Below are 72089 nucleotides of genomic sequence, written 5' to 3' on the forward strand. Positions count from 1 at the left end.
TGATCCATATCTTCATTGTTGTTATGATTACTGTCAGTATCTGATTCAGTATCAGGATTTGAGTCATCATCAGAATTTGATGATTCAGTATCTGACTTAGCTATCGTGGCTTTTCCTTTGGAGTAGCTATTCCTCCTAGCTTTCTCCTTTGGCTTTTCTTCAACTTTGAGTGCAACTGGTCTAGCTTTTGATCCTTTTCTCTTGCTCCTTTGCTCCATCTCTAGTTCATGAGTTTTCAGAACTCCATAGATCTCATCTAGAGGTGACAAGTCAAGTTGATGGTTATCCATGATTGATGTGACTTTAAAGTCCCACTTTTCAGGAAGAGCGAGTAGGAACTTCAAGTTTGAGTCCTCCAAATCATATTCTTTGTTGGCAAGGGATAAGTCATTCAGCAACTTCTGAAATATGTCATAGATCTCAGTTAGGGATTCATTGTCCCTTGAGTCAAAGTGCTCATATTCTTGAGTAAGTATTGTCCTTTGGTTCTTCTTGATAGCAGTTGTACCTCGACACCTTACTTCTAAAGCATCCAATATCTCTTTTGTTGTTTTACATCCAATGACTCTATTGGATGTAAGACTATCAAGACTGCTGTGCAAGATATGTCTAACCTTAGCATCCTTCATGATAGACGAGATATCTTCAGGAGTATAGTCCTTCCTGTCTTTGTCTATCATCTTCTCTGGTTCTCTTGCAACCGAAACAGCTACCTTCATTGGTTTGTGAGGACCATCATAGATCCTGTTCAGATATTCAGGATCTATGGCTTCCAAACACATGGTCATCCTGACTTTCCAGATTGGATATTAATGCACTTTCAGGATGGGCACCTTGATTGCTTCATATCTACTCATGTTGCTGCTTATCTGTGATGTGGCTGGGGGTTGTGGCTTCGGATCCAGATTCTATGTTTCTTCTTCTCCTTTGTCTGACATAGTTGATCAATCTTCAGATCTTAAACTGTTTGTGCGTTAACAGCAAGCTCTGATACCAATTATTAAGCCCTTTATCAACTGTAGAGGGGAATGGTGAATACAGTTAATATAATCTTTTAGACAAAACTTCAACAGAATCAACAGTGTAACATCCGGGATATCGCGTGTAATTATTTTATCAATAAATGATTTTTATGTAATTATTATGTGAGTTTTGGTGAATTATCTGCTGATTGATAATAATATTTAGATGTATATATGTGATAAAAATATTTAGATGTATATATGTGATAAAATGTGAGTGTGTTAATTTTAATATGTCCAGAATAAAATATAGATAATTAAGGAATTTTTCTGGAAATTTTTGGAGTATTATGTGATTTTATATTGATTTATAAATTTATTAATAATTTTCTGAATAATTACAAAATTATTTTATAAAGCCGGGAATCGTCCAACCTTTTACTTTTTTAAAACCCGAAACTCTTCCGAAAACTCCTTCCTAACCTAATATGATCGTTCCAGACATTTTCCATGTTTTGACTTTTTCAATCCGGATTACGGTTTGACCCGCGCGCGTCCCGGCGCAAAATTTTCGATACACTAACCAATTTTGATAATCAACAAAGCCCGTGTTCTTGAAAGACGGGATAATATTACATTATTATCGTATAAAGTATTTTATAAGAAGTCCGGTTTTGATAATTATCCAAAACTGATATCAAATCGGATCGTTATTGCAGTTACTTAGCGGCTAAACAACTATTTTATTGATCCAAAACGAACTAATATTCCGTAAATATAAATAGCCTATTTATTATTTCATTTTATTCATTTGCAACCAGTACGAATAGAGTAAATACAGAGAAAAACCCTAGAAACCGATACGTTCCTGAGAATCAAACGCACGAACGAGGACGAACTCCGATTCCAGCGTACAATATATCAAAACGAAGCTCTCGAAAAAACTCTACCTTAATCCACCATCTGTTTTTTCCCAGAAATCAAGGTATTTTTCTGATTTAATTATTTTATTTCGAATTAATTAATAATTAAAATATGAATTATTGTTCTTGGTCTTTTTGATATAATTTGATGGCATAATCGTGTAGATAATTTTCTCCTGATCATTTTGGTATATTATATGTTGAATTCTGAGCTCTGCATCATGGAGAAACTGAGGTTTTAATTTTCGAATTACGAATTAGGCTTCATAACTATGAATATGTTCAATTGAAAATTAGGTGTTTTTGAGTTAGGGGTTATTAGACAAAATTGATTGCACAGGCTTGTAGATCGTCTAAAAACCCATCGAATGGTATATCTGAAATCACAAAACGATTAAAGGAAGACCGGAATCGGAAAATCGAGGTTCGCCGGCGGCGAAACTTCGATTTATTATTCCGGTCACATAATTGACTGTCTGTGAAAACTGATTCTGCAGAAGGGTTCCTGGGGTTGTAAGCAGAATTTCCTGTTAATCATGTACGATTCTGGGCACGTTTGAACGTCGCCGGAAAAGTTTGGATCGCCGTTAATGGCGTCCGGCCGGTAACCGGCGACAGGATGAACAAATTACCAAACAGTCCCTGTGGTTTTCCCAAACTTACAATTTAGTCCCTCCTGTTTTAAAATTGTATACAAAATGGTTTTATGTTTACTTTTATTATAAAAATGATATTTTTATTATTTTAAAAATTAGAAAAATATTTATTTAATTATTTTAAATTCAGAAAATTGTTTTAATTATTTATTTATTTAAATATAAATCAAAATTATTTTATTAATTAATTTTAATTAGTTTTTAGTTATTTTAATTAATCGGCTAATTTATAATTAATTGATTAATTAATTAATTTAATTATTAATTGATTTTAATTGATTTAATAATTAGATTTAATTATTTAAAATTAATTAAAAATTCCGAAAAATAGTTCGAGCTTTAAAATATTATTTTAAATTATTTTCAAGGCTCGATAATTATTATAAAATTATTTTAAAGTCAGACTTGGGTGTTTGAACCCTATTATTTAATTATAAAATGATTCGGAGTCTCGTTTTAATTCCGAAAAATGTTCAAAAATTCATATTAAATACCTGGAAAATCATTTTAACTCTGAATCTTCCTTGAATAATTATTTTAATTGAATATCTTACGTGCTACGTGTTATATGTGATCTGGTTGATGTGTAATATGACTGTACATGCATTGTTTGACTATTTTCCTCATAACTTTCAATCCGTACGTCGGATTTGGGTGAAAGGAAGGGTAGTTAGAAGCTTGTAACGAATAGAACGAAATGAGAGTTAGTATTGATAAGTACATGTGATGTTTAACAGAGGAAGCGAGGTGTAGAAAAGGAAAGCAGATAGTTAATGAGTGGGAATTACTTGATAAGTGCTAGTAAAGTGAAAGCGAATTGATAAGGCAAATGATTCTTTTCCTCTTGATTATATTGCAAGTATTTTGGAACACTCTTCACTATGTTGTAGTTACTTTAAACGGTTATTATTCTATATTGCAAGTACTTTGAAGTACATACCCCAAACCCTGAATCTTATTGATCTCGAGCCATAAGCCTGTTTATTCATAAACCGTCGATTGTTGAATTCACATATACAACCCCACCTACACGATACTACTCCACAAATACATACCTACCACATACTGATTCCTGATACGAAATTGCCTATCATACCAACCCTTATATCTTGTGTAACAAAAGACCAATTCTTTTAACTCTTGAGCCCTTGGGTCTTCTGCTTCCTGTTTCTTTCCCTGATTGAAACCCAACCTTTGTGATTTCCTAGTTATTTCATGGAATTACAGATCATCCTATATTTCAAAGTAAATGTTATTTACAATTCAACTATTGAGTTACGTTGCTTATCACATTGTGATTCTAGAATTGGATTGTTTTTAACTATGGACCAGATTCGTGGTCATAATAGGCCAATGCGTGCCTTGGATCCAGTATATAGAGTAAAGCTGGGAGCCTTGCTTGGGATTAGTGCGTGACTAATCAGCAGCCTAACCTTGTTTTTTTAAAAAAAAATGAAAATGAATATCCATTTCTAATCATTGCTTATCATTAAACTTGATTCCTTATATCATTTCAATTGATCATTGTTAATCTCAGTTATTGTCTTTGTGACTTGCTGAGCTAGTTAGCTCACTCTTGCAAAACTGTTTATATTCTTTTCCAGTAAAAAAGAAAACTGGTGGTAGCGAGGATCCCCGGACAAGTGTGCGAGCTAGGTATCCAGGTTGAATTGGAATAGACTAGCAGAGGATGTTTGGCTTGGTTGTGTTTATAGTTGTAATAAAGTTGAAACTTCGAATGTAAGATAAAATAAGTTGGAATTTGGAACGTTTGTAATATAAATAAGGTTGTGGCTTGTGGACATACTTTAGACTGTGTCGATCCGTGGAATATGGTAAGTAGGGTCGCTACATATATAGATTCTTATATTCATAAATAGGTTTAAATATGGTTTGTGTGTGTGTGTGATGTGAACTCCCAAACTTCTGACCCGGGTTTGGAGGGCGTTACAGTTTGGCATCAGAGTCACGGTTTAAAGTCACTGCCACAAGCCTAGATTATCGGGAATGGGTAGAGGGTTAAGATTAGTATTAGGTAATAAAGAAATAGAACATCAAGAAGTTGAATATGACTAAATAGTAGGCTTTAGTATGATTCGTGTCGAGATTCAAGATTCTTATTTAGCAACGTGATTTGCGGATAGCAGCGATGGCAGATTCCTTTATTTTGATATAATCTGATTACTCGGAGCTTTTCATCGGAAGACCGTCATCTGATCGACGTCTTGCTCTTCCGCCGGTGTCATCCATAATACCTATTGCGATAGATGCACCAATACGAACTATTCTACCTCCAAGTGTGAGATTACCTACTCGAGGACCTCCACCTGTTGACTCCGACTCTATTGGACATTCGGTTACGGGTGCGTCTTAGGATTTTGTTGATTCCATTATAAATCAGATTATTTCCTTCCCTATTTATGAATTTTTTCTATCTAAATATTATTTCTTTTCTCGGTGATTCTATCGGATGATTGGGAAAATAATGCATATGCGCTGACTGTTTGTCTGTGTGACAAAAGAGTCTGGTGGGACGCCACCGAATTATGTGTTATGAACTATGCAGTACTAAGATTGGCCATCTTATGTACTTTTATGGTTGCTCTCGGTCGTACCTACATCTTCTTCATTATTCCTTCTCATTCGATTTCTTTGATTTTGAAATTTTATTTCGTATTCTATGACAATGAATTTTTTCAGTAATCTCTAGTATGAGGTTCTTCTTTTGGAACGAGAAGACCTGTTGGCATGGATCCGGGGATTTCAACACATTATCAGGACTATAGATGTCAACAAGAACGTGAGGGAATTTCGGAATGAGATTCAGGTGACCCGGAGAATACTTGAAACTAGACGACGGAGATGATGTGACAGCTTATATGTGTATAATAGCGTGGGATAGGTAAGATCAGACTTCTTGTGGGAATATAAATAAACAAGACTTGCTGATTAATGGATAGACATGTTGTACCTTTTCCTTCAATAAAATGTTTCGTGCTTGTACCACCAGACTTTGATATAGACCAATGTCTTTCCTTTTTCAACATTGTCAATACTTTACTATACATGTTTTATCTTACTGTACCAGATATGAACTTTTGTGATAACATGTACCCTTTTCCTTAACTGTTTACATTCTGTAAAGAAGCATGCAATTTACTTAGTTCAATGATTGAAAATGTTTTCAAAAAGAGATATTTCTGTTTTACAAAAATCTTTTTAGAAAAAAAAAGATTTGATTTAAAGGCTAAATAAGTTGTTTGATTCTTTACAGAAAATGCCTCCTAGAAGAAACAACCGTGCTACCAACCAAAATGAAGAAACCAACAACAACAATACCCAACACAGCAATAACCAGAATGTGAAACCAGGTCCCATAGACCCAGCTGTAGCCCAGATTCTTCAGGTCTTAGCCCAACAGACTGTTCACCTGACTCAACAACAGCAGAGGCAGACCAACCCTCAGGTAACCTTTAAAACCTTTCAGGAGGTGAATCCACCAGAGTTTAAGGGTTCGGCAGATCCGATTGAGGCAAGGGTCTGGTTGAAGGATATTGAGAAGGCATTTGCCTTAGTCAAGGTGAAAGAGGAGCAAAAGACTGAATTTGCAGGTTACTATCTAAAGAATGAAGCCACCTACTGGTGGGAAACTGTTAAAGTGTTGGAAGGTACTGATGATGTTGCGTGGGAGAGATTCAAGGAGTTGTTTCTGGAGAAGTATTTTCCTCAGTTTGTCCAGGACCAAATGGAATTGAAATTTCTGGAGGTAAAGCAGGGTAGTATGTCAGTAACAGATTACGAAAGCAAGTTTGAGGAGTTGTACAGGTTTATGCCATCCTATGTGGACACTGATAGGAAGAAGGCTAAGAGATTTCAGCAAGGACTCAAGCCATGGATCCGTGGGAAGGTGGCCATATTTGAATTGGACACGTATACGGGAGTTGTGCAGAAAGTTATGATTGCGGAGACAGAAAGTGAAATGTCTCAGAAGGAGAAGGAAGGTAAGAAGAGGAAGTTTGAAGGAGGCGAAGGACAATCTCAAGCAGGGAAGTTTTTAAATTTCAATCAAAAGAAAGGCAAGTTCTAGCCCAGAAGAAATTTTAACAGGAAAAATCCAGGCAATGGAGGACAAGGTAATCGTGCAGCCACTGGGAACTAGCTAACCCAGCAGAGGCCAGCAATACCAGATTGTCAAGTCTGCGGAAAGAAACATGGTGGAGTTTGCAACAAATTGAATGTGGTCTGCTACAGATGCAACCAGAGGGGGCACTATTCAAGGGAGTGTCGTAATCAACCATCCAGAGAGTCAGCCAACAAGGATCATCCTACCAGGAATTAGGCAGGGAAAGTTCCAACAATTGGGTATACCTGTTTCAAGTGCGGAAAGCCAGGACACATAACAAGAGATTGTAAAGCACCGGTTCTAGTCAACAACATATTGTGTATCATGGGAGCTACTCCAACAGTGAATGAACCCCCCAGAGCTAGAATTTATGACATGTCTGTGAAAGATGCTACCATGGACACAGATGCTGTGGCAGGTACGCTTACTGTGAACTCCTTATGTGCTAAAGTGCTAGTAGATTCGGGAGCAACTCGATCATTTATTTCTCAAGATTTTGTTGATAAGTTGAATTGCCCAATTGAATTGTTAAGTGAGCTTATGACGGTAGAATTAGCCAATCAGGAATGTGTATCTGTGAACCAAGTGTGCAAGAACTGTGAGATTGAAATTACTAGCCATAAGTTTGATGCTGACTTGATACCATTTAAGTTAGGAGAGTTTGACGTTATTCTAGGAATGGATTGGGTATCTAAGCATGATGCTCACATAAACTATCGTAATAAGAAAGTAATACTGAAGACACCAGACAAGAAAGCAGTGACGTTTAGAGGCCAGAGACAAGCGAAGAAGTTCTTGACGATGATTCAAGCTAAGAAACTATTACGACAAGGATGCGAGCATTTCATCGCCTACATGATAAACAAAAGTCAGGAGCCAGCAAAACTGGAAGATATCCCTATGGTAAATGAATTTCCAGACGTATTTCCAGACGAACTACCGGGACTTCCTCCGGATAGGGAAATTGAGTTTGCAATCGACTTAGCACCTGGAACGGAACCAGTATCTAAGGCCCCGTACAGAATGGCGCCTGTTGAAATGAAGGAATTGGCAAAGCAATTGCAAGAACTATTGGAGAAATGAGTAATTCGACCCAGTGTATCCCCATGGGGTGTACCGGTATTATTTATTAAGAAGAAAGACGGAAGCATGAGGTTGTGCATCAACTATCGGGAACTCAATAAGCTTACGATTAAGAATAAGTATCCATTACCTCGAATTGACGATTTGTTTGACCAACTGAAAGGAGCCAAGTATTTTTCTATGATTGACTTGAGATATGGATATCATCAATTAGAGATCAAACCTGAAGATATACCAAAAACAGCTTTCAGAACAAGGTACGATCATTATGAATTCTTAGTGATGTCTTTTCGGTTGACCAATGCCCCAGCAGCATTTATGGACTTGATGAACAAAATTTTCAAGGAATATTTGGACAAGTTTGTAATTGTGTTTATCGATGATATTTTGATCTACTCCAAGTCAACGGAAGATCACACGGAACATCTATGGACAGCTTTGGAGATTTTGAGGAAGAAGAAGTTGTATGCAAAGTTTTAAAAATGTGAATTCTGGTTACAAGAAGTTCAATTATTAGGGCACGTAGTGAGTTATGAAGGAATCCAAGTGGACCCAGCGAAGATTGAAGCTATTACGAAGTGGGAAAGGCCTAAAACACCAACGGAAGTGAGAAGTTTCTTGGGTTTAGCGGGATATTATCGACGATTTGTTCAAGACTTTTTGAAGATTGCAACGCCTTTGACAAAGCTTACCAGGAAAAGTGAGAAGTTTATATGGAACGAGAAATGCGAAGAAAGCTTTCAAGAATTGAAGAAGAGATTGATCACGACACATGTTTTGTCACTTCCAGATGATCAAGGGAATTTTGTTGTCTATAGTGATGCTTCTCATAAGGGATTAGGTTATGTTTTGATGCAGCATGATAAAGTTATTGCATATGCATCAAGACAACTGAAACCTCATGAGCAGAAGTATCCTACTCATGACTTGGAACTAGCGGCAATAGTATTCGCCTTGAAGATTTGGAGACATTACTTATATGGAGAAAAGTGTGAGATCTATACTGATCACAAAAGTTTGAAGTACATATTCACGCAAAAGGAGCTTAACATGAGACAGAGGAGATGGTTGGAATTGATAAAAAACTATGATTGCACGATTAACTCTCATCCAGGAAAAGCGAATGTGGTGGCAGATGCATTAAGCAGAAAAGAAAGACTGAACATGGTGACGATACCTGAAGAATTATATAAGGAATTTCATAAATTAGATTTAGAAGTCAGAATTTGCAAACCTGATGAAGCAAAGATGTATAGTATGACTTTTCAACCAGAATTGTTAGAGGAGATAAGAAAGTGCTAAGAGGAAATAATGGGTCAGGATATCAATCGGTTGGTTGGAGATGAGTTATGCACCTAAAAGGACGCTCAGGGTATTTTTAGATTTTCATGCAGAATTTGGATACCACTAGTGGCAGAACTGAAGAATGAAATCCTACACGAAGCTCACAATTCAAGGTATTCCGTTCATCCGGGAAGTACCAAGATGTACAGAGATTTAAAAGGAAATTATTGGTGGCCGGACATGAAGAGGGAAATTGCGGAATGGGTCAGCAAATGTTATACGTGTCAGAAAGTTAAGGCAGAGCACCAGAGATCAAGTGGATTATTACAATTATTAGAGATTCCAGAATGGAAGTGGGAGCACATTGCTATGGATTTTATAGTTGGATTACCAAGAACGAAAGCGAATCATGATGCTATTTGGGTCATAGTGGACAGACTAACCAAATCAGCTCATTTCTTGCCTATCAATGAAAGATTTTCACTGGATAAGTTGGTCCACATGTATTTGAAGGAAATAGTAGTTCGTCACGGAGTCCCTGTGTCTATTATATCTGATCGAGATCCACGATTCAATTCGAGATTTTGGAGAAGTTTTCAAGAATGCTTGGGAACCAGGTTGAACATGAGTATGACTTATCATCCGCAGACAGAAGGCCAAAGCGAGAGAACGATCAAAACAATTGAAGATATGTTACGTGTTTGTGATTTCAAAGGCAATTGGGACGAGCATTTACCCTTAGTGGAGTTTGCTTATAATAACAGTTATCATGCCAGTATCAGAATATCTCCCTATGAAGCTCTTTATGGACGCAAATATTGATCACCAGTATATTGGGACGAAGTCGGAGAGCGTAAAATACATGGACCTGAATTGGTGCAGCAGACAAAAGAGGTTGTGGAAGTCATCCAAAAAAGGCTAATTGTAGCACATGATCGTCAAAGGAAGTATGCAGATCAATCCCGAAAGGATATGGAATTTGAAGACGGAGATCTAGTGTTATTAAAAGTGTCGCCATGGAAAGGATTGACTAGATTCGGAAAGAAAGGGAAGTTGAGTCCTAGATGCGTTGGACCTTTTGAAGTTTTGAAACGTGTCAGCAAGGTAGCATACGAATTGGCGTTACCCCCGCACATGGAGCATATTCATAATACTTTTCACGTATCGATGCTTAAGAAATATAATCCATATTCTAAACATGTAATTGAGTATGAGCCGGTAGAACTTCAGGAAGATTTATTATATTACAGAATCCGATATAGATTCTAGAAAAGAGAGAAAAGATATTGATGAATAAAGTTGTAAAGTTAGTAAAAGTATTGTGGAGAAACCCAAAGGTTGAAGAGTCAACCTGGGAACTAGAAAGTGATATGCGAGAAAAATACACTCACTTGTTTACTTAGGAGATTCTGAGGACAGAATCCTTTTAAGGGGGGAGGATGTAACATCCAGGATATCGCGTGTAATTATTTTATCAATAAATAATTTTTATGTAATTATTATGTGAGTTTTGGTGAATTATCTGCTGATTGATAATAATATTTAGATGTATATATGTGATAAAATGTGAGTGTGTTAATTTTAATATGTCCAAAATAAAATATAGAAAATTAAGGAATTTTTCTGGAAATTATTGGAGTATTATGTGATTTTATATTGATTTACGAATTTATTAATTATTTTCTGAATAATTACAAAATTATTTTATAAAGTCGGGAATCGTCCAACCTCAACCGTTTTTACGTTTTTACAACCCGAAACTCTTCCGAAAACTCCTTCCTAACCTAATATGATCGTTCCGGAGATTTTCCATGTTTTGACTTTTTCAATCCAGATTACGGTTTGACCCGCGCGCGTCCCGGCGCAAAATTTTCGATACGCTAACCAATTTTGTTAATCAACAAAGCCCGTATTCTCGAAAGACGGGATACTATTATATTATTATCGTATAAAGTATTTTATAAGAAGTCCGGTTTTGATAATTATCCAAAACTGATATCAAATCGGATCGTTATTGCAGTTACTTAGCGGCTAAGCAACTATTTTATTGATACAATACGATCCAAAACGAACTAATATTCCGTAAATATAAATAGCCTATTTATTATTTCATTTTATTCGTTTATTCATTTGCAACTAATAGGAATAGAGTAAATACAGAGAAAAACCCTAGAAACTGATACGTTCCTGAGAATCAAACGCACGAACGAGGACGAACTCTGATTCAAGCATACAATATATCAAAACGAAGCTCTCGAAAAAACTCTACCTTAATCCACCATCTATTTTTGCCCAGAAATCAAGGTATTTTTATGATTTAATTATTTTATTTCGAATTAATTAATAATTAAAATATAAATTATTGTACTTGGTCTTTTTGATACGATTTGATGGCATAATCGTGTAGATAATTTTCTCCTGGTCATTTTGGTATATTATATGTTGAATTCTGAGCTTTGCATCATGGAAAAACTGAGGTTTTAATTTTCGAATTACGAATTAGGCTTCATAACTATGAATATGTTCAATTGAAAATTTGGTGTTTTTGAGTTAGGGGTTATTAGACAAAATTGATTGCACAAGATTGTAGATCGTCTAAAAACCCATCGAATGGTATATTTGAAATCACCAAACGATTAAGGGAAGACCGGAATCGGAAAATCGAGGTTCGCCGGCGGAGAAACTTCGCTGGATTATTCCGGTCACATAATTGACTGTCTGTGAAAACTGATTCTGCAGAAGGGTTCCTGGGGTTGTAAACAGCATTTCCTGTTAATCCTGTACGATTCTGGGCACGTTTGAACGTCGCCGGAAAAGCTTGGATCGCCGTTAATGGCGTCCGGCCGGTAACCGGCGACAGGATGAACAAATTACCAAACAGCCCCTGTGGTTTTCCCAAACTTACAATTTAGTCCCTCCTGTATTAAAATTGTATACAAAATGGATTTCTGTTTACTTTTATTATAAAAATAATATTTTTATTATTTTAAAAATCAGAAAAATATTTATTTAATTATTTTAAATTCAGAAAATTGTTTTAATTATTTATTTATTTAAATATAAATCAAAATTGTTTTATTAATTAATTTTAATTAGTTTTTAGTTATTTTAATTAATCGGTTAATTTATAATTAATTGATTAATTAATTAATTTAATTATTAATTAATTTTAATTGGTTTAATAATAGATTTAATTATTTAAAATTCTGAAAAATAGTTTCGAGCTTTAAAATATTATTTTAAATTATTTTCAAGGCTCGATAATTATTATAAAATTATTTTAAAGTCAGACTTGGGTGTTCGAACCCTATTATTTAATTATAAAATAATTTGGAGTCCCGTTTTAATTCCGAAAAATGTTCAAAAATTATTATTAAATACAAGGAAAATCATTTTAACCCCGAATTTTCCTTGAATAATTATTTTAATTGAATATCTTACGTGCTACGTGTTATATGTAATCTGGTTCATGCATAATATTACTTTGCATGCATTGTTTGACTGTTTTGCTCATAATTTTCAATCCGTACGTCGGATTTGGGTGAAACGAAGCGTAGTTAGAAGCTTGTAACGAATAGAACGAAATGAGAGTTAGTATTGATAAGTACATGTGATGTTTAACAGAGGAAGCGAGGCGTAGAAAAGGAAAGCAAATAGTTAATGAGTGGAAATTACTTGATAAGTGCTAGTAAAGTGAAAGCGAATTGATAAGGCAAGTGATTCTTTTCCTCTTGATTATATTGCAAGTATTTTGGGACACTCTTCACTATGTTGCAGTTACTTTAAACGGTTATTATTCTATATTGCAAGTACTTTGAAGTACATACCCCAAACCCTGATTCTTATTGATCTCGAGCCATAAGCCTGTTTATTCATAAACCGTCGATTGTTGAATTCACATATACAACCCCACCTACACGATACTACTCCACAAATACATACCTACCATATACTGATTCCTGATACGAAATTGCCTATCATACCAACCCTTATATCTTGTGTAACAGAAGACCAATTCTTGTAACTCTTGAGCCCTTGGGTCTTCTGCTTCCTGATTCTTTCCTTGATTGAAACCCAACCTTTGTGATTTCCTAGTTATTTCATGGAATTACACATCATCCTATATTTCAAAGTAAATATTATTTACGATTCAACTATTGAGTTACGTTGCTTATCACATTGTGATTCTAGAATTGGATTGTTTTTAACTATGGACCAGATTCGTGGTTGGACCAGATTCATGGTCATAATAGGCCGATGCGTGCCTTGGATCCAGTATATAGAGCAAAGCTGGGAGCCTTGCTCGGGGTTAGTGCGTGACTGATCAGCAGCCTAACCTTGTTTTTTTAAAAAAATTGAAAATGAATATCCAATTCTAATCATTGCTTATCAGTAAACTTGATTCCTTATATGATTTCAATTGATCATTGTTAATCTCAGTTACTGTCTTTGTGACTTGCTGAGCTAGTTAGCTCACTCTTGCAAAACTGTTTATATTTTTTTCCAGTGAAAAAGGAAACTGGTGGTAGCGAGGATCCCCGGACAAGTGTGCGAGCTAGTTATCTAGGTTGAATTGGAATAGACTAGCAGAGGATGTCTGGCTTGGTTGTGTTTATAGTTGTAATAAAGTTGAAACTTCGAATGTAAGATAAAATAAGTTGGGATTTGGAAAGTTTGTAATATAAATAAGGTTGTGGCTTGTGGACATACTTTAGACTGTATCGATCCGTGAAATATGGTAAGTAGGGTCGCTACATATATATAGATTCTTATATTCATAAACATGTTTAAATATGGTGTGTGTGTGTGATGTAAACTCCCAAATTTCTGACCCGGGTTTGGAGGGCGTTACAAACAGTTTTTATATTAAGCTTATAAAAACTTATTACAAAAGTACTCTCTCGAAAGGATGAACAAATATCCTTGAGAGCTGCTAGTTTATGCGAAAGATATAACAATGTCGCAATGCTTATAGCATGAACCTAATCTGTGCTTTATATAGAGCACAAATACCAATGTATAAGGAATCATATTCTATTAACAACAAGGAAACCTATACTATTGCTTCTGAGATAAAGTTCTTCACCGACTTGAGTTCCTGTTTCCTTTTCCTCTTCAAATATCAACTGATGTGACAAATACTGATTTCATCATCCGTTGATATTGTTATCCGTCGAATATCAACATCCGTCGATGTCATCATCATCCGTCGATGCTTGTAATCATCCGTCGATGCTTCTGATAGTTTCTGTTTGATATCATCAATTGCTCCTAACAAATTACCAAAGGGCAATTTGGTAATTAGCAAATTAAATTCTGAATTTTCTTTTTCCTTTTTTAATTCTCTAATGCATTAAGCAATTATGTTATCTTACAAGATCCAAAAATGATACCACACTTTTTTATAAAATAAAGGATATGAAATTAGCTCTTCACTTTTACTTTTAAATAAATTTTTGAGCAAATAGATTATTTATTATGGATTTTACAAATAAATCCCTAATAATAGAAATACACTTCATAAAATCATTTTAAAATATCAGAACATTCAAATAAATCCAACTATCATTTTTAAAAAGTAACTGGGATTATTCCAGATCTAATGAAATAAATTTTGCACCTTGATCACATTTTGATTATTTAATAAAAATATATAAGGACCATTAAATCCTTATTTAAATCAAATAAACCCTTTTAAAATCATTTAAAAACTCGTGAATCACAGATTCATATTCGTAATCATCAAATAACATATATTCACATAATATTAACCACCTCAATTTGTATTTATACACCTTAGCACATAGTTCCTTTTTTTTAATTACTGATTACGCAGTACCAATTGCTCGATAGATCCATTAATAAGATCATTTTTCAAATATAAACTCAAATCACAGAAATACACAAAGGTATTCACATTTATCACTACTTAATATAATCCTCAGTTTTATTATTCTTAATCCTTCTCATTTAACCCATCCTTTGAATAACGGGTCTCGTTCTACTTGACGATCCGACAATCACAGCTTAAGCCCTTAGCTGACTCGTCAAACTGAAACGAAACTTTGCCCGTTCCTTATTACTAATTCACATAAATCACAAAATCATTTATCTTTTTATTATATCCATATAAATCCATGTAACAACACAAGAAATATAATTTATTCATATAAATACATTACGAAAATCCCAATCGCTACAATCTACCCCACTTAAAAGGATTCTGTCCTCAGAATCTAGTCTAAACAAATATATGGGGATACTTTTCTCGCATTTCGTTTTCTAATTCCCAAGTTGATTCTTCGACTCTAGGAATTCTCAACAAAACTCTAACTTATGGTACCACTTTATTTCTAAGTGCTTTCTCTTTGCGATCTAGAATTTACACGGGTTGTTCCACATACGATAGATCTTGTTGAATTTCCACTGGTTCCAACTCGATCACATGACTAGTATCTGCATTATACTTCTTTAGAAGAGAGACGTGAAACACATTATGAAGATGTTGCATTTGCGGGGGTAACTCTAACTCGTAAGCCACTTTTCTAACTTGCTTCAATACTTCGAATGGCCCAATATATCCGGGGCTCAGTTTTCCCTTCTTTCCGAATCTAGATAAGCCTTTTCATGGAGATATCTTTATTAACGTTTTATCTCCGGGTCCAAATAACATATCCTTTCGGTTTTGATCAGCATATTTCTTCTGTCTATCATGAGCACCTACCAGCCTTTTGCGAATCACTTCCACTTTCTCTTCCGTTTATTTGACTAGTTCTGGGCCCAACAGCTTGCGCTCACCAACTTCATCCCAATACTTAGGAGATCTATATTTCCTTCCATACAATGCTTCATAAGGTAGCATGCCTATACTTGTGTGATAACTGTTATTGTAGGAAAATTCGATCAATGGCAAATGAACGCCCCAAGTTCCTTTGAAATTCAACGCACATGTTCTCAACATATCCTCGATCATTTGAATAGTCCTTTTGCTTTGTCCATCTATCTGTGGATGATACACGGTACATATTTTCAACTTCGTTCCAAAATGATCATGAAATTGTCGCCAAAATCTTGAGTTAAATCTCGGATCTCTATTAGATACGATAGACACTGGTACTCCATGACGCAACACTATTTCGTTCAGATACAACTTAACCAACTTTTCTAATGAGAATCTTTCGTTGATTGACAAGAAATGAGCTGACTTCGTCAGTCGATCGATAATCACCCAAATTGCATCATGATTAGCCTTCGTCTTTGGTAATCCTACCACGAAATCTATCACGATATGTTCCCACTTCCATTCAGGTATATCCGGTGGTTGAAAAAATCCACTCGGTCGTTGATATTCCACTTTTACTCTTTGACACGTGTAGCACTTACTTATCCATTCTGTGATTTCCTTTTTTATATTCGGCCACCAATAATTCTCTTTCAAATATTTGTACATTTTTGTACTTCTAGAATGAATTGAAAATCTTGAATTATGTGCTTCATGTAAGATTTCATTCTTTAATTCCGTAACATTTGGAATCCAGATACGTGAACAAACTTTGTATATTCCTTTATCATCCTTTTGAGCTCTAACTTCTTCTCCTGTCAAGTTATCCTTCTCGTGTTCTATCACTTGTTCCTGACAACGTCGATTCTTTTCTAAAATCTCTGGCTGAAACGCCATCGCGTACATCACTTCACTTTCCATTTCCGAAATTTGTACCTCTGATTTAAATACAAGCCAATATAAAGAAACTGTTGAAAAGATGAGTGTAGAGATGTTTCATATCCACACAAGCATGGTGGTAGTTACTGAGGAAGTGAGTAGACTATCAGAGTTAAATGAGAAGCTTGAGATTGAGAAGCAAGATTTGGAACTGCAACTTGTTGAGCTTGAAACTTTCAAGCTAAAAAATGAATATTTGAAGAAAAAGCTGAAGTGCAAGTGAAATAGAAGTTGTGTTGAGGGAAAAGCTAGAAACGAATGAGGTGAAACTGAAGTCATTCAGGAATGCATCTCAGTTGGTTAGTCAATACCATGAGAAGAATAAACCATGTGCTAACATAGCTATTGGTTTGGACTATGATGTCTTGAACAACAATAAGAAGAATGATGGTGACAAAGGAAAAGCAATTGTAAATCATGATGTCACAGTTATGCTGAGAAAAGTTGATGCACCTTTGTTCAAGACATGTGAAGTCAATTTCAGTAAAGTTAAGTTGGTCATCAAGCAAGAGCTTGCAGATGAAGACAATGAGAAGAAATGCACGGAAACAATTCCACCTCCTAAAACTAAAAAGAAGTCCATGGTAGATCAAGTTTCTAGGAAGCCGGTCAAGGAAATCAAGACTGAGAATGCAGGAAGGAAAAAGAAGAACAAGAATGGGAATACTAGAGTGAACAAGAGGAACAACTTTGTATTTGTTGCAGATGCTCCCAGAAAGCAATGTTAAAAGTGTGGCTCAACCAATCACCTAACTCACCTTTGTAAAAAGGCTGTTAGTGAGCCAAAAGTGGGAGCATGCAAGTACAATGAAGTAAAGGATGGAGATCCTTATTCCTTCTGTGATAAATTTGATTGTATTCCTTGCAATATGAAAGTGATGACAAGCTGTCATAGACTAAGAGTAAATCTCAAAAATGCTAAAATTGAGTCTACAGCTAAAAAGGAAACTGCAAATCAAAATTTGATATTGTTCTTTCTGAATCATTAAACTCTACTTCTGCAACTTCTGTTAAACTGAAGAAAGTACCCAACACTGTTTGGGAAGCTAAACACACTTAATCCTCATTGTCTGCAGGGCAAGAAGAAGAAAGTCATATGGATCGTAGACAGTGGATGCTCCAGGAATATGACAGGTGATAAATCCCTGCTATCACATTTTGAAGAGATGTCAGGCCCATTTGTGACTTTTAGAGACAACAGAAAAGGATTCACAATGGGATATGGCAAGTTAGTTTTTGGAAATGTTATCATTAAAGATGTAGCACTGGTAGCTGGTCTTGAGGTGAATCTCCTTAGTGTTAGTCAATTCACATATATAGGATTCAAGGTTTCATTTGATAAAGGATAATGCTCAATTATCAGTAAAAAGATTGATGAAGTTGCTTTGAAAAAAACAAGAAAGGGAAGCTTGTTTGTTGCAGATTTATACTCAGCAAATAAGGATGGAATATGTTGCTTCTACACCAAGGCATCTGTTGAGCAAAGCAAGCTATGGCACAAGAAGCTCTCTCACCTGAATTACAAAGCAATCAATACACTGGTGAAAAAGGAGTTAGTGAGTGACATGCCTCATCTGGAATTTGCTCAAAATGAATTTTGTGAGGCTTGTCAAAAAAGCAAAATGAAGAGGTCTAGTCACAAGAGCAAAGCTGAGAATTCTATAAGTGCACCTTTGCAAATCATTCATATGGACCTGTTTGGACCAGTTAATGTCTTATCTATTTGTAGAAAGAAATATACACCTGTGATGGTGAATGACTACTCAAGGTACACATTGGAGTTTATGCATTCTAAGGATGAAACTCAACACATCATTATTGAACACATCAAGAAAATTAAGAAACAGGTTGGGACCAGAATTGTGTGAAAATATTGAGTGACAATGGCACATAATTCAGGAATGCAATTCTGCAAGGATAATGGCATTGTTCAAGAGTTCTCAGTTGCAAGGACACCTCAGCAAAATGGGGTAGTTGAGAGAAAGAATAGAACTCTAGTAGAGGCTGCTAGAACAATGCTGCAAGATGCCAAGTTGCCAACAAGTTTTTGGGAAGAAACTGTCAACATTACATGCTACACTTAAAACAGATATCTCATCAACAAAAACCTTGGAAAGTCACCCTACTCAATTTTATCAAAATGGAAGCCTATTGTGAAGCATCTGCATGTGTTTGGAAGCAAGTGTTTTGTTTTGAAAGACAACTCTGAATATGTGGGAAAATTTGACTCTAAAGTTTTTGAAGCAATTTTTCTGGGATATTCATTGGAAAGAACTGCATACAGAGTTTATGTGCTTGAACAAAAGAAGATTATGAAAATCATATATGTGACTTTTGATGATGACAAGTGTCCAGACTTGGAATGCCTTGATGAAAATGAAGTTGAATCCCTTAAGTTTGAAAATCTCAACATTGATAGTGATTCTGAAGATGAAGCTGAGATCAACACAAGCAACAGAATAAATGAAGAGTCAACTGAGCAAGTGAATCATGAGAATGGAAACTCATCTCAAACACCTGAATTTGATAGCACAAACTCAGGGGGAGAAAGAGAAAAAAGTTCTACAAGTCATGCCAATGGTGAAGAAAATGCAAAAAACTCAAGTCACTAAAATCATATCAGAAAATGGGATAAGAGTCACACAAGGGATGCAATTATTGGTGATCCAAATGCTTGTGAGGACTATAAGTGCAACTGCTAATGAGTGTTACATGCATGCTTTCTTTCACAAATTGAGCCTAAGAAAACTGAGGAAGCTCTACTTGGTCCTGAATGAATATCTTTTATGCAAGAAGAGCTAAATCAATTTGAAAGAAACAAAGTTTGGAAGTTGGTTCCTGCACCAAAGAATAGAAGTATAATTGGAACAAAGTGGGTGTATACAAGAATATCTGTTATGCAAGAAGAGCTAAATCAATTTGAAAGAAATAAAGTTTGGAAGTTGGTTCCTGCACCAAAGAACGGAAGTGTAATTGGAACAAAGTGGGTGTACATGAACAAAATGGATGAAAATGGAATTGTGAAAAGAAACAAAGCAAGGCTTGTTTCAAAAGGTTACTCACAGGAAGAAGGGATTGATTATGATGAAACTTTTGCTCCAGTTGCAAGACTTGAAGCAATAAGGATCTTTCTTGCATTTGCTGCACATTCAAATTTTAAAGTGTATCAAATAGATGTAAAGAGTGCATTCCTTAATAGTGAGTTGGAAGAAGAAGTTTATGTGCAATAGCCGCATGGCTTTGGAGATCCAGAATTTTCAGATTTTGTCTACAAACTACTAAGGCTCTTTATGGATTAAAGCAAGCACCTAGAGCTTGGTATTACACATTGTCACAATTTTTGCTTAAACATAGATTCACTAGAGGAACAATTGACAAGACTCTATTCTACGAGCAGCATGGTGGTAATATGATTCTAGTTCAATTCTACATGTAGAGATCTCAGACATATCATCAATTCATTCTACATGCAAAGATCAAGAGACCTCGACAAGTCAAATATACCTATAGAGAACTTAGAGATCTCAATAAGTCATTATACTTATCGAGATGTCACTTCTCTATAGAACAAACTGGAAATCTCGATATGCTTCTCAAATGTAGAATGCAAACAATTTCAAGATTCAAGATTATCATTCAACAAATGATCTATCAACTAGATTAAAAAGTGTACAAAGTAGCTGGGGTGAATACAAGATCAAGGTCCAAGATTAACTAGATAAGGGATGGTCACAGACATGCAAGATTCTGCACAAGATATACTAATCTAGAAATGGAAAGAGAAAAAGGTTGTTTTAGAAAGTAGTTTAGTACATTTTAGTGCAAGTCATGTAAACTCATGCTACTATTGTATAAAACATGCACTGGTCCTTAGTTTAGAAGTAACAAACAGATTCACATTTTCTTGTAATCTCTCAAGGAAAAGGCTGAGTTATTATATTTTTAAGAACACATAATTTGTAGCAAGGCAAATTTAACCAATACAAATTAAATGAGTTTTGAAATATTGTGCTTGTGATTTTATTTATGTTGAACACAATATTGAAATATTGTGCTTGTGATTTTATTTCTGTTGAACAAAATATCTTTACAAATTAGAAACTGCTTTGTTCACCTAATATCCAAACTTCAAAAAGACTAAAAATCAAGAAAACACATTCACCCCCTGTGTTGTACTCAATATCTAACATAAACCATAAATGCATTTTGATATATTCACTGAATGAGATTATTTTGTAACGAAATAATCATCAACATTTAGTCTTTCTCACGACATAGTTGTTCGTAAATAAAAGTACAACTTGAGTTTGGAAAAACTTTTTTCTATAAGTGCAACGGTAACCGAAATTGTTTATTAAATTTTTTTATATAATTTTTATATTATGAAAGCACAAAATTTTTTGAAGAACTTTAATAAATCTAATTATCCTATTTTATCCAAATTTCTTATATTTTTTTTGGAAAAACTTGACCAATTTTTTTCTTAAGAATAAAATTTTCATTTCTAGTTAATTTTTAAAATAAAAATTCGGGGCCTTATAAAAGTATTTGCTTTTGTCGATTGTAATCCATTTGGCATTGATATCTTTAAGTTTTTTAAGTATGGATCGATAAAATTGGCTTTTATGAGTAGAAATCTTTTAGTTAAAGAACCAGACTTTTCTCTACACATGCGAAGACGTCGGTTTGAAAAAAAAGAAATCGGTTTATAACCGATGTCTAAGGGCATATTTCTAGTAGTGACAATAACTTATTCTAGCACTCGATTGAAACAAACACGCAAACCCATAAGAAGAACAATTACCTAATAAATCAAGTAATGCGCACAAAAAAAGACACAAATACTTTGACCATCTGGTCAGAAATTAACATAGAGATTTAAAGTATTTGCACATAATCCACTACAAGTCTAAAATTAAGCAAATATTAATTAGAAAAAAGGATTACTTCCCTGGAAGTTATCTAAACTCAATCTTTTCTCCATAATTTCTTGGTAATGAAAAAATCCCTAAAAATACGTGACAATCAGCAGAATCTGGATCAGCATCTCCGAGACAGAGGGTGGAATGTCATGGAATCACCAAACACATCGAGCCAATCCAGTGCTACTAACCATTTTTTTCTTACCACAAAAATGGGATTCACCCTGAGCATGTGAATGACCTTGTGAAAGCCAGAACGATAACAACTAGCACCATCAGAAGAAAGGCGAGACTTTGAGTCACAAGACCTCAGATCAAGACATCAAGCCACTTGATATTCATATGATCAATATTATTCTCATCACTAGACTCACTGCTGAGATCCCACCCGTAGCAAAATGGTAAGTTTTCGAGAGGGATGTCAAGGAAGGTCAGCAAGTCGAGGTGATGAGGGTCTAAGTCAGTGACAACAACAGTGAGAATGTCTGGGTATGATGCCCTAAGTGTTCTGAGAAATAAAGGAGTTATCATTAAATGAGATGAGATCCTTTCAAATATTGTTACTGGTGGCCAAAAGAATGACAAAGACATCATTCCTAATACTTGAATCAGGTATATAATTATTGTTGGAGTCAAACAATTGATATTGGTCATGAATTCTTAGTCCTGACAATTGAGCAAACTGAATGGATTTTGGCCTTTTTAGGATCGAAACGGGGTTATTGCCAATATTTTCCATACGTGCTTCATCTCTCAATCTTACACGCACACAAATTGCCAACCAGTCGAAGACCAATTTAAGTACTTGTGGAGATTTTTTATTCTTGACCGGGATGTAAGACATGAAGGTAAACCATTCTCCATATCCCAAGTCTAACAAAGATTGTAGAGTCTCATCGTAATCCATAACAAGTCCATCCGGAGACAACACTTTTCCATAATCACGATAACCAAGGTTGACATTTGTTGCTTCCTAGAAGAGCCTATCCACGATAACTTTAATATTGAATGATTTGAACTCATCCAGAATTACAGTTGCAACGCTTGGCCATACACTTATATGTACACGTACCTACATGAAATCAAAATACGTACAAGAGAAACTTAAACTCTAAAATTCAGAAATAGTGTATAGAGAGACAGATGGGGAGAGAGGGAGGAAGGGAGGGATGGAGAGACTCAGCTAAAACGATATTTTATTCATGGCTTTTTCCTTCATAATATAAAAGATTCTGAGCTCATTTTTTACTTCCAAGAGCAAAAAATTTGAGTAAAAAGACAATGCTGTCTTTCATGCATACACAATCAACAATACTAAAAAAATCAATATGATGGTAATTTGGTATTTTCACATTCTTATGCTCTGGAAATAAAAACGAAGCTTAGATAATAATTTTTTGTTTACATAAATATACATTATAATCCAGTTTTTTTCAAAAAAACAATTAATTTTATAGATTAAAATATACTTGCATAATTTGATTGATTATAGGATGATTAATTGTAATTTTTAGACCCCATCACCAGTTTTCTCTTTATACTGCAAATATGCAAATAGACTTGATAATGGGTCGTGTACGTGTATATTCGTTCCGTATACTTTCGTATTTTTATGTCAAAAATTTTAAACCGAACCTAGACAAATTGTGTACCATTTGGTTAACAATAACCTGGAACTAAAAAGTATAAATTAGAAATACAAACATATCTCAACCCTTTTTCAAGTCATACATATACTTCATATTCACAATGATAGAAAGAGAATGCATACGAAATATAACATACAATATAAAGATTTTTTAATATTTTATCAACAAACTCTGATAATCTGGTCAAAAATTTGCATAGAGAATCAAAGCATTTGCTCATAATTCACTAAAAGTCTAAAATTAAGTGAATAGAGCTTGACAAAAGCATTACACACAATCAACAAGTCCAAATGTAGCTTCCATTACGGCATAGATGGCCAGATGCAATACTTTACTAATGTAACATCTATTTTCTGTTATTATAGATACATAGTTTTTGCGTAACTGCAAAAATATGAAATTAATGTTACATTGTCTTAAAAAACTTGTGTTGCAATTTAATTATAATGTTTCATCTTGCAACACTAAAGCAATGTTGTATTTTCTAAATTATTGAGACAAAGTGCTGACGTTGCATGGGTTTTGTCGATTTGGCAGTGCCACACCAACATGTGGGGGTTCACATGCTGACGTGGCACTGCGAACATGACATAAGGGATCATAATTGCTGATGTTGCAGTCACGATGGACCCACAAACTGCTGATGTGGCAGTGCCACATCAGGATGATCGAACTGGCTAATCTCACTGTAAAGATAAGACGAGAACTTCAGGCTGAATTTGATGCAAAGATGACTAAGAACAATGCAATGTTGCTGAAAAAAATAGGGGAAGCTAATCCAGGATTAAATATAGATATCAGTGATCATTGTCCTACCCTTGATTCTTTAATAAACCAAAACCTGCCGAGTGGATTTATTTTTTGTCCCATACCCCCATTAGTATTCAAGTGAGGATGATGAAAATGTCACTCTATTGACCGGCGGGGCTACTTCTTAGCTCTTTTTTCATATAACTCGTAATATCTAGAATAGTTGCTATTGTGTAGTTTCTTTTGGTAATTCGACACTTAAAATTGTGTAGTACGTAAACTTGTGTTGTATGTAAACCTGATTGGTAATGTAGTTTGATATTTGTATTGAATTTTTATGATTTGATGATGTAGTGAACCGGTGTAGTGGTGGTGTATTGTTGGGGTCACCTATTATTGGTGAAGTAGTGACTATTATTGGTGAAGTGGTGGTTGGTTGTGTTGATGTTTTAAATTGATGGTTGGATTTTAAATTAATTTTGTAATAGTTGAAATTAATAGGAATTACATATTTACAAACACTATATTGCAAAAAAAATTCACAACTATTGCATTTGCTTATAGTATTAGTTTTTCAACATTGAATGTTTTTGTTACTTTTAAATAATATATATTGTTACAATATAAGGCAAAACAGTTACACTTGATTATTATAAAGTATTGCAATAAAGCATCAGATTGTTACATTTGATGCTAAAAATTATTGCAGTAAAGAAAAATGCAGTCTTGCACTAGAGAAAAAACTGTTACATTCGACTGCAGATTTGTGTTGCATTAGATAGGTGTTCTTACAGTGCCACGTCAGCAGTGGGCCCATTTGCATGGGACCCACAGTGCCACGTCTGCAACGACATGTTAGCATTGGGCCCATATAGTGGGGCCCATTATTGATGTGTCATTGCTGGTGTGGCACTACTGACGTGGCATTGCTGACATGGCAGTTTTGGTCCCCACAATTTAACCCATTTCATTCAGGTTATCCGGAAGCTGACGTAACGCAGTTTAGTGTTGCATTTTATCCAGTTAGTGCTGCTTTTGGGCCTTAATGCAATACTTCACTTACTGTTACATTTGAAACCAAAAGTGCTGCCTTAGCTAGCAAATACACTCTCACGATGCCCGCGGACCAATTTACGATGTCTCCGTCGCGCAGGTGCAATGGTCAAAAAGCGTTGCAATAGGGCTAGTGCAACATTTTAAGAGTCTAATATAACAATAGGAGAGTATTGCATCTGGCCATCTATAGCGTACTATACACAAAAGTCCCGACACATGTTTAAACCCAGTTTTTTCCAGATAACTTCTGAGAAATGAAATCACCTCCTAAATTATACGACAAAGACTTACCATATAGGTCAGGCCAATTCAGTGTTGTTAACCAATCTTCCTTCCTATGGAAATACGGATTCACCCTGAGCATGCGAATGACCTCGTCAAAACCAGGATAAGGAGCATGACAAGCATTATTATCAAATTGGAGGTCCTCGCTGTCATTAGGACACAACCCAAGTCATTCGATGTTCAGAAATTTAGATTCATCGTCCTCATCAAAATCCTCGTTGAGATCCTATCTATAGTAGATAAGTACGTGGTTGAGAGGAGTGTCAAGGAAGGTCAACAGGTAGAGGTGATGAGGGTCGAGGTCAGTAACAGCTACAATTGAAATTTCAGAAAATGATTTTCTCAGTGTTCTGAGAAAATGGTAGGACTACATGTCCCAACAAATACGAACAATGTGATATTCAGACTTGCTACTATTTAATAAGAACGGATGATTAAAGATCATGAGCTAAAAGAATGACATGGGCAGTGGTCTTGATATACACGACAAACTTGAAACTAGAAGGAGGTATAATTTTATTTTTCAAGTTAAAAAATTCACATAAGCCACTAATATCTAGGCCTCCCAAATCAATCAATGGTAGCAGCTGATGAATGGTTTTTGGCCTCTTTACAATTGAGATTGTTGGCTTTGGCTTCTCATCTTCGTCTTTGTCTTTGAGACACAACCTTTGCATGTAATTACCCTTGTGTGGTTCCACGTCTTGGTCTTTGTCTTCGGAAACAACCTTGGCATGTACTTGTCCTCGTGTGGTTTCTCAATAAATCGTGCACTCTTTGTAAGCCTCAATAAGTACATGTGCTCCCGTATCTCTGGCGTGCCTTTTATACTCGGATCTCTAAGGTAATCCATGGTGATATTATTCAAGCCGCAAGACTCAGATAAAGATACTATAGTTTGATCATCCCCAAAAAAGCCTTCCATTTGACGAAACCATGGCTCTAGTGGCAGGATAAAACAGAAGAAAATCATGTTCAATTGGTCTGTCGAGGACCAAATCATTGGCCCTATTTTTGACTATGGCAACAGGATCGGAAGATTTAAACGTATCCAGAAAGAATGGTTCAGGTTGACCCAGGCAACATAAACATACATATAAGAAACTAAAAGCAATTAATACAAGGATTACGAGAGACAGAAATTATAAATTCGGGCTACAATAAGCAAATGCACTAGGAAACCGGAAAATCAACCCAAGCTAAACAGATAAAAAGTGTGTAGGTCGTTTATACATTTCTAACAAAGATTGTAGAGTCTCGTTGTAATCCATAGAGTGTCCACAAATACTTTCCACAACCAATATCGGCGTTTGTTACTTCCTGAAAGTTCACTATGACATTAATAATATCGGAAAATGTGAAACCTTCCAAAACTACAGGTGCAACACTTGGCGCGAACTAATTATAACTACACTTACTCGTAGAAAACCAAAAAAGTAGAAGTTTTTAACTAGTTTAAAGGTGTATTTATATAGAATTGATCAAAAAAGTGTATCAACAACAATTAAACAATCCAAGTTCAGAATTATAGTAAAAAACTACTAAATAAGTAGTCAATATATATGTATAGGTTATCAGGTGACACTACAAGAAACATGGTTAATGATCGTCACTAACCTTTGTGTATATGTTATACTAATAATTATGTGTTTTGATAAGATTTTAGTTTAACACGTGTTCTCATAAAAAATAAAATAAAATAATTTTATTGATGTAATACAAAATTGTTGTGCAAGATATGCCTGTACATAACAATACCAAGTCATCTTGACCACCCTAAGAATAAGTTGTATGATAATTCAATTGTATTATATAATTGTATTTCTTGAGTCTGTAAAAATGCTAAGTAAATTAGACTGAAGGATTTTTCTATGAACAACCATCAAGCTAAGGAAATAAACTCTGGAAGAAGATCAATCCTGATCATGCCTCAAAGAGAAGTATAGAAGTTTGGCGTTGAATAATGTTGTTCTAGGAAAAATGTTCTAAGTCGGATATCGACAAGTCACATATCAAGAAATATAGAGAAGTATGTCGAGAAGTCTAAAATGACTTGTAGAGAAGTCCCAAGAGATATCGACAAGTCAATCTGGATGTATAGAACTGAAGATATCGACAAGTCAAAAAACCCATGTAAAGAACTGAAGACATCGACAAGTCAATTCCTCATGTAGAGAACTAGAGATATCGACAAGACAAATCCTCATGTGGAGAACTGGAGATATCGAAAAATCAAAAACTTATATAAAGACGTGGATATATCGATAAGTTATTCTACTTGTAGATAACTGGAGACCTCTACAAGTCAAAAGCCTAAGAGAACTTGAGATATCGATAAGTTATTTTACTTATCGATATGTGACATCTCTACATAACAAACGAGATCTCAACTAACAACTTCATAATTCATAATACATGCAACTTGAAGATCTAAGATTATCGGTCAACAGACAATTCTATCATTGGATTGGAAAGCCTAGAAATGCAGTTTGAAGATCAAGGTTCAAGATGAACCGGACAAAGGAGGGTCACAGACCTAGTAGATTCTGCACATATATGCTACATTAGAAATAGAAATAGACAAATAAGTTTTAGAAAATGTGTTAGTCTATTTTAATGCAAGTTATGTAAACCGTGCATGTTGATGTATAAAACATATTACATGTCCTTTGTTTAGATTTAACAAACATATATAGAAAAATCTTGTAATTTTCTCAAAAGAAGTAGCCGAGCAAGAACACAAATTTGTAAAGACAAATTTGATTTAATATCAATCAAGTGCGTTTTTGATAAAAATTACTTGAGTGTTTATATTAGTATTTTATCTTTACAATTTGATCTAGCCGTTTAGTTCCATAAAACTCAAAAACTCTCGGAGTCAATCAAAAATCAAGAAAACACATTTACTCATCCGTGTTGCATTTTACACCTAACAAAAATATTGTAATAATTATTATTATTAAAATAGAAAACTTATTTACGAGTACTTGAAATTACTTTGTATGTACTCCAGTAACCTTTGTCATCCTCGTAAGAGTTTGCAAGTGTACATTGCTCAACAACCAAAAAAGTAAGAGTTTAGATTATCACGGGAAAGTTTGCAATTGCGTGAATAACCCCTGCAAAAGTTCGTGACGGTGTTTTTTTTTTTTGAATGAGTTCATGGGTGAGGAGAATTGAAGAAAATAATAGAAAACACAATAATGATGATCGATTTTTAGAAAAAAAATACATTTTCCAAAATTTTAAACTTTTAAAAATATAATTATGCATCTAGTCTAGATGTAATAAAATGCAATCTCGAAATAATAAAAAAACAACTTACATTATTTTTTTAAAAATTGGTTATTTTTTTCATTTTTCAAAAAAAATTAAATCTGATTTTATTTTCCCGCCAAATCTGATGCTGTGTTGATTTAATGTGTGTGTATATTATACATTAAAAAAGGACAGAAAATAGAGGTTTAATTTGTGAGAAGAGCAAAGTGTAAATCAATCAAATGGGTAGTGATAATCCAGCAGAAAAAGCCCTAATTCTCCACAGAACCAGACTTAGTAACCCTAATTTCATATTCACTCACTTCTCAAACTCTCCAGACACTAATTACAGGTCATTTTTCATCTTTAATTTCATTAAAGTTTGTATCTTTATGCCAATTAGTTCATTATATTTGATGGGTTTTTTGTGTTTTTAGCAAACTGAAGTTAATTAAAGGTCATTTTTCATCTTCAATTTGATTAAAGTTTGCATCTTTATGCCATTTAGTTCATTATATTTGATGGGTTTCGTGTCTTTTAGCAAATTGAAGGTCATTTTTCATCTTAATTTCATTAAAATTTGCTGCTTTATGCCATTTAGTTCATTATAGTTTATGGGTTTTGTGTGTTTTTAGCAAATTGAAGTTTATTACAGAATACAGATCATTTTTTATATTTAATTTTATTAAAGTTTGCATCTTTATGCTATTTAATTGATTATATTTGATGGGTTTTGTGTTTTTAGCAAGTTGAAGTCTATTGCAGGTCATTTTTCCTCTTATATTTCATTAAAGTTTGTATCTTTATGCCATTTAATTGATTATTTTTGATGGGTTTTGTGTCTTTTAGCAAGTTGAAGTTTATTATATCAAGTTCTGTAACTGAGGCTTGTAACAATTCTGTCTTGCTTCTTGGTCCCCGTGGTTGCGGCAAAGCTGCTGTAAGTCTTCAATTTCATACCATTTTCATTCTTTATTTTTTTTAAAATTATGTTCTTGACTTTTTGATTTTTTGTTTTTGTTTGGGCAATGGGTTTAGGTGTTGGAGCTTGTTCTTGATGATTTGCTCAAGGAATATCCTGATATGATCACAACGGTATGTGTAATGTGTACAACTTGTCATTACCACCCTTGCCAAATTCAACGATGTCCCTCATTTTATAAATTTGGAACCCTGTAATGTAGATTGGGAAATCAGTAATATATAGCATTAGAATTATAGTTGGTATATGCGCAAGAAATTTCGTTGGTGGCTGTATCTGTTTTTGTGGATTATTTGTTGATTTCAAATGGGCTAGCCAAGTATGCAAGCAATGTTGAATTGTGCATTAGACTAGCTTAACAAGGGGTTTTTTCCATGGAAATTTGATTGCATTAGTACAAGCATGTATGACTCTTACAGAGGAATCACTTGTGAATACTTCGAAGCACATGTGTGATATATCACTTTGCTTTTAGTTGTCTGTATTTGATAATTATGCAACTACTGTATGTCTGTTTGTTTTTGTGACTAGATTCTTTTGTTTTCAGATTAAACTGAATGGTCTTTTGCATAGTGATGACAAATGTGCGCTTAAGGTTTGACTTCCTAGTTCCTTATAATGAATTCCTGATACCTGTCATTCGCCTTTTTGGTTACTGCTTTCACTTTCAGAATTTGATTTATGTAAAAAAAAAAGTAGTACCACTGAGTTTTTTTCCTGTACCTTTTATCTTAGAAATAACCTTATATATTTAGGACCACTTAGTTTTTTTCCCCTGCCTTTATCTTAGAAATAACATTGTTAAGTATGCAGGAAATTGCTAGACAATTATGTGCGGAGCATCAGTTATCGTTCTCCAAAGTGGTAAGATGCATACTCTCAAATTGATGACGAGGAACTTTACTTGAGTTATTTTGAATTGAGTTGTTTGTATGGTTCGGAATTACTTTTCAGGCATCATTTGATGATAATAACCAATTCATGATAGACATATTGCGGTAAGTATAGTGTTCGACAATTCGACTTTTTTGATATCACAACTGCAGTGATTTACCAAACTTATCAAATTGTAATTGTTTATATGTACTTAGATATATTGTCTGCAGGGAGTGTGGATTATTTATGTATTTTGTTATATTGTCTGCAGAGAGTGTGGATTAGCACATAAAACAGTCATTTTTGTACTGGACGAGTTCGACCTCTTTGCACAGGTAACATGGTGCCTCACCATTTTACACCACAACACCTAATGTATGCATTTTTATACACATATTTGTTTCTTTGAATTGACATAAATCATTATTTATGTCAAAGGGAGGTACTAGTAGAAATTATAGCAATGTTTTACGATGTATTAATTTTTTTCTTGCGACAAAAATTTTGCTTTTTGTCAACATTAAACTTTTCAGGGAAAACAACGATTACTTTATAGCTTGCTAGATGCAATGCAGTCTGTGTCATCACAAGCTGTGGTCGTCGGCATTAGTTGTCGCTTGGTATGTTAATTGAACTTTGATGGAAGTTTGTGGTACACAATAATTCTGATACTTAGAGTTTTCTTACAACGTCAACCCATGTATTGGGTGATGGAAACACTTGATAAGTTTGTTTAGTAATAGTGTTTAATCTTTTGGCTGAATGGTTTGTTGTGTGTATGTTCTTGAATGTTAACCTAATTGTAGGATGAAATTCTACAGAATCCTGATATACATAAATGAAATACAGGATGCTGATCAACTCCTGGAGAAAAGAGTACGGTCTCGATTTTCACACAGAAAATTGTTGTTCCTTCCTCCCTCAGCAGAAGATCTACAAGGGTAAGTTCCCACTTCCTAACCAAGCAGAGAAACTTTATCATTCAGGATTGAATATGCAAATCTTTCTGATGTTCTTATTTTGTGTTCTCCTTGCAGGTTGATAAAGCACATGTTGCTATTGCCTACAGATTCAAGCATTTCTGACGATTACACAACTGAATTTAATGCAAGGCTTCTGGTATCCTGCCCGTTACCATACAGCTTAGATAAGATCATCTAAGTGAAAGAACTAATTTTTTGAAAAAACAATAATAATTATGATTCAAATGAAGATGATTTAACTTAATAAATCAGTGTCTTTCAGTGTTTGAGCATAATTCTGTTTCTATCTATATTCTATCCCGTCCCCTCCATCCCAAAAACAAAAACACGGATATAGAACCGATTTTGAATTATTCGTTGTAATGTATCTTGTAAGAAGTTTGGGAGATCCTAATATATTAAAATGAAGCGAATCTGTCTCATTATGCTCAATTAGTTATAAATGTAACTGTTCTTCATGTTAGAGTAAATGAGAAAAAAAAGAACTATTTGAACTAATTTTCAAAAAATTCCACCGTGAAAGAGTGGTAAAATTAAACTACTAACCGGGATTCGCAATTTCAAGTTTTTGTTCTTATGGCATGAAGCCCTTGACATGCTACAGAAATTATTAGAAGATGGAAGATGCAAAGATATTATCGATACATTGTCAACTTCAGATTCCACCTTCAATCATTTGATTAGGTTTCTGTAAGTTTTTCAATTTACTGTTTGAGGGTAAATAGTGCTGTGGATATATGGCACTGCTCTTATTTTTTTTATATATACCAAAGCTTACTTGGGTTTATGCATACACCAGGTTTATTGCTGTTTGTCATATGGATATGAACTTGGGTTTCTTGACTTTGGAGAACTTTAAAGCTGCACTTACAGGTGTGCAAAGGCAGCCAAAGCTAGAGTGCCTGAAAGGTACAAGTTTTGAAAATTTTGCTTTGGACGTAGAGCAATTCTAATCACAGACCAAAATACTTTTGCGATGCCATTTGTGAATGTTCCCAAGACTAAGATACCTGTTGGCGGCCTTAGTAAAAAACTCTATTCTCTTAGTGCCCGTACCTCATGTTTCATTACTTCATGTTTCAGCCATAGGAAACTCTTGCAAGACGAATCAACTAATCGGAATAAACACAACTACTTTTTATCCTTCTTTTCTTTTTTCTTATTTTATCTCTGTGTAATTTAAAAAATATAAGCAAACTGACACTAATCTCATAAAAGCAGATTGCTCTATTCTTGAACTCTATATTCTGGTTTGCATGATGAGGTTGGAATTCAGAGAGCAAGAATCCTACAACTTCAATACCATGATGAAAGGTCTGCCTCAGGCATCTCTGTGTTAATATAATTTCCTTAATTGTCTAATGTTAACTTTGACTGACTTGAATTGCATTTCACATATGTCAGAATACAGTAGCATACGAGATTCGTTTAAGACATGCGACTATTATGCTCGCAATGTTTGCTTACGGGTGCGTGACGTGCAGTCTTGTATCTGTCCATAAAATGCATCATTCCTGGTATTTTCTCAATGATTTTATAATGTGCAATTCTTATCTTTGCAGGCCTTTGAGCACCTTTTACAGCGTGAATTAATTTCTCTCGTGGACAGTAGGGGACACACTCAGTCCCTTGAATTTCATCCAGTCAAGCTACTAGTTTCAGCCCCTGAGTTACATCTTGGTTTGAAGTCGAACCGTTGCTGTCCGGTAAGTAGCCAAAAAGACTATAGGGATATATCTATTCTAAGATTCTTTTAAAATTTCTAGGTTGCATTCTACTGTTGTTACAGTGGATATATCTAAAATCACTTGCAAATAAATGGATAATTGTTTGAATTGCTGAGTTTCAGTCAATATAAAATAAATAAGGATGCATGCTTTAAATGTGCTGATTGTTATATTACAGTTCATAAGTAAACTTCTAAGCATCGAGTAAAAGTTGGTACAATCAAAAATAAAAGTTTGTTTCGACAAATACTTGTGGTGTTTGCAGAGGCCTAACTTTCTGCTCTCTTCTGCAGGCAATCCTCCAGAAAATTATTGACCGAGGGTGAAAATTAAGGAGGGTGACTTATTTCGATGTTAGAAGATTATCTTATTAGCCAGAGGATTCAACAGCTCACATTTTCCTCGTGTACTTTCAAGAAAAAAAATCTCTGAAAGGACTCAGTTGTATTTCAATCATGTGCAAATCAAATTTGAAGGATCTGATGAATTCAACGGGCTTTTCATTAGTAATGAGCATCTTATTCACCATAAAAGTACTATATTACATATTAGTGCAGCGCCTGGTTTACAAGTTGTAATGTAGACTATAGTATTGATGCAGAAAAGGAGGATGGTAAGTTTGCTCTGTGCTGCCTGTAGCTAGTGATCATCAGTACATCTTGTATACAATTTTAATTTACCTTAAATTGATTTATTTTTACTAATTAATTATGCTTATATGTGTTACAATTGTGTATATGAATATATGTTGTTTTAACGGGGATGATTGAGAATTGAATCTGAGATAACAAGAAATAAACCATTAACTACTCTATCATATTTGATTATTTAAAAATGAATGATATAATAAATTAATCATTTCATACAAAAATAAAAACAAAGAATTTAGAATCAGGGTTAAAGAACAATTTTTTTTTATTTCCTTCTCTTTTATTAAAAAATGTTTGCGGAACACAATATCATATATTTACTTTTAGTATTGTCAAAGAAAAATACTTTTAAAATGTTATTCTAAAGAGAAAAATATGTTAGTCAAATCTACCCTATGTTATAGTAATTGAATGATTTTGAGTCACAAATATATAATTAATCTGATAAATTATAGTTTCAGTTTCTGAAATAATTATCAACCAATTGATAATTATTGGAAATATGTACGTGCCATTATTAAAAATAACCATAATTTAAATATAGATATCAAGAAATGTGTTAGGTTCGTGATGTTTGTGAATTTCAATAAGATCGTTATACCAGTAAGTTTGCCAACAAATATTTTCATATAATAAATCTTGTTATTTTGACGAGATACTATAATGTGTAATTTATTCGGAGATATCGTTGAAATTTATTAATAACTAGCCTACGGTCCGTGCTGGTCTTGGTTAATATCTAGGGTGAAATACTTAAATACCCATTTTTGGGATTACCAAGTCTGAAATACTCATTTACCGGTATTACCGCCCTATATGCCCACAATTTGCGACATATGCGAAGGCGCGCAGTCAAATACGCCCTCCAAGAAGGCGTATTGATTAAATACGACACAGTGCAAAGCGTATTGTTTGAATACGCCACAGACACACCACTATTACTAGCCTAATACGCTGCATATAAAGGCGTATCTTTGGTCCAGAAAGCGACACCAAAATTGTGAGAACATACGAGTCGTGACTCACTTGGACTCACTAGATGAGTCTGCAACTGTATCTTGTTCACTATAACCCATATTAACAACAGAGGTAGATTGAATATTTTAGGGGACAAATTGTGAATTCATTTTTCCATCCCATGCATCGCTATCGAGTGATGAGAGATCAATAACAACACTTTCAATTCATGATGGTCACTTGCCCTTGAGTTTTTAGTCGGCAAAGCTGTGTATATGTACTATATCATAGCATGACAGTGATACGCCGTTGGATATAGCGTAGAACTTAGGTATTTTGGTCATATAGCGTAGAACTTAGGTATTTTGGTCGCCCGTCCCGGAAACAGGTATTTTGGGCATATATACCTTAAAAAGTGAGTAGTTTGGGCAATTTTTCTAATATCTATATATTTTTAATTTTATTTTGTATAATTTTATTAAAATTCTATATAAATAATTAAATACTAAATACTGATTATATAAATATAATTTCAAGTTAGGTTCAAATAATATAAATAGTATATGATTGATGAGATTTTATTCATAAATAATAATATAAATGTTCGTTGTTGGTGAGTGAAATTTGAATCTGAAAACTTATATGTATCTTTATAAATAATATAAATGTTTGTTGTTAACGAGATTTGAACATGAGAATTTATATGTATCTTTGTAAATAATAATATTAATGTTTGTTGTTAACGGGATTCGAACCTAAGAAATTGTGAAATGTATTTTTTTGGTATTTGGATATAATGGTTCTGGTTATTTGATGAAGAAGATCTGACGGTCGTGATGGAAAATGATAACCAAAATAAGAGGTTAACCAAATTACAAATTATACTTCATTCCGGCATTATAGTATAGTATAGATTAATAATTAAAATTTAAGCTTTTTTATTTTAAAAAATTTCACATTTTCTTTTTTCTTTTCTATTGTAAGCAAATCTTGAAAAGGATTTATTTCTCATAAACTAGCGTTTCCTAAGAAAAAAAAGACGGTGGCCTTAAATGTCACTTTCATATAAATTATGGTCCAAAATGTCAGTTTTGGTAATAATGACCCAAAATATCACTTTATAATGGTACTTCGTCTTACGTTTTGTATTTTTTTTTTAAAAATGCAAAACGGTACATAGTGTACCGTTTTGGCACTTTGTTTTTTTTTAATTTTTTTTTATAATGTGCAAAACATTAGTTGAAGTAGTGTTTTGACTCAAAACGGTACATCATATAGCGTTTTGTACCAAAACATTACTTTATCTATCGTTTTACACATATAATTTAAAAAAATAAAAAATTTAACCTCAAATAAAAAATTGGTAATCCTAAAATACAAAAAAAAATTTAAATTATTTTTAAAACCCAAAAGGGGATTGGTGAACTCTAAAATGTTAAAATTTATTAAAATAAGTTACACTTTTAAATTTAAAGTTATTTAATTTAATATTTTACATATTTGGTTCATAGGGTTTATGCCCTAAACCCCAACTTAAATTAGGGTTTAGGATAAACGCCAGACTAAAAATATTAAATAAAAAAATATTGAAAAATGTAACATTAAATGATGTTTGCAGGCCCTAAATAATACACCAAAACAAGCTTAAAATAAGGAAAAAAAATTGAAAACACAAAACGTGACTTGAAATCACGTTGCTACATTAGAAAATAAAAAAAATAAGAGGCAAAACACTACATTAGCCCGTTTTGAATTGAAATTTTGGGTCATAATTTTTAAAATTGATATTTTGAACATTTTTAATTTAAATTGTGACATTTTGATCCATTTCTCCTAACAAATGAAATAAAATAAATGTAAGGACTTGTTTGGAAGCGTATCATTCTCAGCGGAGCACGCCACCTTTAAATGGCCACTTTAATGTGCCAAACCAAACGCAGCCTTGCGATGATCATCATCATCCACTTGTTCTTGAATTTTCTCTCAATTTACACACAAATTGACAAAACCCAAATCTCAAAATCAGATCTTTAGAGTTATTACCATGTAAAATCTCACTTAAACCCATCAATTTTATTTATTTTTTATTATTATTATAATTTTCTTGATTTTTAATTCATAAATATGTGATTAAAGTTTCAGGTTTTAATGGAGTATGCTACAGATGAGTTGCCAGAGGAAGATAATTTTGTAAGATCACTCTTTCTATGTGTGTGTGTGTGTTGTGCGTGTAAAATTAATATTAAAGTTGTGATTTTTATTGTGTTCTTGATATGTAATATATGAAAGTTGTGATTTTTATTGGTGTTTTTTGATAAGTAATTAGTTAGTTGTAGTGAAAAGTGCTGATGGTTTTTAGTGAAGTAAGCCAGAGATGACGTGGAAGTGTTTTTGTTGATTTTTACGGAAATTTTGTTATGGAAAGGGAATTATTTTAAGAGAATGTAGTAGAAAAATTTGTGTTGTTGAATCTGAGTTAATGAAGTTGTTTATGATTTTGAAGGTTAGAGCTCGAAGATTAAGTTGTTTGCTAGAGGAACGTATAATAAGTTGATTTTTGTGGATTTTAATTAGATAAAATGTTGAATGCTGTGCGATATTTACGATGGTTTAAGATGGTTTTGGTTTATGTTTCATAACTGTAAATGTCATGTGGGATGAAATGGTGCAGGATTACTCTGGTTTGGAAGGCGAAAAATGTGGGATATGCATGGATATTGTCATTGACAGGGGAGTTTTGGATTGCTGTCAACACTGGTATATATATCTTCTTTAATTTTTTTTTTTTAATTTCCATGATAAGATAGTGGATGTAGTTTATCACCCGTGGATATCAGTGTCTTTCTCTTAGTTACTACTCTAGCTTTTTATGTCAAACACGAAATTTAAACTCCTTTAATTAATTTGTGTGCCAAGGTTTTGTTATGAAACATAGTTCAGTAAGTCTGGCTAGAACTTGTAGACTGCGCACTTGAACATGAAATCAGTTGTCTGTCTATTTGCAATATTTTAATTTGCTTCAGCATTATGGCCCTTGTTACAAATCTTTTATGTGTTGTACAACATTAGCAACGAGTTTTAATAACCTGTCTTTCATACGTAAATGTCTTGTGAGCAATAAGATGTAGTTGCCCGTATAACGTGTCTGCCTTGTATTTCTACAATTTTTCATGGACCTCTTGATTGATGTTTAAGTTTTCAACTGAGCTATGTCTTAAATTTTCTTGTTTGTTGCTGCTTGACAGCATAACAAATATCTGGTTGTCAGATACTAATAATATATTAGCATGCTTCCATTATCCCAGTCACTCAGTCATGCCAAGTAATTAACTTGCATATTGTTCTCTATTGCACAAGTGATTTATGCATTATGCTCCATTGTCAGAATGAATTCTACTTATGTATTATATGGTTAGCTTAAGAGAATTACTTGTAGAAAAAGGTGAATGCTACTTATGTATTATATGGTTAGCTTAAGAGAATTACTTGTAGAAAAAGGTGATATTGTACCCTCACACATAATTTAAATTTGTGTGCAACTGTCATTTCCTCTATCAATTACTGTTGGATGTAAATGTTGTTGGTCATACTTTCAGTAATTTTTTTGATTGAATTTAAAATAATGCAAAGTGCTGCTTAGCATCAACAGTATTTGAGAAAATTTTCATGCGTTCTTTCTGAATTTGCATCAGTGTACTTAAACCATTTGATCATCCTATGCACTATTTATGATGAAAAAACTTTGAACATTTCTTTTTTGCTTGGTCAGCAACTAAGAACTTCGGGAAGCTATATTAAGAGGTTGTAGTACAATGCCCTTGGAGAACCATTCGAATTAAACAACAAATTTTTAATCTAGTGTACTTGCATTAATGTATTTTCTGTAATAAATAATCTTCAAAATTGCAGGTTCTGTTTTTCATGCATTGATAACTGGGCTACCATTACGAATCTATGTCCACTTTGCCAAAATGAGTTTCAACTGATTACATGTGTGCCTGTAAGTAATAAAATTTATGTTACCTTGCCGGATTGTAATGTTATTCTTTTGTCTTGAGTTTCCGTCATTAGGTATTCCTTCACATCTTCAATACTTGGTCCTACAAGTGTTTGATCTCTCTCACCTTTTGCTTTTACTTTGTCTGACTTCGAAGGTATATGATACCATTGGAAATAACAGCGTTGATGAGGACTTGCAATCCAGGCAAGTGATTTATGTTATTAATATTTTTCAAGCATGAGGACTTGCTGCTTTATTAAATGCTATTTATCTAGATGTGAACAGAATAAATCAGCGGATTTATTGTGTTTTTACTTATTGCTGAGATAGATATTTATCCTCTTCATCTTAAGCCTCAAAATGTACCTTTATAATCAGATTATTTAATCATAACTCATAACATACTGAAAATATGTAAATGGATTTTTTTGCTGAATTGCATTTTGTAATTTATCAAGCCATTATATTTTGCGAAAACGCAACAACAGACATGGAAAGTATAAACATGTTTCATTGTACTATTTTAATATTGAATATTGTTATATTACATCGAAGTTGATGGAAAATTTTTAAGTTTCCATGTGTTTTAGTCTTTTGGCTAATATGATTTGTAATGCGGCTGATATTTGCTTCTTGTGTCTGGAAGCCTTCATATGTGTTTATATTTTCTCATCAGGTTTTACTTGTGACTGTTGAATTTATATGTATTTTAACCTGCCTTATATATTTGTGCATCTTGTAAGAGTAAATATTGGATTGCAGAGACCTCCGAAGTGACAAATTTATCTTTATGTGATCCCTTTTACATAAAATGGTTTGAACATTAGTGCAACAGATTTCATTCACAAATATATTCTTGATAATTTCTGTTTGTGTTTTAAACCTGTTTATGATGTTATATCTGCAGAGATGATGATTGGTGCATTGAAGGAAAAAACAACACCTTATCGTTTCCATCATACTATATCGATGAAAATGTGAGTAACTTACAGTTTCTACTAAAGTTAGTAAGGTAATGAATATTTCTCATGTAAAGTTGTGACTATTAGCAGAGGGCTCCTCTTAGTGTCTTTTATTTACTTGGTTTATAGATAAGTTAAATGTCAGTTGATTTAGTTAATTCAGGAATAAAAAGCATTAAAGCCTTCTTGGCATGGATGGCAGCTAAATGACAACATGTTTTAGATTGCAAAACGACATAACTGAAACCTTAACTTCAAGATCACAGCAAAGGCTTCAGAGTAAGACCTTTGCAGATCTTAAGGCTCAAGATTGGGCAAAAATCCGTGTAGTTATAGTGATCCTGAATATTTTCAATACCGAATTGCCTAGTTACCTAACATGCTGGATTTCGTGGTGTGAATCTGTTTTGAAGAGAAGAAATTGGGTTAAGTTTCTCTCCAGGGGGTGTTTTCATGTTTTTTTTTAATTGGAAGTGAATACAGGAAGGGTGAGAGAGTATCTTTTCTCTTTAGGTGGGAAGATTGGGAATTAAAAAAAATGGGCTCTTAAGTTATAATCATGCGCCAAACTCGATCCTGCTACTGAAAGTCACAATACCAATATAATCCTCAAGTATTCAATATACATATGGTTACAAAGACATAACTGTATTTTGAATGTTTCAGAAAAATTTCTTTGCTTTTTTTCCTTGCTGAGGAACACAAAAAAGAATATAATGCGATACTTCCTTTTCTTATAAATAAACTGAGAAAGACATAAAAGAAATTATTTTGATTTTTTTCCTTTGATTACCTTATCTTTTAAGTTCTATACTCTGTCATCTTGTAGGCAGTTGTCTGTTTGGATGGAGATGATTGCAAGGTCAGAAGTATGTCGGCATCAATCGAAGAATACTCGAATCTTGATACATCAATTGCTTGTGATTCATGTGATATATGGTAACCCCTATCTTATGAGTGAGAGTGAGCGAATTTGTGATATCATTGTTTAATTGGAATATAAACTGGCCAAAATCTTCTGTTTTGTTATTCTTCATAAGATTTCATTTTAAAGTTACATTGAGAGTGCATATTTACTAATTAGTCTGATTTCCTTGACTTCTTGACTAATAGTTAACTGTCCCCTAAGTTTTGTAGACCCTATGCACTGATCTTAACAAACGTAATTGAGCAACTTGATGAACTCAATTTCAACATCTGTTCATATGGTATGAACTTGTCGTAACCCGATACACCTTCGTCGGAACATGTTTTAGAGATGATTTTTAATAGGATTTTCATGAAATGTTTCATGGTAGAGTTTCTGACCTAGATAAACAACCACAAGTACTATACAAGACCTATCAACCACTACCTCTTCCCTCCTTTCCTAGTCAGAGTCTAGCTGTCATAAAGAATAATTTAAGTGATAGCTCACTATAGAAGTTTTCCCAGAATGTGATTTCATCACAAAATATATGTATATATAATTGGTATTGCATATTATGTCGAGCACATTTACATCCTATTAATGCTTTAATTGTGTTAACTTATTTAGTTACTTAATTTATTCATATTTTGATCTCAAGTATAATTCTGATTATACGATTGAATGTTTTCTCATCTAGTTATCTCTTGACCTTCATGGACTCAGGTATCATGCGTTCTGTGTGGGATTTGATACTGAGGGCACATGTGAGAACTCATGGTTATGCCCAAGGTAATGGCCAAGGTTATTGAAGATTTAGCACAAGAAGTTTACATGTCACATGCTCCCAGTTGGACATCAGATAAACATGTACATAGTCTGGCATCTCCCTCATAAAGTGCATTGTTTGGATTATGTAGGAATCAGAATTAATTTTACAGTTATTTTTTAGCACAGGGTTTTTTATTGGAAGAATTTATCACTAGTTTAAGTTTTGTGTTGGGTCGCTAGTGTCCCAGCAAAGACCTGAATTTATTTTTATTTTTGCTAAACAACAGCAAGGACCTAAAGATCGAAAGAGAAATCATCTTGCTGTATGTTGCAGTCATCAATTGAAATTTATTTTACAACCATTCCATTGTCTGCAGCTTTCTTTAGTTTTTAGTTTAATAAATGTCAGCTATAGAAATATAATACCCGAACAAACATTCCCCCACTGAGGCTTGAACCTTGACCTTTTATTACCAAGAGGAGAGGGGAATCCGCTAGGCTAAGCCTTGTAGATTATGAGGCTCCAGCTTGATAAAGACGAGTATGATAAATTTTTACTGTCAGCACTGTAGCTCTAAACTGTTACTTTTGTGACACACTATGGCGATGCAGGTGTATAATGCAACATAGATCAGACAAAATTCTATTGACTGGGTCCAGCAACCTGTGTGCTTCAGAAAATTCGAGCTATCAATGTCTTGTCGACCCTGGTTTGTCAGGGAAAGTGGTGGTATCTGTTGCTGATGCTGGAGAAACAGCTGTCGTTGTGTCGATGCTTGAAGGGAAGCAAGAAACCGAGAAACAAATTCAAACAACCATGCCATGTTTAGAAATGTGCGAGATGAAAGCACCATTTCAAGTGTCAGATTCTCTTAATGATGCTGGAAGGAAGTCTGCTACAGCAGCAGTTGAAAAAATTGAAGAACAAGAAAGGGAAAAAGTCTTCTCAAGTTCTAATATATCCGAGGATGTTAAAATACATGAATCTCTTCCTAGTTCTAACAAGCAGAAGCTGGAAACACCATCAAACAGCCTTGATGTAGGAGCAAATTCAGTGCCAGATGAACTTAAATTGGCTTTATCACAAGAGTCATCAGACATATTACCTTCAGTTTTTGAGTCTGCTTTTGGTGATGAAGGAATAAGTGCGCCATCAAATGGATCTGAAATTTCTACTAGCAAGTTATTAGATCAACATTGCAGTCAAGCGACTTTTGAATCTGGTATAAATCTTTACCTTTATTTATTTGTGAGCTCTTTTGTTGCGTAAAGAAAGTTTTGTAGTATTTTTATTTTGTTTTCAATTGACTTTCATGTTAATTAAGAAATTAAAATTTCCACATTTAATATCCTCTCTTACGAATCGTAGGGGATATAGCGAACGACAAACCAGCTGAAGACCAAGTGGATGTAGGTGATGATTTAAAAGAATGCCCATTGCAAGGTACATCTAGGCCATGCATGACTAGATAAAACCAGAATTAGTTAGTGTTTGTAAAGCATTTCTGCAATATAATTAGATTTGATTCTTATTTTACAGAGTATTTATCGCCTCTATTTAAATTCTTACAGAAGAGACTACGGTTGATAGGAAGAAGGATGTTAATGGAAGTCACGGTACAAAGAGAAAGAATAGAGATTGGAGGTAATTACTTTTTAACTAGTAACTACCATACATTCCTGTATATATCAACCAAAGTAATTTGCAGCTAATTTGAAATTATTAATTGAATAACTTTGGACTCTAGATTCACTTTAATGATGCGTTTTGTGCTGCAAGTTTATTCTCACATAGTGAAATTATTCTGCACTTAAATTTTGTGTAATAGTCCAGGGTTGTTGGATGTCTAGTATTATCTGGTCAGCTGGTCTGATATAAATGTGTGGGGTGATGGCTTAGAATACCCTAGTTTTAGAAAAGCTAACAAGAATCACTGGTCTGAAAGTTTTGGCCAGAAATACCCACGAGGTACCCATTTGACAAATGGATATCACCGAAGAATTTTAAAAAACAGAAAATAATAAAATTCAACCAAATCTAAATGGGTATCACCACAAAGAATATAAAATATATATTTAAAAAACAAAATTCAAGTGTATACACATCTTTAAAATGAATATTACCCTAAGGCATGCTAGAATTGTGTATTACGGTGATACACATTCTATTCGCTCTAACGCATTCTAGAATTGTGAATTACGGTGATACTCAGTCCATGCGCCAAAAAAATTAAACTAAACTTTTCCCCAAAATAAAAAAATTGGGGTACCCATTTAGGAAATTCGTATCCAGTGGGTAAAAATGGTCAGAACATTAAAACTGTGTGTGTTCTCATTACCTGGTCTATATTTTTGTCATATTTTCGTAAACGTGTCGCATGCACTTTCTTGTATGAGGAGATTTGTTTAGTTACCAATTCTCCTAAAACCTCAAGGTGTTTAGAGGGGGGCTTATTTGGATCATATTATATATTTAATACTTTCTCTCATTCGAAAGCCCATTTTTGGGTTGAAGAGTGGTTTACCATGTTAAGTTACTGGTTCTTTTAGAGCCACAAGGTGTTGGAAGTTCTTATATGGATATGTCGGTAACAAGAGTATATGGCATTGAATGTGTTAAGAAACACTAGCTGCAGTTGACATGATCTTTAATATCGTGTTCTTTTTCTATATTCTGAATTTCTTGATTATACTGCAAATACAATTTGGTTGTCTTTACAGAAGTACTGAGGGAAAAAGTAGAGCTAAAACTGGAGGTAAAACTACAACAAAGAAAGTCAAGGCTGAGGGGAGCATGCAACAGACTCATGCAAGGGACCAGGCTGATGAGTGTGTTAAAGAAAACACTCTGAAGTTATCTGGTTTAACTGTCAAGGCTGAGGGGAGCATGCAACAGTTTCATGCAAGAGACCAAGCTGATGAGTATGTTAAAGAAAACATTCCGAAGGTATCTGGTTTAACTGCTGTTTCTAAAGACAGAAAAGTAAGGGCAAATTCTGACGAGAAGACGGTCACTACTAGTATAATGGATGTAGTTCGCGATACGGAACAACTTGCAGACACTTCCTCTAGGACCAGAGATAATGCAACTGGCTTAAGGGTAAAAAAAATATTGAGGCGACCTACTGAGGACAAGGAGTCATCAATGCTAGTTCAAAAGATAAGAAAAGAAATCAGAGATGCTGTCCGAAACAGAGTATCCAAAGAAAATGGAGACAACCATTTTGATCCGAAACTTTTGACTGCTTTTAGGGCTGCTGTGGTAGGACAGGTACCTGAATCTAAAAATTATTTGCCTGTGGATATGAAGGCAAGAAAGTCATTACTGCAAAAGGGCAAAATACGTGAAAATCTAACTAAAAAAATATATGGTATGGGTGGAAAAAGGCGTAGGGCATGGACCAGAGATTGTGAAATTGAATTTTGGAAGTATCGGTGCTCAAAAATTTCAAAGCCTGAAAAAATTGAGACCTTGAAGTCTGTTCTCAACCTGCTAAGGAAAAGTCCAGAGAGAAAAGAAACTAAGCTAAAAAATGAAAGCGCTGGTCAAAGTTCTATTCTTTCACGATTATATTTGGCCGATTCATCTCTTTTTCCTCGAAAGGAGGACATCAAACCTGTGTCAACTATGAAAGCTGCCGGTATTTCTGGACAAAATAAGGATGTTAGATCTACAGAAAAATCTCTTACTTCAGGTTCTGGAAACAACTGTTCGGAAACTCTGTTTACGAACAATGCAAGCATTATGTGTACGGTTCCAACTTTAAAAGGTGAAGTTCCATCCCATAAATCAAAGTCAAACAGATTTGCATTAGGGTCATCAAAATCTTCTATAGGGGCTTCCAACTCCCAGAAGGAAACAAATAGTAAATCTGATGATATCCAGGCTGACAAAAGAAAATGGGCCCAGCAGTTTCTTGCACGGAAAGCTGCTGTAGCAGGAACTAATGCATCGCAAGAACAAGATGACACTGCTGTGCTCAAAGGACAGCACACTTTATTAGTATGTCATTTTTGTACTCTTTTCCTAGTGTCCACCTATATATGCAACCTCTAATACTGTTTCTATAATGTTTTGATCAGGCTCAGTTACCAAGAGATTTGCGGCCAGTTTTGGCAGTCAGTCGTCATAATAAAATCCCCATATCGGTTAGGCAGGTAAATAGTTGGTGTCTGAGAATTGTAGGACAGGCCTTGTCCTGCAGAATGATATATCAAACTATCAGATTTCTATGCCTTCCTATGATGACGAGTGACCTGAGGAAATAAAAATGACCTATTAAATTCATTATATCACAATAGAGATGTATTAAAAGTATATGCATGCAGTCATGCGGAAGAATCTGTTGTCTTTTATCGATTTATTATGTTAAAGAAGTGTTTAGATTCCTTTAGAATAAATGATTTGTAACATCTCAAGTCCGTCAATCTTGAGTCACAGGATGACAGGAATGTGGCTCAAAATATTTGTCCTTTTACACTTGTTCACTAATTTTTCTTGCTTTCTTCTTTGCTTCCCCTATCCACCCAGCTACCACGCAGACCCTCAGTGGAAGCATTACTATGTACTGAATCACTGAGGCTAGTCCTGTCATTTTTCTGCAGTCACTCGTCACTGCTCTTCTTGCTTATGTATTCCTCCACTAAACACCACCTTGAGCCTGTATTTATTGTTGGTTATTACGATAAAGGCTGTTTTCTTATCTGGACAAATCAAGCCATGTTCCAAAAAGAAATATCAATACTGTTGGTCGTCACATAAGCAAACTTGAAGTATCTCTCTTTGACCTTGTAAAGTCATGGACTTCTATCAATAATATTAGCAAGTTTAGTTAGTAATTTGACCAAGTTTATATAGTCTGCCTATGACTTGCTGAACCTCTGTCATGCAGGCTCAACTTCACCGCCTCACAGAACACTTCCTAAGAAAAACAAATATGCCAGTCAATCGCAGAACTGCAGAAATCGAGTTGGCAGTAGCAGATGCAGTTAATATTGAAAAAGAGGTTGCTAACAGGTCAAACAGCAAGCTTGTATATGTAAATCTATGTTCCCAGGAGTTGTTACATAGATCAGATAGCACTTTGTCTGGTAAATCAGTAGAGTCAAACCCTAATCCAGTTTCAGAAATTCCTGCTGATAGAATGGTAAAAGCTACCAATGATCTTTCGTCCAGCTTGGCTGTTGAAGAGGCATTAAGGAATGCCGGGCTTTTGTCTGATTCCCCGCCAAATAGTCCACATCACCAATTGGAGGAAATCGAGAAAGCTGATGATTCGAAAAGGCCTTTACACGAGGGACCTGATAATGTATTTGAAATTGATTCTGAACCAGAACTTGATATATATGGCGATTTTGAGTATGATTTGCAAGATGATGACTTCATTGGTGCTAGTACATTAAAAGGATCTGAGTTGCAAGCAGAAGAACCAAAATTGAAAGTGGTTTTCTCTACCATCGACTCCAATCGACCAAATGATACTCAGGAAATGGAAGATATGAAGAAGCCAGCAATGGCCGAGGAACCCAACAATTCTTCCAAATGTATTGATAGTGCTAATTCAAGCACGGGGACTTTATATATCAACAGTAAGGCGGACAAGTCTGATCCTCATAATTCTTCACTTGATGATGAAGGAGAAGAGCTTTCTCTTGCAGAATGTGAAGAATTATATGGACCTGACAGAGAACCTCTAATTACAAAGTTTCCAGAAATTGCCTATATGAAGCCATATGAATCAGTACTCACAAACTTGGTCCCAGTCCCTGATAATAATAAAGATGAGGGATCGAGTCAAACACTTGAGGCGTCTGACAAAGATAAAGGGACTTCAGGAATAAACCCGTCAGTGACCACTGTTGGCGATGTAGAAAATGTGTCCAAGCAGTCCCGGAGTAGCACTACAATTAAGGAGAAAGCAGATAGAGCAAAGCAGCAAGATCGTGGCAACTCGGTTCATAAGAAGGTATCAAACAAAGTAGAATACAGAGGATCATAAACTTCCTTCTTACAAATTGATTGGTTCTTAGAAAGTGTCAGAGCTTTTGTTTTGCTTCTCACTATTTATCTATATGTTTACAGGTAGAAGCTTATATAAAAGAGCACATTAGACCTCTCTGCAAAAGTGGCGTAATCAGTGTTGAACAGTACCGATGGGCTGTAGGGAAGACAACTGATAAAATCATGAAACATCACCAGAAAGACAAAAATGCAAATTTTCTTATCAAGGAAGGTGAGAAAGTGAAGAAACTTGCTGAGCAGTACGTCGAGGCTGCCCAGACCCAGAGGGCATAAAAAATAATCAAGCAATCCCATTTTCAATTTTTTTCCCAAATTTGTCTAGCTTTAGTTGTCTATTTTTGAACAAGGTTTAAAGATGTACAATATAAATCCTACTAGTTCTGTAATTGTCGATACAGTAGCAGATGTTGCTCAAAAATGTAATACCGAAATTTTTCAAGTTTGAAATCAACTGGGGAATTCGTTTAAGCATATGCTGTTACATTTAACCATTTGAAGGCTTTCATGAACCTCACTTGTGGAAAAATTCAAGATTTGAGCATAGAAATGGCACCAAAGAAGGGTGCCATTTGAGCGATGAAAGGGCTACCAAAATTAAAGAATGACAGGTTTGAAAATTCCCATTTTTTGTGGAACCAAGCAGTGATGGTGAATATTTTTTTCATAGTTAGTGAATCAGATTAATGGGATCCATAACCATTGATGCATCTGGTTAACAGAAATTGTAATCTTAATCTCGAATCCAGTTTCTAAATCAGTAATTTGATTGTTTCATTGAAACGGGAACGAGATTCCCACTATCCGGATAATAATATTAGGCATATTCCCACTTCCCATACATTCTAAATCACTTATCCGGGTAATAATATTACGCATGTTCCCTAGCATTCTAAATCACTCTCGTGATCATGTTCCCTAGCATTGTAAATCACTCTCGTGATCACATTCTTAGTACCTCCATTCTCATCCACTAGCCCCCTGTAATTCCACATCCAATGTCTCGCCCATTTAGCCTCAATCAAAGTTGCAAATTATCTAAGGGACAAAGTAACTATCACTAGCAGCATAATTTCCCAGAGACAAAGTAACTATCATTAGCAGCCGGTAATTTCCCAGAAACTTTGTTGAAAGCTCCAATTTTTCGCGAATGGCATTGTTGATCACTACCCTGTATATATTGGAAGATCCGCAGAAATCTGGTTAAACATCTGAATATTCCAAAGCTAGAGAGCAAAATGTCCAGCAGTTGTAGTCATTTTCATGTCATTATATGACAAAGCTCAGCAGATGCACAGAATTGGAGTCATCATTAACTTGATAAATTCATACACAAAAAAAACCCGCTCATATCAGATTGTTGACAAACACCAGTGGCTCAAAAAAAATTGTTACAGTTAAAATGGTCACAAAAGACTTGCTCACAGATTAGAACCAAACTCCAAAGCAGAGTGGGAGAAAATAATGAAAACCCTAGATGAAGCCTGCCACTTTATTAAACATCCACATCTGTGAACTTTATTAGAAAAAAGCTATGGACAGTTAAACAGAAATATATAGTACTTCAAAGGAAAGACGCTATCTTGAGAATGTCTGCTAGGCCTTGCAAGTTCATAAAAAGGCAACCAGGAGCAGGAAAGAAAAAGAACCAGGTTAAAGCCTAAAAATGAAACCCAAACTTTTACATGGCTATTTTATTCTGGATGACAGATATATATGAATCATACAAAATAAAGGCAGAATGTTAAACATGCTCTTGAAGTTAGCTGTACTGCAATTAAAAAATTATGAAAACTCAACCAGTTCAAAACAAGTAATTGTTTTCTTAAAAAACAAAGGGGAAAAAAACCTCCGCATCACTAACAGAAATCATAGGAAACTGATGTTCCTGAGCATAAATTGATTTCAGTCTAAGTGTTTAACCAGAAGAAGTTTAATCTATAATATATGGAACATATATTAATTCACAGATCCAATATATCTGATGCAATACTTGGTATTGAGAACCCTGCCAACTGAATGAAACAAAGAAGAAATTCTCAAGGCTTAACACGTTCTCGGATGAATAGCTCCAGTTGAGTTATTTCTCCTGTCCCGCCGGAAGCTTCTGCAACAGTCACCTTGTTACGACAGTGGGAAAATGCAAATGTCTCTCCAGGAATACCAAGTGTGAACTCATTAGAGACATCAGCTTCTGACACCACATTTCGAGATGCTCGAAGTTTGTCACTGTTTGATAACAAGCAGAGCACCAAGAAATCAGACAACTTTAGTTGGAACTCTATGTGTCACACAAAATGCAAAATATATTTGATATCACTTTGTAGCCTTTTTATATTATCAACTACATGAAAATTTAAAGATTCGTACCAAACATGACCTAAAATATTCCCTAAGCTAGGTCATTGCAAAACAAATAATATGATGCTTTAATTCATTTATATACTTTGTGCTAACAACTTATCAAACAGTGGAAAGAAACAGAAGGGATTAATGTACACATTTCAAATTTCAAATCATATAAATAACTGCGAGTATCATACAAATTAACACATCTTATACAATACATCTGCATCATACAAAGCAATGTCACATCTTGTACTTGGTTCTATGAAACAAGATGGAGGTGAGAGTAAAATACGCGACAGCATGGGAAATTTTATGACAAAATGCGAAGGATATAAGTGGGATAAAGGAATGGGTCTTGCCTTTCAAAAATTAAAGGAATAAAGGTCATAATATATAATATATTATATATTTAACAATTTACATTCGTTTTAGCCTATTTATCCAACTGACAAACCTATCAGACAAGTTGGCTCAAGTAAATTCCAGTTAAACCTCTTTAAAGTAATATGGTTGGGACCAAGAAAAAATATTACTTCAGCGAGTTTATTATTTTATCGGGAGTAAATATACATTGTGTCCATTATGTTGGGACCGGAGAAAAATATTATTTTAGCGAGGTAATTACTTTATTGATTATTACTTCATCGAGGTTCAACTGTAGTGCAAGGAAAAGCATAACAAATATAATTAAGATTTTAATAGAGAAGGGCTTACATTTCCTTCTCCAATTGTTTTCTGATGAACTCCTTGGTATGTGCGGTGACCTTATCCACTTTGTTACATAAGATCAGTACTGGTATATTTTTCTTGACCACACTTGCTTTTGTCAGAATGTCATACAGGTACCTACCAAAAGAAAAACACAGAATGGTGTAATTTTCACCAAAACTTCCACATTTCATACAAAAACTAAAGTTTGAACATACTCTGACACAGCACGGGACTTGGGAAGAAATTCCACAGCGTCCACCACAAACACTACTCCAGCTGCTTGAGGCAAGAAGTCATCAAGTTTAGTTTGAAGACGAGAGTGTCCAGGAACATCAACTAAGTGAACAGGTCTTGTCTTGCCCTTCTGTAAATGACAAAAAGACAAGCACTATAGATAGAATTTAACATGTCACTGTAAACTAGTGCAGGCACTGCCAATAATTCACATACCAAAGGAGTAAAATACTCTATTCACTGAAAATCAAGCTTCAAAATTTAGTAATACATAAACCTACGATATTAAACTATTTATCAATGGAACATGTTACAAGAGGAAAATCAGTTTACCTTAGTGGTCTCTGAGTGCAGCACAAAGCTTCCCTCATTTGGTTCCATTGATGTCACAGTACCCTGATGAGTAGAACCATCTCGAAGCTGGCATATGAGTGAAGTAAAGTCATAAAAATGCATTACAAATATAAGCCTGTACTAACATTCTTTCTGGAAATGCACGGCAACAAGCACTGAAGTACCAAAAGTAAGTAAATTGCAAGCTTCTGAAAAATATGAAAATCACTCCTCAAGCTAAGCAAATTATATCTGGAGATGTAACTAAAACTTTTCATGCCACTCAGTACCGAAGACATTAACATATAGTCATCAATGATTAATATTAGGGTAAAATGAATATTAGCATTAAGCAAAAACAAGGGTCTTGAATGTAGTTTCCTTGTTATCTCAAATTGAAAAGAACATTTACTCCTTTTTTTGGGATGGAAGGGGGGGGGGGGGGTTCCACAAGCAGCACTACAATGAAGTCATTTAGGTTTTTACCTGATAGAAAAGAACAGTTTTTCCACTCCCACTTAGCCCAGTGAGTACAATGGTATTAGATGTCTTACGGTTAAAGAGCCGAACTGCAAAGGACAGGAACATATTATGACAAATCAAGAAAAGTTCATCATGTGATCTTCTATTAAATTTGGTGTTGAAGGTAGAGCAATCTTTTCATTAAACAAGATCCTTAAGAAAAGTTCTACACTTTCCCCCTAGCAACCATTTCCCATAATAACCCCAACTGGGTGCCACCAACAATTTAAAACTACAACATATATAAATAAAAATACTAAAATCCACATTTTCAACATAGAACAGAAAGTAGAACTGGAATAGATTAAAGTGCGAATAATAATGTCAAGTTACATGAAATAGTCTAAATACCGGCCGATATCAACCAAGGATCAAACAAAATGATGGCTCTACTATAGGCCATATCTTAAGCTGATAGTAAGAGAATCTATCATAAATAGCATACTAATCATGTGGTCAACACATCCACCATCTAAATCTCATCATGAATCCTCTACATCTCCTCTCACATCCAATGAGCCAACCTCGAAACCTTCACGTAGTCCACATATGTCCCACGACTCGGAAAGTGCATCGATCCTCCGACCACCGACATTCATCAATGCCTAAAGTCTAGTACATGTACCATTTGTAGGAGGTGGCGCGGGTGCTCTGCCAGAAAAAAAAAAGAATCAACCAAGGCTACGAGCTCCTCATTATGATCACCCGGAGTCCCACACTCACTAACCAACTCAGCAAGCACATGATAAGGAATGGGTGCGGGTCCGCACTGCTGGCTGGAGTCACCTCAGAAGCAGCTGAAGATACGGGCATTCCTGGAAGAATCTGTGAAGGTCCGGCTTGCTGAATATGGTCATGTATGACAGTTACAAGCTCAGATTGAGTGGAAGGCACGGGCTCAGATGATACACGATGATACAGGAAGCTCCTCCTTCGGGTCAGATGAATCATCGACACAACACAAGGTCACGAAAGGGATAGTGTCGGAATCAGGGTGATGCGGGTGGAGGTCCATCGAACTCACTGCGGGTGTCAGAATCATCTGAAATAGAGTTTGGATACTGAAAATAGCAACACAATATGCTCAACTATACAAGCACAATATACTCAACTATATAAGCACAATAAAACCTTAAGCTAACCATATAAACATATTTAGGTTAGATGTCCTAAGGTTGTACTCAGATTAAGATTTTATTGCGCTTATATAGTTGCGTATATTTGTGTTGAAACTTGAAAATATCCAAACTCTAGTTCAGATGATTCACACACCCGCAGTGAGTTTGACAGACCACCTGCATCCCCTGATTCTGAGACTGAGACAGACCTTTCCATGACCCTGCCTTGAATGATTCATCCAACCCGGAGGAGGAGCTTCCTGTATAATAGGAGCCTAGCCTTGCCTTAGCATGTAGCTGTTATACCTGCCCTAGCTAGTTGGACCTTCGTAGATTCTTTGAGGAGTCAGGCAGATTCTTTGAGGAGTGTCCATATCTTCAGCTGCTTCTTCTGAGCTGACTCCGGCCAGCTGTGCAGAGTCTGCAGACCCACACCTGTTCCTTATCATGTGCATGCTGAGTTGGTTCGTCAGTGTGAGACTCTGCATGGTCATATTGAGGAGCTTGTAGCCCTATTTGATTCATTTTCTGGCAGAGCACCTGCACCACCTCCTATGTATGTCTGGTACGGGTACCAACTTGAGGCATTGAAGAATGTCGTTAGTCGGAGGATTGATGCCTTTTCCGAGTCGTGAAACATAAGCACGGACTGCAGGAAGGTTCTGAGGTTGGCTTGTTGGGTTTAAACGGAAACAACCAAACCACTACCTTCTCCAAGAAAAAAAACAAAACAACTACCTTCTCCAAGAAATAAAAAAAAAAACAAAAAAAACGATCGAACCAGCTGAACAGGCAGAAGCAATACATTTATTTAATAAGCAAAACTTGAAGCAAAGTGCAGGTTATTAAAGCCACTAAAACCGGACTGCACATATTAACTAGTGTATTATTTTTAATTTTTGCATTTTTTCATTTTTTGTTTACATCCATTATGCACTTGTGTGCGTGTGCGCAAAGGACAAAGCACTAGATGTATTTTTACATTATTTTTTTGTACATACCACTAAGTTTCTTCCAATCCACATTAGAAGCACCAGCCTTTATACATTGCAGTTCACTGACATCAACCTTAAACCCGTCTCTCTGTACTACTAAATTGTGCTCACTAACATTCTCTATACGATGTTCAAAGGCTTACATGTCAATAAAGAACAAAAGGGTTACCTATAAATCAGCAAAAACTATAAATTGTGCTTAGCTAACATCAGCCTTAACCCCGTCTATCTATACTACTAAATTGTGCTCACTAACATACTCTGCATATCCCAGACTTCTATCAAAATATTACATAATGTTCAAAATCTCATAATTCGAAAAACAACAAAAGGGCTACCTATAAAAAATGAAACGAATAAATTGCGGTTAACTAACATCAGCGTCAACCCCACCTTTCAATACTACCAAATTGTGCTCACTAACATATGATTTCTATCGAAACATTACATGACATTCAAAAGCTCATAAATAGATAATCAACAAAAAGGTCACCTCTAAAAAAGAGAAACATATAAATTACGCTAAACTAACATCAGCCTTAACCCCGTCTATCAATACTACCAAATTGTACTCACTAACATACAACTTATACTGAAACATTACATAATATTCAAAATCTCATAAATCGAAAAACAACAAAATAATTACCTATAAAGAACAGAAACATGGTAACCAACAAGACCAGAAGTGCGACATAAAGTTGAATTGGAGGCACATTTTGAACCATCCACTCATTCTTGTTAATAAAAGGAGGCAACTTTTGAGTCCACTCCTGTTTATTAATCTCCACACTCAAATGTTGAACCCAATCTTGCCCTTTCTTTAACAAATCTTGAACTTCTGACTTCAAAATCTCTACTTTCTCATTCATATCCATTCCTGATACAACCCACAATCAAATTAATCATTATAATTGCAAAAGATTCAAAACCCATGTCATAAAATATCATAATAACAACAATTAAGAAACAAAAATGAGTACTAGGAAAACCCTATTTCAAGAAAGTAAAAATCTCTACTTTCTCATTCATATCCATTCATGATACAACCCACAATCACAATAATTATTATTATTACTAAAGATTCAAAACCCATGTCATAAAATATAATATTAACAACAATTGAGCAACAAAAATGGAAAATTGAAAAACCCTAATTCAAGAAAGTGAGTGTACCTTGATTGTATGTATATGTGTGTGTATGTTTCTCAACAGCTTGGGTCTGCTTAGTTCTGTCAAAACCCAGGCTCAAAAACAATACCCTTCCTCTAGATTTACTAATGCTAGTGTTCTGTAGATTTTGTAGATATATCGGACGATACGTTTTGTTTTGTTTTTCTTTTTCTTTTTTAAGCCCAGCGATGCCGATACATTTCTCTCAAAGAGAGGCAGAGAGAACAATCCCAAACATATTACCGTTTGCTTTTTTCCGTAAAAATTAACTTTTGTTTTTCTTTGCAAAAAAATAAAATGAGTTAAAAAATTAAGGTATTATTAATATTTTTTATATAATACGAATCAGTAGATTATTTTTAATTATAAAAATTTATTTGAAAGTACAAAATTATTATATCTAATTATGTCCCGAATTTTGCGGGAATTCCCGATCTAGCATGGTGCGGATGGGAAAAAGAGTCCATGTTCAGGGGGTGTTGGTCCCAAATATCGCTTTTTGCGATAAAATGACCTTCATTATCACTTTAAGAAAGATGACCCCTAATGTCACTTCAAAACGGGTCTCGGGATCTGTTTTTATATAAATCAAAAACGTGAATGCGGGCAGCGTTTTTCATTGTTTTTTTTTTGTTTTTTAGTACTAAAATGCAAGTTGAGAAAATGACTTTGTTAAAAACATGATCTCAAGTTCCGTTTTGCATTTTTCTTTATTTTTTTATTTTTTTGCCAAAAATAATAAATAATATTATATTTTTAAGCTTAACAAGTTATTTCAAGAAATGTTTTGTTCATATTTCATTGATATCTATAAATATTTTAATATCTTTAAAATCCAAATTGAGAATTGGTGAAACCTAAAAAATTAAAAACAGTTAATAATTACGATTCGGTTCCTAGGGTTTAGGGCCTAAATCCTATATTAAATTAGGGTTTAGGCTCTAGGCTTAAAGGCCCTACACCCTAAACCCTAAATCGGTGCACGTTTTATTAATTTATTTTTTAATATTTCTAAAACCCAAAAGGGGATCGGTGAACCCTAAAATGTTAAAAAATGTTAAATTAGGGATTACTTTTTAATATTTTAAGGTTTACGAGTTCTTAATTTAGATTTTAAAAATATTAAAATAATTATAAATATAAATAAAATACGAATAAAATATCTCTTGAAATAAAGTTTTGAGCTTGAGGATATAACATTATTTAAAAATAAATAAATTAAAAAAAATACTAAAAACGTAAATAGAAACAACGTTCTTGTTTGAAAACAAAACATAAACTCGTGTTTTTACAACAAAAACATGAACTCATGTTTTTACAACAAAAACATGAATTGAAATCATGTTTTTACAACAAAAACATGAATTGAAATCATGTTTCAAAGGTTAAAAAAATAAAAAAAGAAACAAAACGTCACACGCATTGACGTTTTTGTTTAATAACAAAAACAGAACATCATCCTCCGTTTTGAAGTGACATTTGGGGCCACATTTTTCAAAAGTGATATTGAGGGCCATTCAATATCAAATAGTGACATTCACGGCCTTTATTCGTTCAGGGTTCGGGGAGTTAATAACACCGATCGACCCCAAATTGACCCGATACATATCATTATAAATAAATTTTAAATATTTTTCTTATAATAATATAATTTTAATTTTTTAGTAATTAGACTAATATACCTTACAATAGGTATTTAATCTCAAAATTTATGGGTTCAGCGAGAATCGAACTCTACTACAAAAAGTAAACTTTCGCTGCTTAAATAATCTAATCCAACTTTAACAATATGTATGAAAATAAAAATAAGTAAGACAATTTAGTGATTAACTTTATGTCATTACATTTTCATTTATTTAAATTTACGAGCTATAATCAAATTTATAAAAATATATTGTCCATTATTACGCAATTGTTATGTGAATATAAAATAAAGTTAAAATAATCATTTATAGTATTCAAAAATTATTTCTTTATAGGTGCAATTTCGTTTAAGATAATATTTCGATATATATATATAGGGGCTACTCCAATAAAACCAATTTAGAATGGAAACTGGAAACCAATTAATTTTTTTTAAATTAATTCGAAATATAACACATATGGTATGCAAATCGATCGTTGAGAGATGTAGAAAAATACAGTGAAATCGGATTTTTAAAAAAACTTACAGTTTGACGGGAAAAATTAAATTAAAAACGGAGGGGAAAAGCTGAAATTGGATGTGGGAGAGTGCAGATTAGTTGAGTGGAGTGATTTAGGGGGGACCATTAGATTATATAGATCTAAGAGCAAGTACAATAGTGTTTTAGTGGGTTCCTTATAAATATATAAAATATTAGCTCTTACTGATTTAAGACATGATTTTGAAATTGAACTCCAACAATGATCCTTATCTTCATTCCTTATTAATATTATATTAATAAATTTGAAAATATATGTGGAAGAAAGAGAGAGAGAAAAGTAAAAAGAAGAAAGAGAGATGAATTTTTTATTGCTAAAAATGTTATAAGGGAGTACTAGAAGTTCCTTAAAGATAAAGAAGGAAGGTCATGTCTTAGTGATTTAAGGAAGTACTAAGACACTGTTGGAGCACCATTTTTTGTCAAAATCCTTATAATTGAATTTAAGAGCTCATATAAGGGAGCTGTTGGACTTGCTCTAATGACTTAAATTGGTTCCTAGTTTTATTTTAATTTTAAATTGTATTTGATCATTCCCCTATATATATTTATATATATAGGGCTGTTCAAATAGAAACTGGCTTAAAATAAAAACTAGAAACTAATGCCCAACCCACCTCCCTTTAGTACTATCCACCCACCTCATTCTCAATCCACTGTAATCAGCCCCGACTGTTCCCCCAAAACCCCAAAATTCAACTTATCTCATTACCCCACCATATCACAGTCATCACCTCTACCACCATCATCAGCCCCCGTTACCACCATCATCCATTTTCGTTCCTCTCCATTTACCCCATATATTCCTTCATTCATATTTTTTAAACATTTCTTCTTCTTTTTTATGAGTTTTTTTCCTCACCTCTCTACACATGATAATCACCGTATTAATAGTTAAAAATTACTGATTTTTGTTTGATATTATGGTTGTTACAGTCATGGTGATGAAGATGAGATAGGTGGTGGTGTTATAATGATTGTGTTTAATGAACAGTATAAATAACATGTGTGCTATATTCCTGCGATAAATCACTAATTTTACTTACAAAATCACTAAAATTTAGCTAATTTAACTATTAATATAAAAGGAACATAGAGAGATATTGAACTTTGTTGGGCCTTGTCCACTTATGTGGGTTATGGTTTTATTAAGCCCAAATAAATAAACGAAAAAAATACGGGAAAAGGTCTGAGAGCAGACAAAGAAATAAAAAAGGGGGAGTCAAAGTGTTGCTGTAAGTATGGTATTCATACTGATATACTCTTCAATCACTAAATCGTACAACGACAATCATTAAAATGCACATAATAATCAATATATTGTACATAGAAATCACTATTTACATGGTCTGGTTTCTAGGGTTTAGGGCCTAAAGGCCTAAACCCTAAACCCTAAAAACCTATTTAGGAAATTGGTGAACCCTAAAAACTTAACAACTACTAAATTAAGTGCCAATTTAAATTTTAGATGGTAATTTCTAGATTTTTGAATCACTAATTATGCTTACGATAATCACTAACATTAATAAAATTATGAAATTATAGTAATTCTAGTTTAGTGATTCTGTTAAGTATAAATAGTGATTATCTCCGGAATATAGCAAATATCTTTGGAATATAGCAAATATGGTATGCAAATTGATCGTTGGGAGATGGAGAAAAATATAGCGAAGTCATATTTTAAAAAAGGTTTGTCGATTAACGAAAAAATTAAATTAAAAACATGAATAAAAATTTTCACGCAAGGATAGATAGTACACAGAGGAGTCACGTGAAATTGGAGGGAGGAGAAAGAATGAGTAGATAAAATTTGTGTGGTGGAGATTCAAGTGACGCTATAAAACTAATGGTTGTCATTGGTTTCTAGTTTTTAGAATAAGGTTGGTTTCTATTTGATCATCTCCCTATATATATCTCCCTATATATATATATTTATGTGTGTGTGTTCGTACCTCGCACAGGTTTTTGCACTAGTAAACTTTTATTTTAGATTTTTAGTGTATGCTTCGAATTAACAAATGTACTAATTAAAATAAAAAATAATTTTTAATAATGATATTTATTTTAAATTTCTTTAAATATGTTTATACACAATAATTGGTATAAAAGTTAAAATTAAATAAAGAAATCTAATCACACTTAATTTAAATATACAATTCACTATATTCGAAAAAAATACTTCATCCATAAATATTAACCATCCACAAATCTAATTATTGAGAAATTTTAATCATCCGCAAATTTTGATTTATATTTGACAAATGACTTCTTACTTAAGAAAGATGTGCTTTGTGGAATTGATTGTAGATTGTAGAATGTGAAATGTGATTGACCTATATTTATATTGAGTGATTGAAATTGATTAATTATAAAAATTATGGCATGAGATATATTTTGAATCAGCAGTTAATGAAGGAGAGATTTGACAATTTTTCCTGTTTAATAATTAGTTGTAGTCATAACGTGTCATGCTATTCAAATAATTATCCCTCTATTCAAGCAACTATCTATAAAATTAAATGTTAGATATATTTGTGATGTCATGTCTAATCTGATTTGTTTAGTTTCAGAACTTAATATTAGAACTTAACTGGAAATCAGAACTTACTGAAGATAGGAAGTTATCAGAACTTAAGGCGTCAGAACTTATATCAGGACTTAAGTGCGGTTACACATCAGATAAGGAAAGCAGCTGATTTACTGGAGAGGATCTGGATTAAACAAAAGAAGATATGTTTGGAGAGCTGGACAGCTAAAGGACTGCAGTAGATAATCTCTGATTGATGTATTCTAGGAAACATAATCATTATCATATCAATTAGTAGTTATCTTGTAACTGTGTATTATATAAACACAGATTATGGTTTACACTATAAGTGTTATCATTCACGAGAATATTATTCATTATAACCCTAGCAGCTCTTAGTGATATCATGCATCACTAAGAGAGTAGATTAAACTTACTGTAACAGAGTTTGATATATTGAATAAACTTGTTTTCTGTTATAATCGAATTGATTGTATATACTATATTCAACCCCGTTCTATAGTATCATTGAGGCCTAACAAGTGGTATCAGAGCCAATCTGTTAAGCTTACAAACAGTTAAGGTCCAAACAAACAATCAATCATGTCTGATCAACCAAAAACACAAGACCCTCAAGAACCTGCAAAGGTTCAACCCATTCACAACACCAGTAGATATGAATCCATCAGGGTTCCTATGTTTAGGGTGTCTGAGTACCCTGTATGGAGTGTGAAGATGGCCATGTTTATGGAAGCTACGGATCCAGAATATTTAGACAGAATTTATGATGGTCCACACAAGCCCACAAAGCTTTCTGTTACAGTTGAGAATGATCCACAGAAGATGATTCCCAAAGAAAAGAAAGATCTCACCACTGAAGACATCTCTTCACTAGGCAAGGATGCAAAAGTAAGACACTTGCTTTATAGTGCACTTGACAATGTCATGTCAAACAGGGTGATTGGATGCAAGACTGCAAAAGAAATATGGGATGCATTGGAAGTGAGATGTCAAGGAACCAATGTCATAAAAAAGAACAGGAAGACAATACTCACACAGGAGTATGAGCACTTTGACTCAAAATATGATGAGTCACTAACTGATACATATGACAGATTCACAAAGCTGTTGAATGATCTGTCACTAGTGGATAAGGAATATGATGAAGAAGATTCAAATCTGAAATTCCTACTAGCTCTTCCTGAAAAGTGGGATTTGAAAGCTACTACAATAAGAGACAACTATGAACTTGCTGATATGTCTCTTGATGAAATCTATGGGATGCTCAAGACTCATGAACTTGAGATGTTGCAAAGAAAGGAGAGGCATGAGGGAAGTATAAGACAGTTGCTTTAAAGGCTGAAGAAAATTCAATTGTCTCCAGGAAGGCAAAAGAAAAGGCTCTCATCATACAGTCTGATTCAGAGTCATCAGATTCTGATGATGATGATTCAGAACCTGAAAATTTATCTGAAGTGGATGTTGATACAGAGATGATGCAACTGTGTGCTCTTATGGTGAAGGGTATCACAAAGATAGCCTACAAGAAATTCAGAAAGGGTAAAAAGTTTTCCAAAAAAGGTGGAAGTTCTGACAAGAAAGGGTTCAGAAAGATTGATGGCGCAAAGGAGGAAAGTCTGACAGAGGAGATAACTCAAATATCAAATGCTACAATTGTTGTGAAAGAGGTCACATCTCTCCTGATTGCAAGAAAGGAAAAGGTGATAAAGGCCAGGCACTTATCACAAAGAAGAAAAACTGGGCAGACACTTCAGAATATGAAGAAGAGGTGAACTATGCCTTAATGGCAAATGCTGATAGCAGTTCTGATGCTGCTGAACTAAAGGTACCTCTATCAACTCTTGCTTTTGATACAGAAGATATTACTGAGTTAAGATTATTTCTGAAAAACATTTATATTAGCTATAGAGATCAGACTTTAGAGAATGAAAGATTAAAATCTGAAAATCTAAAGTACAAAAACAAAAATAGCTATCTTGAAGAAGAGTTAGTCAAGATGAGCACTATTAAGACAGAGAGTGATAATGCTGTGCATGTTAAGAATGAATTGCTTAAACGGAATGATTATCTAAAAACTAAATTAGAAAAAGAAAAAGAAATCATCAGGACTTGGACTAACTCATGCAAAATAACTCAGAATATTCTAAGTAGTGGAAACTGGAAAGAGGGGTTAGGTTATAAAGAAGATGAAAGTGAGAAAGAGACTTTGCCGATTAAGCCAATAGCTATCAAACAGACTGAAAAGCCAAAGATAAATTCTGTTAAATTTGTTGCAAAAACAGAAGTCAAAGAAAAGTCAACTTCTGACAAATTAAAACAGGATAAACCAGCTTTGGTAAACATTGGATTAATGACAAAGAAGCAGCTTAAGTATAAGCTGAAAGAGATTAAAAATGTGAACAAGGTAAAAGAAGCTAGGAAAAATAGGAATGAAAATGAAGGTGTGAATAAAAGTAATAATTATATGCCTGTTCGTAATGCTCCTAGAAAGAAATGCTATAATTGTGAAAACTCTAACCATCTTGCTTCTTTTTACAGGAAAAATAAAGATATAAACTCTTTACCTCCTAGATCAGGAGTTAAGAGTCAGTCTGTTAGGTTTAAACCACAAAATCCTTGTTTTCATTGTGGTAGTTTATGGCATTCTATTCATACTTGTAAGGAATATCATAGTTTGTACTATGATTATTATGAAATAAAACATTCTTTAAAGAAAGTTAGCGTAATTCCTTCTAGTGTAAATTCTGATGCAAAGTCTGATATAAAGTCTGATAAAAAGCATGTTAGCATAAACTCTGAAACTAAATCCGCTGCAAATGCTAACAAACTTAACAAGGCCAAAGGATCCAAGCAAGTATGGGTCCTTAAAACTAATCAATAGTGGTCTTTGTGATTGCAGGGCAACAGGAAAAATATCCTGGTTCTGGATAGTGGATGTTCAGGACATATGACTGGAAATAAAGCCCTGCTATCAGACTTTGTGGAGAAAGCTGGTCCAGGAGTTTCTTATGGAGATGGCAACATGGGAAAGACTCTGGGATATGACAATATCAATCTTGGGAATGTCATAATTGAAACAGTAGCTCTTGTCTCAGGACTTAAACACAATCTGCTAAGTGTGAGTCAAATATATATGAAGTTGTAAGTAATCCTACAGGAAAAGTGGTTCTGAAAGGTTACAGACGTGGTAACATATATGAAGCCAGACTTTCAACAAATTCGGATGGTTCTGCAGCCTGTCTGTTAAGCAGAGCATCAATTGAAGAAAGCTGGAATTGGCACAAGAGACGCTCTCATTTAAATTTCAACAACATAAATGAGCTAGTAAAGAAAGATCTTGTGAGAGGACTGCCAAAATCAATATTTGCTCCTGATGGTCTTTGTGACTCATGTCAAAAGGCAAAATAAAGAAAATCTTCATTCAAGAGCAAAACTGAATCCTCAATTCTTGAGCCTTATCACTTACTTCATGTTGATCTATTTGGTCTAGTCAATGTCATGTCTATTGCAAAGAAGAAATATGTTATGGTTATAGTGGATAATTTCACAAGATACACTTGGGTGTATTTCTTGCACAAGAAGAATGAAACTGCATCTACTCTAACTAATCATGTCAGACAGCTGGATAAGTTAGTCAAAAATTCTGTTAAAATAATAAGAAGTGATAATGACACTGATTTCAAGAATTCAATCATGGAAGACTTCTGTAAAGAGTAAGGAATAAAGAAGGAATTTTCTGCACTGGAACTCCACAGCAGAATGGAGTTGTAGAAAGAAAGAACTGGACTCTTATTGAAGCTGCACGAACTATGCTTGATGAAGCAAAGCTACCAACCTATTTTTGGGCTGAAACTTTGCAGACTGCTTATTTTACACAGAATGCTACACTCATAAACAAGTATGGAAAAATACCATATGAGACGGTGAAGAAAAAAGCCAAATATGAAATACTTTCATGTATTTGGATGCAAGTATTTTTTTCTTAAGACTCATCCTGAACAGCTGTCAAAATTTGATCTAAAAGCTGATGAAGGAATTTTTGTTGTATATCCACTTTCCACAAAAGCCTTCAGAGTCTACAATTTAAGAACAGGGGTTGTCATGGAATCTATCAATGTATCTTTTGATGATAAAAAGATTACTGGACTTGAAGATTTCAATGATCATGATCAACCGAGATTTGAAAATGAAGATGTAAATTATGATTCTGTAAATTCTGATGACCTAAATCCTGATCATGTAAGTTCTGACGGGTTAAATTTTGATGTCATTGAAACTGTGGTAATTGCTCCAAAGTAAAATGCACCTGTTCAGGGGGAGCAAGCTGATGATTATATCACATCTCAAGACTCTCAAGAAGCATCATAACCAGTCACTGGCTCTTCAAATTATGATTCATTAAGTTCTGATGAGACAAATTATGACAATTCTGGAAACTCTGATTATTCAATTCCTGAAAGATCCAACTCAAATTCTGGAATCTCAGAGAGCATAACTTCAGGGGGAGCATCAGAAAATGCTGATGGAGACAGCATAGATCACGGGGGAGGATCCAGTTCTAGAGATCAACTTCCATCTGCAAGGAAGTGGACTAAATCACACACACCTGACTTAATAATAGGAGATCCTGAAGCAAGTGTCAGAACTAGAACATCAACAACAAATGAACGTCTCTATCATTTCTTTCTCTCTCAGACTGAACCAAAGAAAGTGGAAGAAGCTCTTCAAGATGCTGATTGGGTGCAAGCAATGCAGGAAAAGTTAAATGAATTTGAAAGAAATAAAGTCTAGATCCTAGTACCAAGATCAAAGGACTGATCAATTATTGGTACAAAATGGGTGTTCAGAAATAAAACTGACAGTGATGGCACAATTACAAGAAACAAAGCAAGACTGGTTGCTAAATGTTACTCTCAACAAGAGGGTATTGACTATGATGAAACATTTGCTCCAGTTGTTAGATTGGAAGCCATAAGAATCTTTTTGGCTTATGCTGCTCACAAGAAGTTTGAAATCTTTCAGATGGATGTGAAAAGTGCTTTTCCCAATATAAAATTGGAAGAAGAGGTATATGTTGAACAACCTCCAGGCTTTGTAGATCCAAAATTTCCAAATCATATCTACAGGCTTGACAAAGCACTTTATGGCCTTAAACAAGCTCCTAGAGCATGGTATGAGACTCTGGCTCAATTCCTTCTGGAAAGTGGATTTCACAGAGGCACAATTGACAAGACTTTATTTTACCTCAACCATGGGAAGGACTTACTTTTGGTACATATATATGTTGATGATATCATTTTTGGCTATACAAATACAACACTTTGTGAAAGATTTTCCAAGTTAATGCAGTCAAGATATCAAATGAGTATGATGGGAGAGATGAGTTATTTTCTGGGACTTCAAGTCAAACAAACTGAAGAAGGTACTTTTCTCAGTCAATCCAAGTACACCAGAAATCTACTCAAGAAATTTGGAATGCAAGACAGTTCTATTGCATCAACTCCCATGGCCACTGCCACCAAGTTAGATAAAGATACTGGAGCATCAGTAGATATTACTAACTATAGAGGTATGATTGGCTCTTTACTCTATTTAACTGCAAGTAGACCAGATATCATGTATGCTACCTGTCTTTGTGCAAGATTTCAGGCTGATCCAAGAGAACCTCATCTAATAGTTATGAAAAGAATTTTCAAGTACCTCAAGGGTACAGCTGATCTAGGATTGTGGTATCCTAGATAATCAGATATTAAGCTAATAGGTTACTCAGATGCAGATTTTGCAGGATGCGAAATAGACAGGAAAAACACTAGTGAAAGCTGCCAATTTCTTGGAGGCAGATTGGTTTCTTGGTTTAGCAAGAAACAGAAATCAATTTCCACATCAACTGCAGAAGCAGAATATATTGCTGCAGGAAGCTGTTGTGCATAACTTCCTTGGATGAAGAATTAGTTATTGGACTATGGGTTAGAATTTTCTAAAATACCTATTTACTGTGATAATCAAAGTGCTATTGCTATACAGGAAATTTAGTTCAACTCTCAATGACAAAGCACATCAACATTAGGTACCATTTCATAAGGGAACATGTGATGGAAGGTACAGTGGAATTGCATTTTGTTCCAACAGATCAACAACTAGCAGATATCTTCACAAAACCACTATGTGAAGCTACTTTTACAAGACTGGTAAATGAACTTGGAATGGTTTCAGGTTCTTTCTCAAAATCTGTTTAGTTTTTGTTCTCATACATCAGACTTTAGGTCAGTGTTTACAGATTTTCTCATCTCAATGTAATCTGTGCTTAAATTGTAACATATTAAACACTGCTTATTATCTGATGTGATTCTATAAACTCTGAAAGTGTTTTGAATGTTCTGTGACTATTCAATCCAATGAGGATTATTTTGTTAGATGCTGACTTAGTAGTCTTTAACAAACTATATATCCCATGTTTGAATTAGTTATTTATGTGGAAATCAATAACACAAGCAAATTCTGATTTTAATCTTAGTCAAATTTACTTCCTGTATCTTATTACTAAGTCACAAACTAGCTTATTGCTTCTTATCTGTCAAATTCTGATGTCAGTAAATCTTAAGGATGAACTACATGCTTGATAAGCCTCACTTATCTGAAGGAAATAAAAGAAAAGAAAAATTGAAATCAGGTACTTCTTTGAGATCTAGAGTAATTATGTGAAAGGGAAGATCCAAGTGCATTGCTGGTATTAAGTTATATGCATTAGAAAAGCAAATTTAATTTTCCTTGGTGACTTTTAACATTCTCTGATTACTGGAGAAATATTCTAATAACAACATTAATTCTGATGGCAGTTGCAACTCATTTACACTGAGAAGCCCTTGTCAAAAGAATTTCAAAAGATGCATAAAATGAGCACAAACAATTGAGGTGGATTCTTGCATAACTTTATTCTACAGTAGACTTCACAATTCAAGACAGATTTTAAGCATTTCTCTTAGTTATGCCTTATTTCTAAGATATACTAAAGTTTATCAGACTTTAATCTTTATGTGATCATTTGCACATTCACACACTATCACTCCATATGAATGATGAAAATTACTGTGGTGATTAAATTGTTTCTGATAAACAGTTAAGTATTATTTGCATAAATTCTGAGGACAAGTTCTGATTATGTTTTGATGATTAAACTCTGAAGAAACCAATCAGTATTTATGTGAAGAAACACAGAAACAGTCCTTCACTTTTTGAGTACAGATGCCATGTTCTGATGACCGTTAAATTCTGATAATAGTCAAGTTCTGATGCAAATCCTGATGCTTACATGGCATTATTTATTTACTTGACTTATTTTTGGTATTTACTGTAATGGTTATATTTTTTCAGAAAATAATTAAGTGGGATAAAAACAGTGGTAATCATTCGATTAATGGATTGCGTGTTTGTTTTGGTAACCGCATCTGAGCAATAATTATTGCACGTTTACCGTGCCCACTAATAATGTTTTAACTGTTTACATGCTGCCAGGTGTAAAATGTATGTTCTGCTTCACAAATATAGTCGTTGTCACGTGGAGAGTATAAATACTAGAGTTAAAATATTTTACAATCTTTTACCTACTTTTACTCTTTTCTAAACTCTCTTATTCTCTCTCACTCTCTATTATTCTCTTAAGCTATTTTCTCACAGGCATTTTATCAAACACTCTATACACACACAACTTTTCACTTAATTTTCACAGAAATGGCACCTAAGGATCTTATCTATGATGGAGCCAAGTTTGTCCCCCACAACTATATGGCTATTCTCAACAAGGACGAGGTTCCTCCAGAACTTCACTTCATTCAAGATTTTCTCGCTCGAAGTGAAATTAATTATGCTCTGACCCAACCACAGGCTCTCTCAGGCAAGCAAATTATGGAGTTTTGGAGGTCTGGAGTCTATGATAATGGTGGTGAAAGTGGGTCCTCGAGCATCATTTTTACAACAGGGGAAGATGAGCACTTGGTAACCTTGTCAATTGTTCGACAAGCATTGCATCTGCCAGAAAAATGTACTTACAATTCACAAGTTGGGGAGCCAGCTCTTCAAAACATGATGGCAAATCTTGGCTATGAGAAGTCTTTGTCCAAGCTGGGACAACTGAAGAGGCCCTACATCAGGTGGGAGTGGAGCTTCTTTTTCGATTGTATTACCAAAGCCTTTGTCAACAAATGCTCAAATTTTGATGATATTTCAATCATGAGTCAGCAAATCGGGTATGCTCTTCTTAATCAAACTCATTTTAATTATGCTAGTGTTGTGCTAGGGTTTATAAGTGATAGGATGAAAGAAGATAGCAACATAGTATATTTTGCTAGATTCTGTCAGCTTATATATAGTTTATGTTATCCTAATACACCTCAAACCTTTAGTGAGTTAATTGAACCCTTTAAACTTCACAAAAGGGCTTTCACAGACTTATTATCTGCTGATAATAAGAAGAATATACTAAGACCCCTTCAAATTCCTCAATATGTCAAACAATTCTTAGTAAATTCCGATCCTCGCACATACTCAACCATATATCCTGATGTTAGGGCTGAGCATCGGTTGGTTTGGGCGGTTTGGAAGGTCCAAACCGAACCAAACCGAAATTAGCGGTTTCCCTAAAATCCAATCCGAAACCAAACCGTTATGTGAAAAAACCAAACCAAACCAATCCGTTTGAAACGGTTCGATTCGGTTTGGTTTCGGTTTAAACCGTTTTTCCTATAAAACAAAGTTAGAAATTAAATTAAACTTGAAATTGTAAATGAGAATTGAAATTTTGTACCATATTATTGAATTATATTTTCTATTATAATCATATTCAAAAAGAATATATATAAAAATAATGACTTTGAAAAATAAAAAAGGCAAGAAGATGAACGAAAAAGATGTGACCAATTCTTATGCTTTTATTGAATAAAAATAAAAATAGTGAAAATACAACACATACATGAATATTTATATCTTAGAATAAAATATATTATGATTAGTTCTTTTATATGTTTTAGTTTACACATATGTTGTACATAATAATTTTATTATTAATTGCACTTTACTAATATATTTAAATATTCGGTTCGGTTCAGTTATATCGGTCGGTTTGGAGGTAAAAACCGAAACCAAACCGAAAAAATTCGGTTTTTAAAATGACAATCCGTAACCGAACCAAACCGTTAGTAAACCGTAAAATTCGGTTTGGTCGGTTTGGATTGGGCGGTTTCGGTCGGTTTGGATAATTTATGCTCAGCCCTACCTGATGTTGCACCTACACAGCCTACTACTTCTTAACCTCCACCAACCCAGCCTTCCAATACTCAACCAGCACAATCCTCTCAACCACAACCATCAGCACCTACCATCAGAACCTCACCTCTCAAGTCCAAATCTAAACCACACTCTGGTACATCTAACCAAGTGCTAGTTGTGAAATCCGCTACACCATCTCGGCCCAAAACCAAAAGAACTATCTCTGTGCCTAAATCTCCATCAAGGAGAAGAAGAAAGTTGATTATGAGAGATGAATCTAATGAGGATGAACAAGTCCATGTTCCTGCATCAGAACCTGTGACATTAGAAGCTGAAGAGTCAACTCTTCAGAAGGACAAAGTAATTGAAGCTTCTGGCATTCAAAAAAGAAAGAGGTCTTCAAATTATGATACAGAACATGTCACTTCTCCATCTAGAAAATCAAGGAAGGTGAGAGCAGGTGTGCATATTGCACAAATTCAATATGAGGCTGTTGAAGATGCTGAGGAAGGGGATCAGGAATCTCTGATCTCATCAGAACCTAGTGTGATTGAAGCCCTGCTAGCAGCTGAAGAAGTTATGATTCAGGAATCTGAAATTCCTGAAGTCCACATATCAGAACCTGTACAAGAATCTGTGATCTCTTCACCTCACTCTCCATTCAAAGAAACTGCCTCAGTTGAAGATTCAAAGTTAAGTCCTGAAATTGACATTCACATGTTGAATATTCCAAATGTTTTGTATCTGGAAGCACCACCAGCAAAAGAGTCAACTCCACATGTTTCTCCAATTTTACAAGCTGAGATACCAACAACACCAATTCTTGATCTTGGAACTGAAGATCAGAATTTAGGCAAAGCTACATCAGAATCTCCTTCAGTTACACAGACCTTGGTGTTATCAGAAGATGAGGAGATTCTTGCAAGTTCTGGAGAGTCAGCTCCAGTAAATACTTCATTACCTACAGGAAAGGAGGCTTTATTCCAGTTTGAGGAAGAGGCTCCAGTTCTATGGGAGGTAACCTTTAGAGGGGTTGAGTGGATACATAAATGGAATGATACTGATTTTATTCCTAGCCCACATGTTCTGTCAGAACATGTTTTAAAAGCTGATGAGTTGCTGACAAGTTCTGATTTCAAGCATCAACTAAAGGTCACTGCTCTCAGTACAAGAACTCTACAAGGTCAACACTCCCAGACTCATGAGAAGGTTGATTAACTTCAGAAAACAACTAATAAGCTAGCTATACAGCAAGATCTAGACAATAAGAGGTTTAATAGACCAATTCAAGAAAAAGTGACTGCTATTGAGCTTGTTCAAGCCCAGCAGCAGGCCCAACTGGATGAGGTCTTACAAAATCAAGCTGCTCAACAGACTCAGTTAAATGAGATCCAATCTTCAGTGAAACTCCTTCTTTCTCTACTCCTTCCAGGTGATGCCAAAAAGGGGGAGAAGGTAGTTAAGTCCAAATGCTCACCAATCAAGACACTGAAGAAAAAGAATGATCATAATGATGACCAGGGAAACTCTAATGCTCGCTACATGAGTATTATTGCATAAGTGTTTTGTGGACCTCGCTCATTGCACGATCAAATAAGCATGTTTGTGTTGTTATGTGTTATCAATAAAAGCTGAATCCTTGTATAACTCTGATAAAAGTTGAAGTGTTATCAATTATTTTGAGTTTATCGTTTATTCTGTTTATAACCTTGTGATTTCCTTGATGAGTGGTGAGTTATGATTATTGATCTAGTTTCGGAAGTATATCTGTTAAGCAATTACACACACGCACGTTTCTGGCTTGTGAGTTGGTTTGTGGGATTTGATTGAACTTTGTGCGAATAATTGCATTCACTGAGATGTTGCTTGTTGGTTGGTTTAGTTATTCTTAGGGGATCATTGCATTCATGTTAGTTGCATTCATGCATTTTTATTTCTTGTTTTTGAGTCTGTTATGCTTGAGGACAAACATCGATTCAACTTTGGGGGTGTGTTAAGTGGCATTTATATCCACTTAGAACGCTTCGTAAATGTGTATTCCCCCATTCACTGGGAAGGAATACTCGCAACAAAATCATCTTTTTTCTAAAAGTATAAACATTTATAAATCCGATAATTGGATAAGTAAAAACACTTAACTATTCTGAACATAGAATAGCAGATCAGTACTTGCATAAATAGAACCATTTAATTCAGCGATATGTAAAAGAGTTATCTATTTTGAAGTGGGAATAGAGAAGAATACTTGCATAATCATAAGCAGTTTAATATAGGGGTGAGCGCGGTGTGGGCGGTGCGGTTTTTTCCTCAAACCGCACATGCGGTTTGATCAAATTTCCAAACCGCACTCGCACCGCGTACCCTCAAAAACCGCATAAACTACACCACTAAAATGCGGTGTGGTGTAGCGCGGTTCATTGCGGTTTATACATTACAAGTTTAAAAAATTTAAGTAAATACAAAACATAAATTTAATTAAATATCTGAATAATATAACAAGGTCGTCAATATTCTTTAATAATACAAATTAGAAATTACACACCGTAAAGTTTAACGTAGAAGCTTGGGTCGACAATTAAATGAGTTCACTATTAAATAATTGGTTTTGTACCATGTGTCTCATTGTTTGTGAAGAAATACAAACAAGATGATCACTACGCAACAATTGGTCTTGCAGAAATAACATGATCACTAAGTAAGAACTACCACTATGTTACCACTATGTTAAATGGAATCAGACTTAATAAATGGAATTAGACTTAATAAATGGAATCATAAAATATAAGTATAATATATATATAATATTATATATATATATATATTAAATATTGCGGTGCGGTGCTGTTTGAACCGCATTTCAGAAATTTAAAACCAAAACCCGCAATGTACCGCGCAGTTTATTAAAAATTCAAACCGCAAACGCACCACGAAAATTAAAAATCGCGTTTTGCGGTGCGGACGGTTTTTGTGATTTGTACGGTTTTCTACTCACCCCTAGATATGATTGTATCTTAAACATACTTTCTAGTAATATTTTTTCATGATTTTGGTATTGAGTCTATTTGACTATAAAATTTTGTAAAATGCCAATTTTTATGAAAAGAAAGGAATTATTTTGAATTAAAAATCCTTCAACCATTATTAAAGATTAGTGGAT

The 72089-nt window shown here is 34.4% G+C and overlaps 3 protein-coding genes across 7 annotated transcripts; 2 read left to right on the forward strand and 1 right to left on the reverse strand.

Moving 5' to 3' along the window:
- Positions 1 to 28881: 28881 nt before the first annotated feature.
- LOC141718953 (origin of replication complex subunit 4) lies at positions 28882 to 33944 on the forward strand. 2 transcript variants are annotated; one of them, XM_074521335.1, is made up of 16 exons: positions 28882 to 29023; positions 29521 to 29611; positions 29710 to 29766; positions 30201 to 30248; positions 30467 to 30517; positions 30608 to 30651; positions 30801 to 30864; positions 31063 to 31149; positions 31379 to 31470; positions 31567 to 31648; positions 32117 to 32202; positions 32312 to 32421; positions 32734 to 32826; positions 32917 to 32981; positions 33075 to 33218; positions 33533 to 33944. In XM_074521335.1, the coding sequence occupies exons 1-16, from the start codon at positions 28914 to 28916 to the stop codon at positions 33563 to 33565; spliced, it is 1257 nt and encodes a 418-aa protein (XP_074377436.1). In that variant the 5' UTR covers positions 28882 to 28913; the 3' UTR covers positions 33566 to 33944. The 2 variants fall into 2 exon arrangements, with proteins under 2 accessions (XP_074377436.1, XP_074377440.1); XM_074521339.1 differs by having other exon boundaries at positions 32117 to 32196.
- A 2796-nt stretch (positions 33945 to 36740) lies between these two features.
- Positions 36741 to 47979, forward strand: LOC141659735 (uncharacterized protein At4g10930). 3 transcript variants are annotated; one of them, XM_074466665.1, is made up of 15 exons: positions 36741 to 36892; positions 36983 to 37036; positions 37518 to 37603; positions 38756 to 38846; positions 39001 to 39050; positions 39754 to 39823; positions 40638 to 40747; positions 41442 to 41507; positions 42099 to 42709; positions 42856 to 42930; positions 43059 to 43131; positions 44208 to 45489; positions 45570 to 45644; positions 46379 to 47452; positions 47569 to 47979. In XM_074466665.1, the coding sequence occupies exons 2-15, from the start codon at positions 36995 to 36997 to the stop codon at positions 47779 to 47781; spliced, it is 3918 nt and encodes a 1305-aa protein (XP_074322766.1). In that variant the 5' UTR covers positions 36741 to 36892; positions 36983 to 36994; the 3' UTR covers positions 47782 to 47979. The 3 variants fall into 3 exon arrangements, with proteins under 3 accessions (XP_074322766.1, XP_074322770.1, XP_074322773.1); XM_074466669.1 differs by having other exon boundaries at positions 36746 to 36892; positions 36989 to 37036; XM_074466672.1 differs by lacking the exons at positions 36741 to 36892; positions 36983 to 37036; positions 37518 to 37603; ... (1 more) ...; positions 39001 to 39050; positions 39754 to 39823 and having other exon boundaries at positions 40665 to 40747; positions 41442 to 41585.
- A 1277-nt stretch (positions 47980 to 49256) lies between these two features.
- LOC141659745 (uncharacterized) lies at positions 49257 to 55149 on the reverse strand. 2 transcript variants are annotated; one of them, XM_074466674.1, is made up of 7 exons: positions 54944 to 55149; positions 54417 to 54647; positions 51619 to 51701; positions 51133 to 51219; positions 50781 to 50953; positions 50569 to 50700; positions 49257 to 49734 (listed from the first exon to the last, which is right to left on the reverse strand). In XM_074466674.1, exons 2-7 carry the CDS (start codon positions 54643 to 54645, stop codon positions 49545 to 49547), a joined length of 894 nt encoding a protein of 297 aa, XP_074322775.1. In that variant the 5' UTR covers positions 54646 to 54647; positions 54944 to 55149; the 3' UTR covers positions 49257 to 49544. The 2 variants fall into 2 exon arrangements, with proteins under 2 accessions (XP_074322775.1, XP_074322779.1); XM_074466678.1 differs by having other exon boundaries at positions 50781 to 50929; positions 54944 to 55147.
- Positions 55150 to 72089: the final 16940 nt, after the last annotated feature.

This window comes from Apium graveolens, chromosome 1 (genome assembly GCF_009905375.1).
Source record: "Apium graveolens cultivar Ventura chromosome 1, ASM990537v1, whole genome shotgun sequence".
Classification (NCBI taxonomy): domain Eukaryota; kingdom Viridiplantae; phylum Streptophyta; class Magnoliopsida; order Apiales; family Apiaceae; genus Apium; species Apium graveolens.

Bases quoted from the DNA above. Each gene is read 5' to 3' on its own strand.
- LOC141718953 (XM_074521335.1), top strand. From the start codon at position 28,914: ATGGGTAGTGATAATCCAGCAGAAAAAGCCCTAATTCTCCACAGAACC. The intron at 31,471-31,566 runs GTAAGTTCCCAC...TTCTCCTTGCAG, and splicing joins TCAGCAGAAGATCTACAAGG to GTTGATAAAGCACATGTTGC. The intron at 32,827-32,916 runs GTCTGCCTCAGG...CACATATGTCAG, and splicing joins CTTCAATACCATGATGAAAG to AATACAGTAGCATACGAGAT.
- LOC141659735 (XM_074466665.1), top strand. From the start codon at position 36,995: ATGGAGTATGCTACAGATGAGTTGCCAGAGGAAGATAATTTT. The intron at 42,710-42,855 runs GTATAAATCTTT...TACGAATCGTAG, and splicing joins TCAAGCGACTTTTGAATCTG to GGGATATAGCGAACGACAAA. The intron at 43,132-44,207 runs GTAATTACTTTT...TTGTCTTTACAG, and splicing joins AGAAAGAATAGAGATTGGAG to AAGTACTGAGGGAAAAAGTA.
- LOC141659745 (XM_074466674.1), bottom strand. From the start codon at position 54,645: ATGGATATGAATGAGAAAGTAGAGATTTTGAAGTCAGAAGTTCAAGAT. The intron at 51,702-54,416 runs GTAATTATTTTG...TGTCCTTTGCAG, and splicing joins CATGTTTCTGTTCTTTATAG to TTCGGCTCTTTAACCGTAAG. The intron at 51,220-51,618 runs GTAAAAACCTAA...CTCATATGCCAG, and splicing joins AAACTGTTCTTTTCTATCAG to CTTCGAGATGGTTCTACTCA.